The sequence below is a fragment of the Boleophthalmus pectinirostris genome, unplaced genomic scaffold (genome assembly GCF_026225935.1).
Source record: "Boleophthalmus pectinirostris isolate CB_2022bp ecotype Guang Dong unplaced genomic scaffold, ASM2622593v1 HiC_scaffold_14, whole genome shotgun sequence".
NCBI lineage: Eukaryota > Metazoa > Chordata > Actinopteri > Gobiiformes > Gobiidae > Boleophthalmus > Boleophthalmus pectinirostris.
The window spans coordinates 35108014-35178578 of NW_026571047.1; the positions used below are offsets into that span (position 1 = coordinate 35108014).

The 70565-nt window shown below is 42.8% G+C and overlaps 4 protein-coding genes across 4 annotated transcripts in view; 2 read left to right on the plus strand and 2 right to left on the minus strand.

Annotated features, from left to right (window-relative positions):
- Window positions 1-13735: 13735 nt before the first annotated feature.
- Window positions 13736-30301, minus strand: prph2a (peripherin 2a (retinal degeneration, slow)). The gene is made up of 3 exons (XM_020929416.2): window positions 29601-30301; window positions 15648-15894; window positions 13736-13939 (listed from the first exon to the last, which is right to left on the minus strand). The coding sequence occupies exons 1-3, from the start codon at window positions 30179-30181 to the stop codon at window positions 13736-13738; spliced, it is 1032 nt and encodes a 343-aa protein (XP_020785075.2). The 5' UTR covers window positions 30182-30301.
- Window positions 30302-37042: 6741 nt separating this feature from the next.
- tbcc (tubulin folding cofactor C) lies at window positions 37043-38296 on the minus strand. The gene has a single exon (XM_020929417.2). It carries the CDS (start codon window positions 38280-38282, stop codon window positions 37260-37262), a length of 1023 nt encoding a protein of 340 aa, XP_020785076.2. The 5' UTR covers window positions 38283-38296; the 3' UTR covers window positions 37043-37259.
- Window positions 38297-42017: 3721 nt separating this feature from the next.
- bicral (BICRA like chromatin remodeling complex associated protein) lies at window positions 42018-56514 on the plus strand. The gene is made up of 12 exons (XM_055150010.1): window positions 42018-42218; window positions 47261-47306; window positions 48647-48695; window positions 49460-49525; window positions 50685-51752; window positions 52968-53007; window positions 53082-53122; window positions 53604-53644; window positions 53729-53874; window positions 54371-54465; window positions 54709-54811; window positions 55471-56514. The coding sequence occupies exons 1-12, from the start codon at window positions 42176-42178 to the stop codon at window positions 55872-55874; spliced, it is 2142 nt and encodes a 713-aa protein (XP_055005985.1). The 5' UTR covers window positions 42018-42175; the 3' UTR covers window positions 55875-56514.
- An 8754-nt stretch (window positions 56515-65268) lies between these two features.
- The window catches only part of LOC110164386 (guanine nucleotide-binding protein subunit alpha-13), a 35602-nt gene continuing 30305 nt past the window's right edge, over window positions 65269-70565 (plus strand). The window contains exon 1 of the mRNA XM_020929419.2: window positions 65269-65601. Coding sequence (XP_020785078.2) covers window positions 65319-65601 — 283 coding nt within the window. The 5' untranslated portion in view covers window positions 65269-65318. The remainder of the gene's footprint in view (window positions 65602-70565) is intronic.

The window sequence follows — 70565 nt, forward strand, 5'->3', positions numbered from 1 at the left end:
TTCTGTGGTCTTCTGTGGTCCTCTGTGGTCCTCTGTGGTCTTCTGTGGTCCTTCTGTGGTCTTCTGTGGTCTTCTGTGGTCTGTGGTCTTCTGTGGTCTTCTGTGGTCTTCTGTGGTCTTCTGTGGTCTTCTGTGGTCCTTCTGTGGTCCTTCTGTGGTCTTCTGTGGTCTTCTGTGGTCTCTCTGTGGTCCTCTGTGGTCCTGGTCTTCTGTGGTCTTCTGTGGTCCTCTGTGGTCCTGTGGTCTTCTGGTCTGTTCTTCTGTGGTCTTCTGTGGTCTTCTGTGGTCTTCTGTGGTCCTCTCTGTGGTCTTCTGTGGTCTTCTGTGGGTGGTCTTCTGTGGTCTTCTGTGGTCTTCTGTGGTCTTCTGTGGTCTCCTGGTCTTCGTGGTCTTTGTTCTGTGGTCTTCTGTGGTGTTCTGTGGTCTTCGTGGTCTTCTGTGGTCCTCCTGGTCTTCTGTGGTCTTCTGTGGTCTTCTGTGGTCTTCTGTGGTCCTCCTGGTTCTTCGTGGTCCTCTGTGGTCTTCTGTGGTCTTCTGTGGTCCTCTGTGGTCCTCTCGTGGTCTCTGTGGTCTTCTGTGGTCTTCTGTGGTCCCTCTTCTGTGGTCCTCTCCTCTGTGGTCTTCCTGTGGTCTTCTGTGGTCTTCTGTGGTCTTCCTGTGGTCTTCTGTGGTCTTCTGTGGTCTTCGTGGTCTTCTGTGGTCTCCTGGTCTTCGTGGTCTTCTGTGGTCCTCTCGTGGTCTTCTGTGGTCTTCTGTGGTCTCTGGTCTTCTGTGGTGGTTCTGTGGTCCTCTGTGGTCTTCTGTGGTCTTCGTGGTTCTTCTGTGGTCTGGTCTCTGTGGTCTGTGGTTCTGTGGTCTTCTGTGGTCCTCTGTGGTGGTCCTCTGTGGTCTTCTGTGGTCTTCTGTGGTCCTCTGTGGTCTTCTGTGGTCTTCTGTGGTCTTCTGTGGTCCTCTGTGGTCTTCTGTGGTCTTCTGTGGTCTTCTGTGGTCCTCCTGGTCTTCGTGGTCTTCTGTGGTCCTCTGTGGTTCTTCTGTGGTCCTCCTGGTTTTCGTGGTCTTCTGTGGTCCTCTGTGGTCTGTGGTCTCTTCTGTGGTCTTCTGTGGTCTTCTGTGGTCCTCCTGGTCTTCGTGGTCTTCTGTGGTCTCTCTGTGGTCTTCTGTGGTCTTCTGTGGTCCTCCTGGTCTTCGTGGTCTTCTGTGGTCCTCCTGGTCTTCGTGGTCTTCTGTGGTCCTCCTGGTTTCGTGGCCTTCTGTGGTCCTCTGTGGTTCTTGGTCTTCTGTGGTCCTCTGTGGTCTCTGTGGTCTTCTGTGGTCTTCTGTGGTCTTCTGGTGGTCTTCTGTGGTCTCTGTGGTCCTTGTGGTCTTCTGTGGTCTTCTGTGGTCCTCTGGTCTGTGGTCTTGTGGTCTTCTGTGTGGTCCTCCTGGTCTTCTGTGGTCTTCTGTGGTCTTCTTGGTCTCCTCTGTGGTCTTCTGTGGTCTTCTGTGGGTCTTCTGTGGTCCTCCTGTGGTCTCTGTGGTCTTCTGTGGTCCTCTGTGGTCTTCTGTGGTCCTCCTGGTCTTCGTGGTCTTCTGTGGTCCTCCTGGTCTTCGTGGTCTTCTGTGGTCCTCCTGTTTCTGTGGTCTCTGTGGTCTCTGTGGTCTTCTGTGGTCCTCTGTGGTCTTCTGTGGTCTTCTGTGGTCTTCTGTGGTCCTCTGTGGTCTTCTGTGGTCTTCTGTGGTCCTCTGTGGTCCTCTGTGGTCTCTGTGGTCTTCTGTGGTCCTTCTGTGGTCTTCTGTGGTCCTCTGTGGTCTTCTGTGGTCTTCTCTGGTTCTGGTCTTCTGGTCTTCTGTGGTGGTCTTCTGTGGTCTCTGTGGTCCTCTGTGGTCTGTGTGTTCTGTGGTCCTCTGTCTGTGGTCTTCTGTGGTCTTCTGTGGTCCTCTGTGGTCTTCTGTGGTCTTCTGTGGTCCTCTGTGGTCTTCTGTGGTCTTCTGTGGTCTTCTGTGGTCTTCTGTGGTCTTCTGTTTCTTCACACAGTAACAAGGGAGGAACCCTGAACCCGACTTAGACCTGGTTTAGATCTGAGGAGGCCCTGGTCTACATTTAGACCCAAGATAATCCTGGTTTAGACCTGAGTGAACTAAACCAGGACTAAACCAGGTCTAACTCAGGACTAAACCGGGACTAAACCAGGACTAAACCAGGACTAAACCAGGTCTAAACCAGGACTAAACCAGGTCTAAACCAGGTCTAACTCAGGACTAAACCGGGACTAAACCAGGACTAAACCAGGTCTAAACCAGGACTAAACCAGGTCTAAACCAGGTCTAACTCAGGACTAAACCGGGACTAAACCAGGACTAAACCAGGACTAAACCAGGTCTAACTCAGGTCTAAACCGGGACTAAACCAGGACTAAACCAGGTCTAAACCAGGTCTAACTCAGGTCTAAACCGGGACTAAACCAGGTCTAAACCAGGACTAAACCAAGTCTAAACCAGGACTAAACCAGGTCTAAACCAAGTCTAAACCAGTTCTAAACCAGGACTAGTTCAGGTCTAAATCTGGTCTGTTGTTTCAGATGTTGGTATGGGGAGTATTCAGCCGAGAGGCCGAGCGACTCCCAACAATAGACACTATCTCTCCCCCCTCCCTCCCCCTCCCCCCTCCCCTCTCTCCTCCCCTCCTCCACTCCCTCACCCCTCCCTCACCCCTCTCCTCCCTCCACCCCTCCCCTCCTCCACCCCTCCCTCCCTCCTATCTCCCTCCCCCTCCATCCCTCCCCCTCTCTCACCCCTCCCTCTATCTCTCCCCCCCTCCCACCCCTCCACCCCTCCCTCCACCCTCCCTCTATCTCTCCACCCCTCCCTCTATCTCTCCCCTCCTCCCCTCCTCCCCTCTCTCACCCCTCCCTCTCTCCCTCCTCCCTCCCCTCTATCTCTCCCCCCTCTCTCCACCCCCTCCCTCTATCTCTCCCTCCCTCCACCCCTCCCTCCACCCCTCCCTCTATCTCTCCTCCCTCTCTCTCCCCTCCTCTCCACCCCTCCCTCTCCCCTCTCTCCCCCCCCTCCCTCTATCTCTCCACCCCTCCTCATCTCTTCCCTCCCCTCCTCCCTCCCTCCCTCCTCCCTCCCTCCACCCCCCTCCCTCTCCTCCCTCCACCCTCCTCCCTCCCTCTATCTCCTCCCCCCTCCCTCCTCCTCTCCCCCCCCTCTATCTCTCCACCCCCCCTCCCTCCACCCCTCCTCTATCTCTCCACCCCTCCCTCTATCTCTCCCCCCTCTCTCCCCTCCCTCCCTCCCTCCCCTTCCCCTCCCTCTCCCCCCCCCTCCCTCCACCCTCCCTCTATCTCTCCCCCTCCCTCCTCCCCCTCCCTCTATCTCTCCTCCTCTATCTCCCCCCTCTCTCCCCTCCCTCTCCTCTCCCTCTATCTCTCCCTCTATCTCTCTCCCTCTATCTCTCTCCCCTCCCTCCTCTCCACCCTCCCTCTATCTTCACCCTCTCTCTCTCCTCTATCCCCCCTCCCTCTATTCCCCCTCTCTCTCCCTCTATCTCTTCCCCCTCCTATCTCTCCCCCCTCTATCTCCCCCCCTCCCTCCTTCCCCCTCCTCTATCTCTCCCCCCTCCCTCTATCTCTCCTCCCTCCCTCTCTCCCCCTCTATCTCTCTCCCTCTCTCTCTCTCCCTCCTCTATCTCTCCCCTCCCTCTAATCTCTCCCCCTCTCTCTCTCCCTCTATCTCTCACCCTCTCCCCCCTCCTCTATCTCTATCTCTCTCCCTCTATCTCTCCCCCTCCTCTATCTCTCCCCCTCCCTCTATCTCTCCCCCCCTCCCTCCTCTCTCTCCCCTCCCTCCATCTCTCCCCTCCCTCTATCTCTCTCCCCCCTCCCTCTATCTCTCTATCTCTCCCCCTCCCTCTATCTCTCATCTCCTCTCTCTCCTCCACCCTCCACCCCTCCCTCTATCTCTCCTCCCTCTACCTCTCCCCCTCCCTCCCTCTCTCCCCCCTCCCTCCTCTCTCCCCCCTCCTCCCTCCCCCCTCCCTCTATCTCTCCCCCTCCTCTATCTCTCCCCCCTCCTCTATCTCTCCCTCCTCTATCTCTCCCCCCCCTCCCCTCTCCCCCCTCCCTCTATCTCTCCTCCCGTCCCTCTCCTCCCTCTATCTCTCCCCCTCCCTCTATCTCTTCCCCCCTCCTCTATCCTCTCCTCCCCTCCCTCTATCTCTCCACCCCTCCCTTCTCTCTCCCCCCTCTCCCCCCCCTCTCTATGCTCTCTCCTCTCTCTCTCCCCCCTCCCTTCTCCTCCTCCTTCTCCTCCTCCTCCTCCTCCCTCTCTCTCTTCATCCCTCCCTCTCTCTATCCTCTCTATCTCTCCTTCTCTCTCTCTTTTTACTCGCTCTCTATCTCTCCTTCTCTTTCTCTCCTCTTTTCCCTGCCCTCTCATCCTCTGTTCTCTCTCTCTCTCTCACTTCTTCCTCGCTCCCCCCCCTTCCTCTGCCCCTTCTTCTCCTCTCTCCACTCCTGTCTTCGTTCTCATCCCTCACTCCTCCATCCTTCTCTTCTCTCTCTCTGTCTCTCTCTCTCTGTCTCTCTCTGTCTTTCTCTCTCTCTCTCTGTCTCTCTTTCTCTCTCTCTTTCTCTCTCTCTCTGTCTCTCTCTCTCTCTCTCTCTCGTTCCCTCGTTTCTTCTCGTCCGTTTTGACTCTGGGGCAGGAGTCGGGGTCAGAGGTCAAACAGGGCGTCGGCACAAATCAAAACTTTATTAAAAAGAGAAAAAGAACCAGGACTAAACCAGAACTAAACCAGGACTAAACCAGGTCTAAACCAAGACTAAACCAGGTTTAAACCAGGACTAAACCAGGACTAAACCAGGACTAAACCAGGAACTAAACCAAGACTAAACCAGGACTAAACCCAGGACTAAACCGAACTAAACCAGGACTAAACCAGGTCTCTAAACCAACAGACTAAACCAGGACTAAACCAGAACTAAACCAGGACTAAACCAGGACTAAAACCAGGTCTAAACCAGATCTAAACCAAGACTAAACCAGGAACTAAACCAGGACTAAACCAAGGAGGTCTAAACCAGGAGGACTAAACCAGGGACTAAACCGGACTAAACCAGGTCTAAACCAAGGTAAACCAGGACTAAACCAAACTAAACCAGGACTAAACCAGGACTAAACCAGAACTAAACCGGGAACTAAACCAAAACAGGACTAAACCAGGACTAAACCAGGTCTAAACCAGGTCTAAACCAGTCTAAAACCAGGTCTAAACCAGACTAAACCAGGACTAAAACCAGGACTAAACCAGGACTAAACCAGGACTAAACCAGGACTAAACAGGACTAAACCAGAACTAAACCAGGACTAAACCAGGTCTAAACCAGACTAAACCAGGACTAAACCAGGACTAAAACCAGAACTAAACCAGGACTAAACCAGACTAAACCAGGTTTCTAAACCAGGACTAAACCAGGACTAAACCAGGACTAAACCAGACTAAACCAAGACTAAAACAGAACTAAACCAGACTAAACAAGGACTAAACCAGGTCTAAACAGGTCTAAACCAGGTCTAAACCAAGACTAAACCAGGACTAAACCAGGAACTAAACCAGAACTAAACCAGGAACTAAACAAGGACTAAACCTAAACCAGGACTAAAACCAGGACTAAACCAGGACTAAACCAGGACTAAACCAGGACTAAACCCAGAACTAAACCAGAACTAAACCAGGACTAAAACTAAACCCTAAACCAGGACTAAACCAGACTAAACCAGGGAATAAACCAGGACTAAACCAGTCTAAACCAGGACTAAACCAGAACTAAACCAGGTCTAAACCAAGACTAAACCAGACTAAACCAGACTAAACCAGGACTAAACCAGGACTAAACCAGAACTAAACCGGAACTAAACCAGACTAAACCAGGACTAAGGTCTAAAACCAGGTCTAAACCAGGACTAAACCAGAACTAAACCAGGGACTAAACCAGGACTAAACCAGGTCTAAAAGGTCTAAACCAGAACTAAACCAGGTCTAAAACAGGACTAAACCAGGACTAAACCAGGACTAAACCAGGACTAAACCCTAAACCAGGTCTAAACCAAGACTAACCAGGACTAAACCAGGTCTAAACCCAGGACTAAAACCCTAAACCAGTAAACAGACTAAACCAGGGACTAAACCAGGACTAAACCAGAACTAAACCAGGACTAAACCAGGAACTACTAAACCAGGACTAAACCAGACTAAACCAGGTCTAAACCAAGACTAAAACAGAACTAAACCAGACTAAACCAGGACTAAACCAGGTCTAAAAAAGACTAAACCAGACTAAACCAGGACTAAACCAGGACTAAAACCAGACTAAACCAAGGACTAAACCAGGACTAAACCAGGTCTAAACCAGGACTAAACCAGGACTAAACCAGGACCAACTAAACCAGGTCTAAAACCGGGAACTAAACCAGGACTAAACCAGGACTAAACCAGATCTAAACCAGGTCTAAACCAGAACTAAACCAGGACTAAACCAGGTCTAAACCAGGAGGTCTAAACCAGGACTAAACCAGGACTAAACCAGGAAACTAAAACTAAACCAGGACTAAACCAGGTCTAAACCAGGACTAAACCAGGACTAAACCAGGACTAAACCAGGTTCTAAAACCAGACTAAACCAGGACTAAACCAGGACTAAACCAGGTCTAAACCAGGACTAAACCAGGAACTAAACCAGGACTAAAACTAAACTAAAACCAGGACTAAACCAGGTCTAAACCAGCAGACTAAACCAGAAACTAAACCAGGACTAAACCAGGGGACTAAAACTAAACCAGGTCTAAACCAGAACTAAACCAGGACTAAACCAGGACTAAACCAGGACTAAACCAGGTCTAAACCAGGACTAAACCAGGACTAAACCAGGACTAAACCAGGACTAAACCAGGACTAAACCAGGTCTAAACCAGAACTAAACCAGGACTAAACCAGGTCTAAACCAGGACTAAAACAGAACTAAACCAGAACTAAACCAGGACTAAAACAGAACTAAACCAAGACTAAACCAGGACTAAACCAGGTCTAAACCGGGTCTAAACCAGGACTAAACCGGGACTAAACCAGGTCTAGACTAAACCAGGACTAAACCAGACTAAACCAGGACTAAACCAGGACTAAAAACCAGGACTAAACCAGGACTAAACCAGGACTAAACCAGAACTAACCAGGGACTAAACCAGGACTAAACCAGGACTAAACTAAAGAACTAAACCAGGACTAAACCAGACCAGGTCTAAACCAGGTCTCTAAACCAGACTAAACCAGACTAAACCAGGACTAAACCAGGACTAAACCAGAACTAAACCAGTCTAAACCAGTCTAAAACCAGACTAAACCAGAACTAAACCAGGACTAAACCAGGGAACTCTAAACCAGGACTAAACCAGGACTAAAACTAAACCAGGGAACTAAACCAGGACTAAACCAGGAACTAAACCAGGAAAACTAAACCAGGACTAAACCAGGAACTAAACCGGGTCTAAACCAGGACTAAACCAGAACTAAACCAGGACTAAACCAGGTCTAAACCAGAACTAAACCAGGACTAAAGACTAAACCAGGACTAAACCAGGTCTAAACCAGGACTAACCAGGACCTAAACCAGGACTAAACCAGGACTAAAAACTAAACCAGGACTAAACTAAACCAGAACTAAACCAGGACTAAACCAGGAACTAAACCAGGACTAAAACCAGACTAAACCAGAACTAAACCTAAACAGGACTAAAAACTAAACCAGGAACTAAACCAGGACTAAACCAGAACTAAACCAGGACTACTAAACCAGGACAAACCTCTAAACCAGGTCTAAACCAGGACTAAACCAGGACTAAAACCAACCAGACTAAACCAGAACTAAACCAGGACTAAACCAGGTCTAAACCAGAACTAAACCAGGACTAAACCAGGACTAAACCAGGACTAAACCAGGACTAAACCAGAACTAAACCAGGAACTAAACCAGGACTAAACCAGGTCTAAACCAGGACTAAACCAGGACTAAACCAGGACTAAACCAGGACTAAACCAGAACTAAACCAGGACTAAACCAGGTCTAAACCAGAAACTAAACCAGGACTAAACCAGGACTAAACCAGGTCTAAACAACCAGACTAAACCAGGACTAAACCAGGACTAAACCAGGACTAAAAACCAGAACTAAACCAGGACTAAACCAGGTCTAAACCAGGTCTAAACCAGAACTAAACCAGGACTAAACCAGGACTAAACCAGAACTAAACCAGGACTAAACCAGAACTAAACCAGGACTAAACCAGGACTAAACCAGGTCTAAACCAGGACTAAACCAGGACTAAACCAGGACTAAACCAGACTAAACCAGGTCTAAACCAGGACTAAACCAGGTCTAAACCAGGTCTAAACCAGGACTAAACCAGAACTAAACCAGAGACTAAACCAGAACTAAACCAGGACTAAACCAGGACTAAACCAGGACTACTAAACCAGGACTAAACCAGGACTAAACCAGGTCTAAACCCTAAACCAGACTAAACCAGGACTAAACCAGGACTAAACCAGGTCTAAACCAGGACTAAACCAGGACTAAACCAGGTCTAAACCAGAACTAAACCAGGACTAAACCAGGTCTAAACCGGGTCTAAACCAGGACTAAACCAGAACTAAACCAGGACTAAACCAGGTCTAAACCAGAACTAAACCAGGACTAAAACCAGGACTAAACCAGGACTAAACCAGGACTAAACCAGACTAAACCAGGACTAAACCAGGACTAAACCAGGACTAAACCGGAACTAAACCAGGACTAAACCAGGTCTAAACCAGGACTAAACCAGCAGGACTAAACCAGGACTAAACCAGGAACTAAACCAGAGAACTAAACCAGGTCTAAACCAGAACTAAACCAGGACTAAACCAGGACTAAACCAGGTTTAAACCAGGACTAAACCAGGTCTAAACCAGGACTAAACCAGGTCTAAACCAGGTCTAAACCAGAACTAAACCAGGACTAAACCAGGAGTAAACCAGGACTAAACCAGGTTTAAACCAGGACTAAACCAGGTCTAAACCAGAACTAAACCAGGACTAAACCAGGTCTAAACCAGGACTAAACCAGGTCTAAACCAGGACTGAACCAGGACTAAACCAGGACTAAACCAGGTCTAAAACAGGTCTAAAACGGGACTAAACCAGGTCTGAACCAGGTCTAAACCAGAACTAAACCAGGACTAAACCAGAACTAAACCAGAACTAAACCAGGACTAAACCAGAACTAAACCAGGACTAAACCAGAACTAAACCCGAACTAAACCAGGACTAAACCAGGTCTAAACCAGGTCTAAACCAGAACTAAACCAGGACTAAACCAGGTCTAAACCAGGACTAAACCAGGACTAAACCAGGACTAAACCAGGTCTAAACCAGGACTGAACCAGGACTGAACCAGGACTAAACCAGGTCTAAACCAGGTCTAAACCAGGTCTAAAACGGGACTAAACCAGGTCTGAACCAGGTCTAAACCAGAACTAAACCAGGACTAAACCAGAACTAAACCAGAACTAAACCAGGACTAAACCAGAACTAAACCAGGACTAAACCAGAACTAAACCCGGACTAAACCAGGACTAAACCACGACTAGAATTTCTCTTCACTTTGATTCGAATCAAGCCCTAAACCTGGTCTAAACCCTGTCTTAAAACTGGTCTAAAGTTAGTCTAACCTGGTCTAACTTTGGTCTAATTTTGGTCTAAACCTGGTCTAAACTTGGTCTAAACCTGGTCTATCTTTGGTCTAAACCTGGTCTATCTTTGGTCTAAACCTGGTCTATCTTTGGTCTAAACCTGGTCTATCTTGTCTTGGTCTATCTTGGTCTAAACCTGGTCTATCTTTGGTCTATCTTTGGTCTAAACCTGGTCTATCTTTTGGTCTAAACCTGGTCTATCTTTGGTCTAAACCTGGTCTATCTTTGGTCTAAACCTGGTCTATCTTTGGTCTAAACCTGGTCTAATCTTTGGTCTAAACCTGGTCTATCTTTGGTCTAAACCTGGTCTATCTTTGGTCTAAACCTGGTCTATCTTTGGTCTAAACCTGGTCTATCTTTGGTCTAAACCTGGTCTATCTTTGGTCTAAACCTGGTCTAAACCTGGTCTAAACTTGGTCTAAACCTGGTCTATCTTTGGTCTAAACCTGGTCTATCTTTGGTCTAAACCTGGTCTATCTTTGGTCTAAACCTGGTCTATCTTTGGTCTAAACCTGGTCTATCTTTGGTCTAAACCTGGTCTATCTTTGGTCTAAACCTGGTCTGTCTTTGGTCTAAACCTGGTGTGACTCTGCCCTCTGCAGGAGAACAGAGGAACTGCAGCACAGACACGGTCAGTTCTCTCTGTCACCGCCAGAGGGCAGCACATGACCGACTCGAAATCCTTCACTTTTGTTTTGGCTGTTTTTTGTTTTTTTCTTCACCTCCTCCTCCTCCTCCTCTCATCTCTGACCCCCCCTCCCTCCTCCCCCCCCCTTCCCCTCCTCCCTCCTTCCCTCCTCCCTCCCTCTTTCTCTCTCTCTTTTCTCTCCTGATCCTCTTACTCTGATCTCTCTAAAGTTCTTCAGGTTCAGACTAAAATACTCCTTTTTTTTCTTCACCTCCATCACATCCTCCTCTTCCTCCACCCGGAGCCTGACCCACAACCTCCAGGACTAGGCCAGGACTAGACCAGGACTAGACCAGGACTAGACCAGGACTAAACCCGGACTGGACCTGGTCTAAACCTGGTGTGTGTTTGTGTGACACGTGTGACTTTTCCTCGTGTCCTGGTTTTTAAGTCTTTAAACTGATCCAATTTCTCTTAAGTCGTTAATCAGGTCGAGCTCAGAAAAGGTCAAAGACTCAGAAACATCTCCACTTTTATTCTCCACTTTTATTCTCCACTTTTTTATTCTCCATTTTTCTTCAGCTACGACACGAGGCCAAAACTAAACTCCTCAAAACATTAAAAAAATCTGAGTCGCTCTAATATTTACAGACAGATTTGTACAGTGACACGCGGCTCCTCTGCACCTGCGCTCAGTTTTAGGTGAGAATTTGAGAAAATGTTTGTTAAAATGTTTGTTAAAATTTTGCAACACAAATTGTAAAATTGTTTTGTAAAAGTTGATAAAAAAGATTAAAGAGGCGGAGTTTTGTGTGTTTTGTGTTCAGTTTTGTGTCATGTTTTTGTGTGTTTCTGGAGGATTGTCGTGTGGGAGCATTGGGGGGGACAAAGCTTGTGGGAGGAGCCTCGTACAGGGTTTGAACACGGCCCAGGAGAGATCCCTAGATGAGTCAAACATGGGTGAATCTAGAACTTCATCAGACGTGTTTGTGATGAGGAACAGGAGAGAAAAACACCTCCTCTTTAAAATAAATGATATGAATGGAGTGTGTTTTATTTTGATTTGATGAAAGTGACCGTCAGGTGCAGAGCGTCAGGTGCAGAGCGTCAGGTGCAGAGCGTCAGGTGCAGAGCGTCAGGTGCAGACAGGAGCTGGCAGGAGCGGAGCCTGGAGCAGGGTTTAGCTGCCTCTTCACACGTCGGCTCCAGTTTCCTTCCTTGTTTCTGTCGTGTCTTTTACATTCAGACGTGGATCAGGTGCAATTCAAAAATAAATTTATGTCCTTCAATATTTTACAGAAAAAAAAAAAGTGAAATAAAATTAAAATAACATTTTAGACAAACACACAAACATTCTGTAGCGCGGCCGCACACTCCGGCTCCTCGTGGGCTCAGTCACGCGGCTCAGGACTCGAGCGTTTCGTCCGTGGGTTTGTTCAGGTTTTTCTGTCGAAGCTGCGGCTCGTGGGCCTCAGGTCACATGACCCCGTCTCCGGGGAAGGACGGCGCCATTTTGAGGACTTTTTAACATTCAGACCTTTGTTTTCATGAGTTTAATATGACATCATTTTCCACGAGTCTAAAGTGAATCCACAGTTTGTATTCACCTGACAGACGGACAGGTGCCACAGGTGCGACAGGTGCGACAGGTGCGAGTGACCTGGTTTAGTCCTGGTTTAGACCTGGTTTAGTCCTGGTTTAGTCCTGGTTTAGTTCCTGGTTTACCTGGTTTAGTCCTGGTTTAGTCCTGGTTAGTCCTGGTTTACCTGGTTTTCCTGGTTTAGTCCTGGTTTAGTCCTGGTTTAGTCCTGGTTTTAGGTTTAGTCCTGGTTTAGTTTTCCTGGTTTAGTCCTGGTTTAGTCCTGGTTTAGACCTGGTTTAGTCCTGGTTTAGTCCTGGTTTAGTCCTGGTTTAGTCCTGGTTTAGTCCTGGTTTAGACCTGGTTTAGATCCTGGTTTAGACCTGGTTTACCTGGTTTACCTGGTTTAGTTTACCTGGTTTAGTCCTGGTTTAGTCCTGGTTTAGTTCTGGTCTGGTTTAGTCCTGGTTTAGACCTGGTTTAGTTCCTGGTTTAGACCTGGTTTAGTCCTCCTGGTTTAGACCTGGTTTAGTCCTGGTTTAGTCCTGGTTTAGACCTGGTTTAGTCCTGGTTTAGTCCTGGTTTTCAGTTTCGTTTTCTTTCATAAATCTAAAAGTCCAAACGTCTGATTCAAACCGAAATTCACAAATATTTTTAGAATCTTTAAAAATCTCCTCCTCTTTCACCTGCCGCACCTGCCGCACCTGTCGCACCTGCTCCACTTCAGCCCAAACTAAAACAGATCAATTTAAAGAAACTAAACTCATCTCTATGTACATCAGGGTTAAAGCTGCACTGCGGGACCAGGAAAGTTCCGCAGTGCAGCTTTAAAGTTCTGCTCCGGTGGCTCAGAGACTCGCACAGCAGCCTCCAAACAAACAAACAAACAAACAAACAAACAAACAAACAAACAAACAAACAAACGTCTACATCAAACCGCGGGAGCTGAGATTTTTCTGTTACACCAGAGAAACGACAAAAATAAAATCGTAAAAACCAGAAAATTTAAAGGTTCAGATTCTGCAAACGTTTGTGACCCTCTTTTCATTTCGTTTCAGAGGGAACATGACGCAAAAATCCACTTTTTGTCTCTTTCTCTCTGTTCTAAAGATGTTCCTCGTCACAAACCTGCATGAAGAGGTTCTAGACTCATCCATGTTTGAGTCATCTAGAGATCTCTCCTCCAGTCAGCCTATTACACTTGTGTAACTGTAACACGTCACAGATTCAGATTTCCGTGTTTATTATTTTGAAAACGTTTTATTCGCCCAAAACCACATGTTTCAGAAGTTTCTCTCAGCCTTCTCAGCCTCTTCATGCTAAGTCGCTCCCCCTTCAGAGCGTCAGACTCATGAAACTCCTGCGTCACGTCAGTTTTGTCCAGTTTTTGTGTTTTTATGAAGAATTGTTGCGTGAGTGCTCGGGGGCGGAGCCTCGTACAGACTCGTACTGCTGACCTCAAGGAGGGTTTGAATAGGTCCCAGGAGAGATCACTAGATGACTCAAACATGGATGAGTCTAGAACCTCTTCAGGCAGGTTTTAATTTGAGGAACAACGTCAAAACAGAGAGAAAGAGACAACAGTGGACTGAGCAGAACTCGTCGTCTTTAAAGATGCAAATATAAATATAAATAATCTTTTAAAGTGTAAACTATAGAAATGTGGTGAAAGAGTCTGATCTCGGGGCAGCCTCCCTCTTTCCTCTCCTCCCTCCATTCCTCTCTTCCTCCCTCTCTTCTTTCTGTCAGAGGTGCAGTGTGCTTCAGCTGGCTGCGGGGGGCGCCTCTCCTCCCTCCTCCACTTTGCCTCCTTTCCCGACGCTCTTCATTTTGGACATGAGGTCAGTGAACGTGTCCTTCACGCTCTTCTCCAGCAGCCAGCCCTCGCTCTCGCTCTCCGGGTCCTCGGGGTTCGACAGAGACGAGAGCGACGACTGCACGTACTGAAGACCGATGGTCACGCCCACCTGAGCACACACACACACACACAAGACACGATGAGACGGGTCAAAGGGCGCCACACTCTGGTCAGTCTGCCCCAGGTCAACTGTGGCATCACTGAAGATCCAGAGTGTAACAGAGCATGACGCATAACAGAAACAGACGTGTATTTGTCCTGGTCCTGCACCTCCAACAGTGTGACAAGTGTGACCCTGTATGTGGCATTACCTCTAACAGTGTGACGAGTGTGACCCTGTATGTGACATTACCTCTAACAGTGTGACGAGTGTGACCCTGTATGTGACATTACCTCCAACAGTGTGACGAGTGTGACCCTGTATGTGACATTACCTCCAACAGTGTGACGAGTGTGACCCTGTATGTGACATTACCTCTAACAGTGTGACGAGTGTGACCCTGTATGTGACATTACCTCCAACAGTGTGACGAGTGTGACCCTGTATGTGACATTACTCTTAACAGTGTGACGAGTGTGACGCTGTATGTGACATTACCTCTAACAGTGTGACGAGTGTGACCTGTATGTGACATTACCTCTAAGAGTGTGACGAGTGTGACCCTGTATGTGACATTACCTCTAAGAGTGTGACGAGTGTGACCCTGTATGTGACATTACCTCTAACAGTGTGACGAGTGTGACCCTGTATGTGACATTACCTCTAACAGTGTGACGAGTGTGACCCTGTATGTGACATTACCTCTAACAGTGTGACGAGTGTGACCCTGTATGTGACATTACCTCCAACAGTGTGACGAGTGTGACCCTGTATGTGACATTACCTCTAAGAGTGTGACGAGTGTGACCCTGTATGTGACATTACCTCTAACAGTGTGACGAGTGTGACCCTGTATGTGACATTACCTCTAACAGTGTGACGAGTGTGACCCTGTATGTGACATTACCTCTAACAGTGTGACGAGTGTGACCTGTATGTGACATTACCTCTAACAGTGTGACGAGTGTGACGCTGTATGTGACATTACCTCTAACAGTATGACCCTGTATGTGATATTACCTCTAAGAGTGTGACGAGTGTGACCCTGTATGTGTGACATTACCTCTAACAGTGTGACGAGTGTGACCCTGTATGTGACATTACCTCTAACAGTGTGACGAGTGTGACCCTGTATGTGGCATTACCTCTAACAGTGTGACGAGTGTGACCCTGTATGTGACATTACCTCTAACAGTGTGACGAGTGTGACCCTGTATGTGACATTACCTCTAACAGTGTGACGAGTGTGACCCTGTATGTGACATTACCTCCAACAGTGTGACGAGTGTGACCCTGTATGTGACATTACCTCTAACAGTGTGACGAGTGTGACCCTGTATGTGACATTACCTCTAACAGTGTGACGAGTGTGACCCTGTATGTGACATTACCTCTAGTGTGACGAGTGTGACCCTGTATGTGACATTACCTCTAAGAGTGTGACGAGTGTGACCCTGTATGTGACATTACCTCTAAGAGTGTGACGAGTGTGACCCTGTATGTGACATTACCTCTAAGAGTGTGACGAGTGTGACCCTGTATGTGACATTACCTCTAAGAGTGTGACGAGTGTGACCCTGTATGTGACATTACCTCTAAGAGTGTGACGAGTGTGACCCTGTATGTGACATTACCTCTAACAGTGTGACGAGTGTGACCCTGTATGTGGACATTACCTCTAACAGTGTGACGAGTGTGACCCTGTATGTGACATTACCTCTAACAGTGTGACGAGGATGACGAGCGCCCCGATGGTGTTCATCATGCCGCCGTAGTAGGAGAGCAGCGCGTCGGAGCAGCCGCGGCGCCACACGTTCAGCTCCTCGGTGTAGTGGTCGTAGCTGTAATGCGCCGTGTTGTTGGTCATCTGCCCCTGGATGCACGGACGCGGTGACGACGGGTTACAGCAGCTGAAGGGAACGCCGTCCATCAGGTACTGCCCGTCCACGTTACTGCCGATGCGACTGGAACACAAAAATGCTGCAGGTTAGGCCAGATGCCCTCCCAGACAAGCTCCACTGGGTTTTTAAACTCCACACGCTTTCACTACAAACATTTGGATCATTTCAGTCCTGGAACTGATAATCTCTACTGAACGTTGTACTGTTGTAGGGAGTATTATCTGTTACATAAAGGTGAGTTGTAGGGAGTATTATACTAGGGAGTATTATACATAAGGATGAGTTGTACAGTTGTAGGGAGTATTATCTGTTACATAGGGTGAGTTGTACAGTTGTAGGGAGTATTATCTGTTACATTGGGTGAGTTGTACAGTTGTAGGGAGTATTATCTGTTACATAAAGGTGAGTTGTAGGGAGTATTATCTGTTACATAAGGATGAGTTGTACAGTTGTAGGGAGTATTATCTGTTACATAAGGATGAGTTGTACAGTTGTAGGGAGTATTATCTGTTACATAAAGGTGAGTTGTAGGGAGTATTATCTGTTACATAAGGATGAGTTGTACAGTTGTAGGGAGTATTATCTGTTACATAAAGGTGAGTTGTAGGGAGTATTATCTGTTACATAAGGATGAGTTGTACAGTTGTAGGGAGTATTATCTTTTACATAAGGGTGAGTTGTTGTCACCAGGTGAAACAGTGTTTGGAGTTTTGGAAAAGTGGACAGATTAATAATAAAGAGCAAAACAAAAACAAACACAACTCCAGGTCTGTGTGACGAGGAACATTAGATCATTAGAACATTAGAACATTAGATCATTAGATCATTAGATCATTAGAACATTAGATCATTAGAACATTAGATCATTAGATCATTAGAACATTAGATCATTAGATCATTAGAACATTAGAACATTAGATCATTAGATCATTAGATCATTAGATCATTAGAACATTAGAACATTAGATCATTAGATCATTAGAACATTAGAACATTAGATCATTAGAACATTAGATCATTAGATCATTAGATCATTAGAACATTAGAACATTAGATCATTAGATCATTAGAACATTAGATCATTAGATCATTAGATCATTAGAACATTAGATCATTAGAACATTAGATCATTAGATCATTAGAACATTAGAACATTAGAACTTGGATTAAATCTCTCAGGAGTCATACTCGTCACACAGGAGATTTAAAGGGACAGTGTGACGTGTTATAAAAGTGAGTTTGGAGGTAAAAATCTCTGTGACTTCCTGTGGAGTCGCCTCATGTGATTATCGACGCGACACAGAAATAAACGTCTTAAGAATAATTCATGTAACACGTCACAAATAAACACTCCTGCCCCCTACAGGCTCAGTCCTGCAACACCACAGTCTGTCTCTGTCTCTGTCTCGTGTTTTTAGACAAAATCTCCAAAAGTCAAATCCACAAATGTTTTTTTCTGATTATTTCTCTCAGTGACAAAGTTCGTTCTCCAACCACAACGTCTGATTCGGCGGAACATAAAAAAAACAGACTTTGGAAAATCAAAGCTAAAGGAAAAACATTTCCATGGAAACAAGGAGGTGACAAATAAAGAGTCAGGTTTGTGGAGATGCAAGCTCGCCCACAGTAATGACCCCTGACCCCTGTTTATATAAGTGGACATAACATTCCAAACAGGAAGTGAGCACGGGGGCACTTCCTGTTCCATCAACTCCAGTTCACTTTACTCTGAAAAACTGTGGAAGTTGGTACTTTTCTTTTGGTTTGCTCTTGTGTAAAAACTTACACATTGTGGATTGTTGTGGAAAAAATGACATCTCTTGATGATAAATAATTCATCCATTTGCAAAATCCGGTGAGTTTTTGGAATAAGACAAAGGTTTATTCTTGTTCCAGCCGATATGGACCAGACCTGGAGATGGACAGTGTCTCCTGCGTCGAGCTGATCAACTGAACTTCTATTTGAGGTAAAATAACAGAGTTTTGTCTGTTGAGATTTTCCACATGTTGATGAAGCTCTGGGCTCAGCTACAAATCACTTTCACTGACACAAACACAGACTGAATTCTTCACACAACAAACATTTCCATTACAGGATTCTGAATGTGAAGTTAATCTGCAGTGACAGGGTTGTGGGTCAGGTGCAGGTGCGGCCCTGTCGCTGAACATTTCATAAACACATTAGAAAAGGTTTAAACGCAGGAAGTAAACAGGCTCAGGGGTCACGGGGTCACGGGGTCATCTGCTGTAACGATGCACACTTCACTCAACACTCGAACTATCACCACGGCAACGACGCAGAACTAAACCAGGACTATAACAGGACTAAACCTGGTCTAAACCTGGACTATAACAGGACTAAACCTGGTCTAAACCTGGTCTATAACAGGACTAAACCTGGTCTAAACCTGGTCTATAACAGGACTAAACCTGGTCTAAACCTGGTCTATAACAGGACTAAACCTGGTCTATAACAGGACTAAACCAGGTCTAAACCTGGTCTAAACCAGGACTAAACCAGGTCTAAAAGTGGACTACAGTATGGTGACTGTAGTTCTAAACAAAAAAGATCCAGAGGGATTAAAAATGGGTCAAATCTAAATGAAACAAACCCACAAACTGAAGATCTGTTTAAGTCCCACCTGAAGGAGGTCGTGAACCACAGTTTGAGAAACACTGGTCTTTGGTGAACATTGAGTTTGTAAAGACGCTCATGATTTTCTCAAAACTCTTTAAAAACACAAAAACACAAAAACTCAGGGACTGGAAAAGTCAAACCATAAAAACCACCCGGTGTTGTATTTGTGAGGAGGACAGGTTCTTGTTCTGTTCATAAATCTGATCTTTTCATCGTTTCCTGCAGCGTCAGAGAAACAGAGGGAAAGTGGGAGGACGAGGACAGAGACTCAAATGACTGAACAACAAAAAGTTGGACACGTGTGAAACTGTTGAACCAAGAAAACAGACTCAGGTTAAAGCCACAGGAGAAAAACTGAGAAACAAAAAGCTCAGAACAGGAGGAAGAAAAAGAGATGGAACAGAAACAGACAGAACCAAGAGCAGTCGTGTCTGTAGTGTTTACATCACAGGTGTCAAACACACGGCCCGGGGGCCGGATCCGGCCCTCCAAGACCTTTAATCTGGCCCTCGGCTGATTTTCTATTCAAATATTTTAATGATATTTTCTATTAAAATGGTGTTAATTTTCTGTGGTGTTTATCACAGCAGCGTCTCCAGCGTCTCTGTACGTGGCCCCTCCCACCAGAGCAGCACAAATGAAGACTTGTCTCTTTCCAAACGCTCTTAAAGGACGATCGTTTTGACTGTTGACCGTGACACCCTCATCAGAAAAATGTCCAACATGAGAAAAGTGGAGCCGAGTGCAGGATTTTACAACAAAAATTGACTTTTCCTGTTTACAGACAAGTTCATGTTAAAACTTTGTGTTGAAATTGTATTTTTCTTAAAGTTTCAGGTTGTTCATAATATTATAATATTTTGTAAAAGAAAGAGTTCATCAATTAAAAAAGATTTGTGTAATAGATTTGTGTTTCTCTGCACAAATATTTGAACTTATTGTTATTTTGGGGTTTATATGACATGAGTTTTCTGACACTTTGGATCAAAGTCGGTTGGACACGACCCCCGGAACAAAATGAGTTTGACTCTCCTGATCTACAGTATCTGTAGTATCTGTAGTAGTACTAGTATTTTGCAGTAGTAGTACTTCTAATGCCCTGTGAGTCCTTGTGAATAATAATTCTATTTCCTAAAAACACACTGGAATCAAACATCAGCACAGATACTACATTTTTCCATGGATCAAATACACAGATTGTATAAACAAATGAACTAACTCCAATTTACACCAAAGTGTAACAGAGTCAGAGCAGCAACACGAGCAGTTTACTCCATCAGAGTCATTCGTGCGTCCAGAGGTCGTCGTGTCGCTACTCGTCGCTCAAATTAGGTCAAAGTTCTAATTTTTCAGTGTCAGAGTGTCTCCAGATTTTTATCAGGGGAAACAGGAAATAATCACGAGGTGTCAAAATAAACTTCCTGTTCTTTCAGAATCCTGTTGTGTAAAATCTCTACAGCGACGTAAACACCGAGCGTCGCATCAGGAGCTCGAGGAACGACTCAAACACTCAATCTACAACATCTGACCACATCAGACACAAACTTTACAAGAACAAGTGAAGGAAAAGACGCGAAGAGCAACGAGCAAAAGTGAAACGCAGCTCAACAGGTACGACTCATAACACAGCAAAACCTCCACAAAACCTCCACAAAACATCACAAAACCTCCACAAAACCTCCACAAAACATCACAAAACCTCCACAAAACATCACAAAACCTCCACAAAACCTCCACTCTGACACTTTAGTTTAGAGATTTAAAACAGAACAGAAACAATCAACAACGAAAACATGAACTATGGGAAAAGTTTAGAGTTTAAACATGAGAGACAAATAGCAAAATAAAAAAAAAATAAAGCAGAGAAGAGAAGCTGCCCGTCTGCTCCGTTGGCCCCTCCCACTCCTCCAGCCCTAAAAACTACAAACATGGCGTCCACCAGCAAAGTCATGGCTCCATTTCAGATTTCTCTTCTGAACTTTTGACCGTGTTTATCTGCTCTAAATGTGGAAGCCCCTCCCCCCCGATCAGGACCCAATCAGACCAAGACCTGGGATAATCCTTGGACCTGACCGGGACTTTTCCAGGAATCCACTTAGACCCAAACCACAGAGAATAAAGATTAAAGATTAAACCAAGCAAAGTTATCAAATCACAAAGACTGCAGGTGTTTACACACGAGAATGATCAGGCTTTTATTTGGAAACTTATCGCCGTTTGAGCGTCAACACCACAGAGAGTTAAAGACGTGTCCTGAGGTGATATTAGGAAAAGGAATTTATTTAAGGACAAAACAGCAAAATAAAAACCCCAGGGTCATGTGGAGCGGGGTCAAAGGTCAAAGGTCAGAGTGAGGAGCCACGACACGACACACACAAACTGAACTGGAGCCAGAGTCCATGGAGCCCGATCACGTCCATGAACACTTCCTGTTTGTCTGGATATTTCCATTTAAATAAAGAGTCTGTGGGGAACAAAGAGGATCCAGGAGTTTTACAGATTTACAGATTTACAGTTTTCTCTCTCGACTCGAACAGAATCCGACTTTTAAAATCTAAAAGAATCTCAGAAAAATCACAATTTAATATTTTATCCGAGGGAGCGTCTCAAACTGACGAAACCAACGCACAAAACAAAAACCAGAGACCAGCAGCGATTCCCTCGTGCGGCAAAGATGATCTAAAACTACAGCGGAAACGGAAACTTAAAGCCACATAAACGTCACAGGTTGAGCGTCAGATCCACTGACCCACAGGAGCTGGTGTGATTCCAGCTCCCACAGATGAATGCTGTCGTTGTGTCCTTGGGCAAGACACTTAACCCACCTCGCCCCTAGTGTCTGTGTGCACTGGTGTGTGAATGTGTGTGTGAATGTGTGAGTGGTTCCTTGTTGTAAAGAGCTTTGAGTCTTGAAGGTGGAAAAGCTATAGAAAAATGTGACCATTTACCATTTTATGTCTTTATGTTTTATACTGTGGAATATTACAGCCAGAGGAGGAGCAACATTTCCATGGAAACAAGCAGAACCGGCAGGACTAATCAGAGTCAGGTCTGTGGAGGTGCGAGCACGATCAGAAATAAACCTGCTTTTATTTTTGTCTGTTAAAAAGTTACATACTGTGGCTTTAAGATAAGAAAATATTTGTATTTTGATTGTAGTAGTAACAGTAGTAATATAAGGAGTAGTTGTAGTAGCAGTAATAGTAAAAGTAATAGTAATAGTAGTAATAGTAGTAGTAGTACTAATAGTAATAGTAACAGTAGTAGTAGTGATAGTAATAGAAGTAGTAATAGTAAAAGTAGTAGTAGTAGTAGTAGTAGTAGTAGTAGTAGTAGTAGTAGTAGTAGTAGTAGTAGCAAAAGCAGTAGTAGTATTAGTTGTTGTATTATTATTAGTAGTAATAGTAGTAGTAATAGTAGTAATAGTAGTAATAGTAGTAGTAAGTAGTAGTAATAGTAGTAATAGTAGTATAGTAGTAGTAGTATAGTAGTAATAGTAGTAGTAGTACAAATACTAAAAATACACTTAAAAGTGAATAGTACACTACATGTTCAAATAATTAAACAATTTTAAATATACAAAATAAAATGCACTAAATATAAAAACTAAAATATTCTTTGTTTTTCAAATTAAAGCTTCACTAAGTAACATTTTCCTTTCCAGCCGTAGACGAAGAGATGAAGAAACTCAAACTCTGATGTTTACAGGATTAACATGAGCCAATCCCACCATGAACCAGTTTAGTTATGTAACCAGACCAGGACTAAACCAGGACTAAACCAGGACTAAACCAGGACTAAACCAGGTCTAAACCAGGACTAAACCAGGACTAAACCAGGTCTAAACCAGGACTAAACCAGGACTAAACCAGGACTAAACCAGGACTAAAACTAAACCAGGTCTAAACCAGGACTAAACCAGGACTAAACCAGGTCTAAACCAGGACTAAACCAGACTAAACCAGGACTAAACCAGGACTAAACCAGGACTGAACCAGGACTAAACCAGGACTGAACCAGGACTAAACCAGGACTAAACCAGGACTAAACCAGGACTAAACCAGGACTGAACCAGGACTAAACCAGGTCTAAACCAGGACTGAACCAGGACTAAACCAGGACTAAACCAGGACTAAACCAGGACTGAACCAGGACTGAACCAGGACTAAACCGGGACTGAACCGAGTCTGAACCGGGACTGGACCGGGACTAAAACAGATGTAAAGCAAAAGTTTAACCCAAGTTTTAAGCAAATTATGACTAAACCAAAACAGAACCAGGACAAAACTAGAACTAAACCAGGTCTAGACCAGGACTAAAGCAGGACTAAACCAGGACTAAATCAGGACTAAACCAGGTCTAGACCAGGACTAAAGCAGGACTAAAGACATAAAAGAGACTAAAGACACAAAAGAGACTAAAGACACAAAAGAGACTAAACACTGGCGACATGAAGAACTTTAAGGCTCCAAAATAATGAATATGTGTGAAAACGTTAAAGTTCTGACTCAGCAACATTTAATATTCCAAATTTACACGACGCAAACTGATTTTATTTACTTCAGCATCACAGAAAAGCAGCTCTGGTCTCTGTTCCTGCTGCTGTCACGACACTAAAATATCTGATTCTGACCCACAACCAAACTAAAACCCTTTTTTTTTTAGACGACAGAATGTGATTTTCAACATTACTTTTCTACCCAATAAGATCTGATGATATTTTTCAGATTTTTATTTTTTATTTTGCTTTATTGGTTTTAACACAAGAAAAACTTCACAGGGACGTTTTATATTTCCACTGCACAGGACTAAAGCTCTGAAAAGAAATGTTCTGTACAGAGCGATGGAGCTTTGGAAAACAAACCTGAACTGAACACAAGAACAAACCAAGTTTTAAGAAATGTTAAAGAAATATATTAGTACTTGTACATAATTATATTTAGTCACAAGTTATTTATAATTCTAATTTATTGGAAATATTATAATTAATGTTTATGATGTAGTCAGTGCGGAACAGAACTGAACTTATGTGTGAACTTTTATAGTTATTATAAAGGAAGGTTTTATTGTAAATGATGTGAACTTGGACCCAGGAACAATCGTCTTTACCCCAGTGAAAACGAACGAGGATCCAAGAAATAAATAAAATGAAACTACGTGTAAAAGAGCAGCGCAGTCACGTTTCTGGACGCACACAAACGGTCTCAGGTAAAACTTTGTACAGATTTTTAGGCTGTTGGTTAAATATCGTCTGGAGATTTGAGGCCGATAAGTGAGATTATTAGATTAAAAACACAAGAGGAGAGAGAAAGAGCAGAGCAGCAGTGAAGGACGTTTGGTTTGATCTGATACAAGACATAAAAAACACACGAGTGTAGAGACACTTTAGCAAGAGTCTGGAGTGTTGTTCTTGTGTGTTCTTGTGTGTTCTTGTGTGTTCTTGTGTGTTCTTCTTGTGTGTTCTTCTTGTGTGTTCTTCTTGTGTGTTCTTCTTGTGTGTGTGTGTTCTTCTTGTGTGTCTTGTGTGTTCTTGTGTGTTCTTGTGTGTTCTTCTTGTGTGTTCTTGTGTGTTCTTCTTGTGTGTTCTTCTTGTGTGTTCTTGTGTGTTCTTGTGTGTTCTTGTGTGTTCTTCTTGTGTGTTCTTGTGTGTTCTTGTGTGTTCTTCTTGTGTGTTCTTGTGTGTTCTTGTGTGTTCTTGTGTGTTCTTGTGTGTTCTTCTTGTGTGTTCTTGTGTGTTCTTCTTGTGTGTTCTTCTTGTGTGTTCTTCTGTGTGTGTTCTTCTTGTGTGTTCTTGTGTGTTCTTGTGTGTTCTTCTTGTGTGTTCTTCTTGTGTGTTCTTGTGTGTTCTTGTGTGTTCTTGTGTGTTCTTGTGTGTTCTTTGTGTGTTCTTCTTGTGTGTTCTTGTGTGTTCTTGTGTGTTCTTGTGTGTTCTTGTGTGTTCTTCTTGTGTGTTCTTCTTGTGTGTTCTTGTGTGTTCTTGTGTGTTCTTCTTGTGTGTTCTTCTTGTGTGTTCTTGTGTGTTCTTGTGTGTTCTTGTGTGTTCTTGTGTGTTCTTCTTGTGTGTTCTTGTGTGTTCTTGTGTGTTCTTGTGTGTTCTTCTTGTGTGTTCTTCTTGTGTGTTCTTGTGTGTTCTTCTTGTGTGTTCTTGTGTGTTCTTGTGTGTTCTTGTGTGTTCTTGTGTGTTCTTCTTGTGTGTTCTTGTGTGTTCTTCTTGTGTGTTCTTGTGTGTTCTTCTGTGTGTGTGTTCTTGTGTGTTCTTGTGTGTTCTTCTTGTGTGTTCTTCTTGTGTGTTCTTGTGTGTTCTTGTGTGTTCTTGTGTGTTCTTCTTGTGTGTTCTTGTGTGTTCTTCTTGTGTGTTCTTGTGTGTTCTTCTTGTGTGTTCTTCTTGTGTGTTCTTCTTGTGTGTTCTTGTGTGTTGTGTGTTCTTGTGTGTTCTTCTGTGTGTGTGTTCTTGTGTGTTGTGTGTTCTTGTTGTGTGTGTTCTTGTGTGTTCTTGTGTGTTCTTCTCTTGTGTGTTCTTGTGTGTGTGTGTTCTTGTGTGTTCTTGTGTGTTCTTGTGTGTTCTTGTGTGTTTCTTCTTGTGTGTTCTTGTGTGTTCTTGTGTGTGTGTTTCTTGTGTGTTCTTCTTGTGTGTTCTTCTTGTGTGTTCTTCTTGTGTGTTGTGTGTTCTTCTTGTGTGTTCTTGTGTGTTCTTGTGTGTTCTTGTGTGTTCTTCTTGTGTGTTCTTCTGTGTGTGTGTGTTCTTGTGTGTTCTTGTGTGTTCTTCTTGTGTGTTCTTGTGTGTTCTTGTGTGTTCTTGTGTGTCTTCTTGTGTGTTCTTGTGTGTTCTTGTGTGTTCTTGTGTGTTCTTCTTGTGTGTTCTTCTTGTGTGTTCTTCTTGTGTGTTCTTGTGTGTTCTTGTGTGTTCTTGTGTGTTCTTCTTGTGTGTTCTTCTGTGTGTGTTCTTCTTGTGTGTTCTTGTGTGTTCTTGTGTGTTCTTGTTGTGTGTGTTCTTGTGTGTTCTTGTGTGTTCTTGTGTGTTCTTCTTGTGTGTTGTGTGTTCTTGTGTGTTCTTCTTGTGTGTTGTGTGTTCTTGTGTGTTCTTGTGTGTTCTTGTGTGTTTGTGTGTTCTTGTGTGTGTGTTCTTCTTTTGTGTGTTCTTGTTGTGTGTTCTTGTGTGTTGTGTGTTCTTCTTGTGTGTTCTTGTGTGTTCTTGTGTGTTCTTGTGTGTTCTTCTTGTGTGTTCTTGTGTGTTCTTGTGTGTTCTTCTTGTGTGTTCTTGTGTGTTCTTGTGTGTTCTTGTGTGTTCTTGTGTGTTCTTTGTGTGTTCTTGTGTGTTGTGTGTTCTTGTGTGTTCTTCTTGTGTGTTCTTCTTGTGTGTTGTGTGTTCTTGTGTGTGTGTGTTCTTGTGTGTTCTTGTGTGTTCTTGTGTGTTCTTCTTGTGTGTTCTTCTTGTGTGTTCTTGTGTGTTCTTGTGTGTTCTTCTTGTGTGTTCTTCTTGTGTGTTCTTCTTGTGTGTTCTTCTTGTGTGTTCTTCTTGTGTGTTCTTGTGTGTTCTTGTGTGTTCTTGTGTGTTCTTGTGTGTTCTTCTTGTGTTCTTGTGTGTTCTTCATGTGTGTTCTTCATGTGTGTTCTTCATGTGTGTTCTTCATGTGTGTTCTTCATGTGTGTTCTTGTGTGTTCTTCATGTGTGTTCTTGTGTGTTCTTGTGTGTTCTTGTTGTGTGTGTTCTTGTGTGTTCTTCTGTGTGTGTGTGTTTCTTGTGTGTTTCTTGTGTGTTCTCTTGTGTGTTCTTGTGTGTTCTTTTGTGTGTGTTTTTGTGTGTTGTGTGTTCTTGTGTGTTGTTGTGTGTTTTCTGTGTGTTCTTCTGTGTGTGTTCTTGTGTGTTCTTTGTGTGTGTTCTTGTGTGTTCTTGTGTGTTGTTGTGTGTTCTTTTGTGTGTTCTTGTGTGTTTGTGTGTGTTGTTGTGTGTTTTTGTGTGTTCTTCTTGTGTGTTCTTGTGTGTTCTTGTGTGTTCTTCTTGTGTGTTTGTGTGTTCTTTTGTGTGTTCTTGTGTGTGTTCTTCTTGTGTGTTCTTCTTGTGTGTTCTGTGTGTGTGTGTTCTTGTGTGTTCTTGTGTGTTCTTGTGTGTTCTTGTGTGTTCTTGTGTGTTCTTGTGTGTTCTTGTGTGTTCTTGTGTGTTCTTCTTGTGTGTTCTTGTGTGTTCTTCTTGTGTGTTCTTGTGTGTTCTTCTTGTGTGTTCTTCTTGTGTGTTCTTGTGTGTTCTTGTGTGTTGTGTTTCTTGTGTGTTCTTCTGTGTGTTCTTGTGTGTTCTTCTTGTGTGTTCTTGTGTGTTCTTGTGTGTGTGTGTTCTTCTTGTGTGTTCTTGTGTGTTCTTCTTGTGTGTTGTGTGTGTGTTCTTGTGTGTTCTTGTGTGTTCTTGTGTGTTCTTGTGTGTGTTCTTCTTGTGTGTTCTTGTGTGTTCTTCTGTGTTGTGTGTTCTGTGTGTTCTTGTGTGTTCTTGTGTTTTTGTGTGTTCTTTGTGTGTTCTTCTTGTGTGTTCTTGTGTGTTCTTGTGTGTTCTTCTTGTGTGTTCTTGTGTGTTCTTCTTGTGTGTTCTTGTGTGTTGTGTGTTCTTGTGTGTTCTTCTTGTGTGTTCTTCTTGTGTGTTCTTGTGTGTTCTTCTTGTGTGTTCTTGTGTGTGTGTGTGTGTTCTTGTGTGTTTTCTTCTTGTGTGTTCTTGTGTGTTCTTCTTGTGTGTTCTTCGTGTGTGTGTTCTTGTGTGTTCTTGTGTGTTCTTGTGTGTTCTTCTTGTGTGTTCTTGTGTGTTCTTTGTGTGTGTGTTCTTGTGTGTTCTTCTTGTGTGTTCTTGTGTGTTCTTGTGAGGATTATCTGGACTCTGCTTTAGGCCAATCAGAAGATTTACCTGGTTGACATGACACACTTGGACTCTGTGACACACTTAACCCAGGGTCTTAAAAACGTTTAAAAGCTTTGAATTTATGAATTTGGAAATAATACCTTAAAAACACTTGAAAAACTTGATTTAAATGTTTATATCTGGGTGCCAAAATGCCTGCAGTGTAGCTTCTCCTGTATCACATTTCTCTTCAAAAGTTTCATTTGTCAACCTCCATTATTTGGTTAAATAACGTCGTTTAAACAAAGAGCAGCGGGATAATTGCCGCAGGTCAGATTCCTCCCAACACGTCGCTGAGGATCACGAGCTGCAGCAACAAACAACAACGAACTCAGCAGAAGAGCAGAAAATCACAGACAAACTCAGCAGAACAAAGTCTGACTCCCGTCGTCAAGTTGTGTTTTTAACGTTGGTTTTACGTTTCCGAGCGACACGTTTGGGGAAGAGGCTCTACTCCCCAAATTCACAACACGCGGAACTTTCTTTGCTTTTTCACCTCTGTCTGTCTGTGTCTGTACTGTGTCTGTGTGTCTGTACTGTGTCTGTGTCTGTGGTGTATGTCTTTAGTCTGTGTCGTCTATGTTCTGTGTCTGTGTTAGTGTTTGTGTCTGTATTTGTGATTGTCTGTGTCTCTGTGTCTCTGTCTCTGTGTCTGTACTGTGTCTGTGGTGTGTGTCTTTAGTCTGTGTCTACGTCTGTGCTCTGTGTCTGTGTCATCTATGTTCTGTGTCTGTGTTAGTGTCTGTATTTGTGATTGTCTGTGTCTCTGTGTCTGTACTGTGTCTGTGGTGTGTGTCTTTAGTCTGTGCTCTGTGTCTGTGTCGTCTATGTTCTGTGTCTGTGTTAGTGTTTGTGTCTGTATTTGTGATTGTCTGTTGTCTTTGTCTCTGAGTCTGTTGTCTGTGTCTGTACTGTGTCTGTGGTGTGTGTCTGTGTCGTCTATGTTCTGTGTCTGTGTTAGTGTTTGTGTCTGTATTTGTGATTGTCTGTGTCTCTGTGTCTGTGTCTCTGTGTCTGTACTGTGTCTGTGTCTGTGGTGTAAGTCTTTAGTCTGTGTCTACGTCTGTGCTCTGTGTCTGTGTCGTCTATGTTCTGTGTCTGTACTGTGTCTGTGTCTCTGTGTCTGTGTTGTGTCTGTGTCTCTGTGTCTGTACTGTGTCTGTGTCTCTGTGTCTGTTGTCTGTGTCTGTGGTGTTGTTCTTCGATCGTCCTTTACACATTCCGCATTTGTTTGAGAAATAAATGAACACGAATACAAGAATTTCTTTTTTTTTTTTTTTAGCCAGTGGGTGTGTGAAACCGGACATGAAATACGTGAAGTTTTTATATAAATGGTTTTAAAAAGATTTGAATTGAACCCTGAGCTCAGACTTTACACCAGCATTTTGTCAAAGACTGAAAAAAACTGATCAAACGGACAGAAAACAGCAAATACAGAGTCACAAGAAAATCATTCCAGAGTCACACCAGTTTAACCTGAGCTGAGACAGGTGAGACAGGTGAGACAAGTGAGACAGGTGAGACAGGTGAGACAGGTGCGACAGGTGAGACAGGTGAGACAGGTGAGACAGGTGAGACAGGTGAGACAGGTGAGACAGGTGAGACAGGTGAGACAGGTGAGACAGGTGAGACAGGTGAGAGTGGCAGGTGCAGATGTGTGACCTGGTTTATGGCTCATGTGTCTGTGATTCCTGAAACTCTCCACACGAAACAAAAACTGACACAAAATTCAAATTCTTCTGTCACGAGAAAAAAACAAAAGATTTAGTCCTGTTTTAGTCCTGGTTTAGTCCTGGTTTAGTTCTAGTTTAGTCCTGGTTTAGACCCTGTTTTTGTCTTGTTTTAGTTCTGGTTCAGTCCTTGTTTAGTTCTAATTTAGTCCTGATTTAGTCCTAGTTCAGTTCTGGTTTAGTTCTAGTTTAGTCCTGGTTCAGTCCTGGTTTAGTCCTGGTTTAGTCCTGGTTCAGTCCTTGTTTAGTTCTAATTTAGTCCTGGTTTAGTCCTGGTTCAGTCCTGGTTCACTTCTGGTTTAGTCCTGGTTCAGTTCTGGTTCAGTTCTAGTTTAGTCCTGGTTTAGTCCTGGTTCAGTCCTGGTTTAGTCTGGGTTCAGTCCTGGTTTAGTTCTAGTTCAGTACTGGTTTAATCTATGTTAGTCCTAATTTAGTCCTGCTTCAGTCCTGGTTCAGTTCTGGTTTAGTTCTAGTTTAGTCCTGGTTCCGTCCTGGTCCAGTCCCGGTTCCCGTCCGTACTCACTCTCGGACTTCCTTGGCGCTGAAGTCCAGGTACCGGTTGCTGACCCACTGGATCTCGAACCAGTCCCTGAAGCTGTCGGTGCCGCAGCATCTGAACTCCATCTGCATCAGGTCGATGGTCCTCTTCATGTAGCAGCGTCCGGGCGTGTCCGTGTCTTTGTAGAACCTCATCCCGCTCCTCAGACCCTCGGCCAGCGTGAACTGCAGCGGGATCCTCATCAGGAAGCACAGGAACGCCGTCAGGAGCAGCAGCGCGTTGAAGACCATGCACGCCGTCAGGAAACCGTTCAGCACCGGCTTCCATTTCACGAACTTGGACGGGTCGAGCGAGTCGTAGCAGATCTTCCCGCCCAGAGCGTTGATGCAGCAGATCACCAGCCCCATGAAGATCAGCAGGTTGGGCAGGAAGTGGCTCTCGTTGTTGTCCATGAGCTCGGAACGTTTTCGCAGCTCGATTTTGAAGAAGAGCCCCATGCTGAACACCAGGATTCCCGCCATCACCGCGAACCAGTACATGAACCAGACCGTCTGCGCCAGCTTCACGCGCTTCTTCAGGTCGAACTTCACCGTCATCAACGCCATCTTCAGTAATTTAAATCCTCCTTTGTTTACAATTAAAAATAAAAATGTTAAGTTAAAGATTTAGGGCTTCGAGTTGCCCTTAAGAGCTTCGAAAAAACGTCAGATCCGAAGCTAGCGGCGCTCGTAATCCATCCCAATCAAAACTTCTGCCGTAAATCGTCTTCCATTTTGCGAAAACCGAATATTTGTTGATTTTCCCGTGAGTCCGAGGAGCTGTTGTCCGTCCCGAGCGCAGGAGGATTGCGTAGGATCCGAACGATTAGAGCAGAAGTCAGAACACGTCACGCTAATCTCCGGTAAGTAGCTACAGCCAATTAGCTTAAATCGGTTTGGCAGAGGACGGGTAAGCCGGCGGGTGGGCGCTGATTGGGCGGCTCGGGTCACGCGGGTTGGCGCTCGGGTCACGCGGGTCGGCGGAGGACGTAAAGAGATCATGGAGCGAAAGCAGACGGGCAGTTTTAGCGTCGGCAGGAGCAGAGTTCAGACCGAGGTGAGCGCGCGAGCGTCAGTTAGCTTCGGGTTAGCCTTCGTTAGCGTGACCTCGGCGGGCGATTCAGCGGAGCACTCACAGGTCGCACGCAAACCAAACAACTACACAAGAAACTACAAAAACAAACTACAAAAAAAAAACAGACAAACTACAATAACACAAGAAACTACAAAAACAAAACAAAACAAAAAACAGACAAACTACAAAAACACAAAAACTATTAAACACAAAGAAACTACAAAACAAAACAAACAAAAAAACAGACAAACTACAAAAACACAAAAACTACAAAAACAAAAGAAAAAAAAAACAGACAAACTACAAAAACACAAAAACTACAAAAACAAAAAAACAGACAAACTACAAAAACACAAGAAACTACAAAAACAAAACAAACAAAAAAACAGACAAACTACAAAAACACAAAAACTACAAAAACAAACAAAAAAACAGACAAACTACAAAACACACAAAAACTACAAAACACAAAAACTACAAAAACAAAAGAAAAAAAACAGACAAACTACAAAAACACAAAAACTACAAAAACAAAACAAAACAAAAAAACAGACAAACTACAAAAACACAAAAACTATTAAACACAAGAAACTACAAAAACAAAACAAACAAAAAAACAGACAAACTACAAAAACACAAAAACTACAAAAACAAACAAAAAAACAGACAAACTACAAAACACACAAAAACTACAAAAACAAAACAAAAAAGAGACAAACTACAAAAACACAAAAACTATTAAACACAAGAAACTACAAAAACAAAACAAACAAAAAAACAGACAAACTACAAAAACACAAAAACTACAAAAACAAAACAAAAAACAGACAAACTACAAAAACACAAAAACTACAAAACACACAAACTACAAAACACACAACCTACAAAAAACTACAAAACACAAAAACTACAAAAAATATTAAACACGAAAACTACAAAACACAAAATCTACATTTAGAATAATTGTATATGTTATCCCATATTTTCTATGTATTGTTTTTGTGTGAATAATGTTTTGTGCTTAATAACTGTGCAGTGACCTGTCACCCGCTCTGCACACCGCCAAAACAACACTTATTCAGCTCTTTGCTTGGAAAGAGGACAGTTCTCAAGGTTGGTGGGAAGGAGGGGAAGCACTGTTCCTAAAGATGCTACAAAGATGCTGCACCTTATCGGCCACATGCTGCTGATATACATATTTGCACGATGAAATCATGTCTGGTGTTTCTACTGCTTATTTGCTGTTTTCAACCCCTCCCCTTTAGAGAAACATTCAGTGTAACTAGGGACCATCTTATGACAATAAAAAGAGGAGACGCAGACAGTGCATCAGAGCGGGTAGAGATGTAACAGTAAATGCACCTCTGTCCACCCTCCTCATGAGAAAACGATATTAATCTCTTGTCTTAAACCTGACACTACAAAACAGACAAACTACAAAAAATATTAAACACAAAAACTACAAAACCCAAAATCTACAAACTACAAAAACTACAAAAAACTACAAAACACACAAACTACAAAAACTATAAACCACAAAAACTACAAAACACAAAATCTACAAACTACAAAAACTACAAAAAACTACAAAACACACAAACTACAAAAACTATAAACCACAAAAACTACAAAACACAAAATCTACAAACTACAAAACACAAAAAACTACAAAACACAAAAAACTACAAAACACAAACTACAAAAACTATAAACCACAAAAACTACAAAACACAAAATCTACAAACTACAAAAACTACAAAAACCTACAAAACACACAAACTACAAAAACTATAAACCACAAAAACTACAAAACACAAAATCTACAAACTACAAAAACTACAAAACACACAAACTACAAAAAATATTAAACACAAAAACTACAAAATACAAAATCTACAAACTACAAAAAACAACAAAAACTACAAAACTACAAAAAACTACAAAACACAAAAACTACAAAAATTACAAAACACAAAAACTACAAAACACAAAAAGTACAAAACACAAAAACTACAAACTACAGAAAACAATAAACCACAAAAACTACAAAACACAAAAAAAACTACAAAAACTACAAATTACAAAAACTACAGACCACAAAAACTATAAACCACAAAAACTACAAAATACAAAAAACACAAAAACTACAAACTACAGAACACAAAAAAGTAAAATATCTACTAAATGTATCATATATGTACTTTTTTAATTCCAAATTTCTTACATATATTTGATGACATGTGTGTGTTTAAAATGTAGAAAGTGAAATTATGATTATTATTTTTTAAATGAGGCAGTGTCCAAACGTTTGTCCGGTCGTGTTTTTCACTTGACACTGACAGAAATACGAGTAAACTTCATGTGATTCTTGTGAACAGTTCAGTTCAGTGCAAAATGTTTTTATTCTGTGATCAGGTCCACAGTTTGAGAAACTTAAGATCTAAACATTTCACTAATCCATAACTGAAAGTGCAAAAACATTCAAACATAATGATATGAACATCTGTTTTCAGAATAAATCGTGACAGACAGAACATTAATGTAGAGATTGTGAACAGGTTCTGGGCTGTTCAGGAGCTCGGGACAAACGACACGACACGTTTGAACAAGTTTATGATAAAAAAAGAAAAGAGAAGAGACAGAAAAGAGAAAAGCGATTTACTCTGGAGCCAAACTCACAGTTTCACCTCAGAGACTGAAAACAGAACTTTAACTGTGAGACTTTCACACGACGAGCTGCTCCATTATGGAAAAAAGTTCTGTTTATCACGATTATTTTGATCAATATTGAAATCACGATTATTTTTTAGTTACATGATGCATTTATTCTGCACTTCTCTTTAAAAAAATCTATTTGTTATTGCTAATTTAAGAAAAACTTTCAAATTGAAAATATCTGCTACAAATCTGAACCTCAGATCAGTTTTGTGACATATAAAACATAAAATGAATAAAATAAACTTTGAACATGAAATAAGACAGAAATAAACATATATAAAGATAAATAAGATAAATAATACAAGAAAATCTCCAAAATAGACGACAGTATATATCCAGCTCTTCTACAATCTCTAGATTTAAAACATAAAATAAACAAACTTATTTATATATAAAAAAATATCCAAAATAAACTTTAACCTTAGATAATTTCAACTGGATTATCTGAGTTTGACACTTGACACAGAAATTATGATAAAAATTCAGTTAATTGCACAGAGTTAATCACAAGTATAAAAATCAGATCCTAATTAATGCTAAAAGTAAAATTAGAACGAGATCCTCATTTTTCTCACGTCTGGATCCTTAAAAAATCCCATTTTTCTCACAGAGCAGAACGTTTCCTGAATGTGTTTAGAATGATGTGGAGCAGCGTCAGAACAAGGGTCAGTCTGTAGTAACTCACTTTTGATTCATATTTTCTATAATAACACAGACTTTTCCACAGACTCAGGTCGTTTCTCTTCGGGTTTTGTGGAGTTTTGTTAAAGTCGCTGTCGTCAGCTGAATGGAAAATTAAAATTTAATAATTTTAGAAATAAACTCACACAAATGAAAACAGTCACACACAAAACAACACAAACGACTGACTCCATTTTGTGTTGTTTTATTTCATTTTGTAGTTTCCTGGAGCTGTGACCCCAGTTTGACCTGTAAAAAAATCATTAATATCTCCAAACCTAAGCAACACAAACTAAACTTTTACAGCAGGTTTGTGTTTGATGGAGCGACTTTACGCAGGTTTTAAACTGTAAAGACAAAAATATCACAACATAAATGTTTAATGTGCAAAGTTTATTGGTAAATGGTCACATTTTTCTATAGCTTTTCCACCTTCAAGACACTCAAAGCGCTTTACAACAAGGAACCACTCACCCATTCACACACCCATTCACACACCAGTGTACACAGACACTGTGGGCAAGGTGGGTTGTGTCTTGCCCAAGGACACAACAACAGCATTCATCTGTGGGAGCTGGAATCACACCAGCAACCTGTGGGTCAGTGGATCTGACGCTCAACCTGTGATGTTTTTTTTTATGTTGAGAGCTGGATTCGAACCACCAACCTTCAGATCAGTGGGCGAATGCTCCACCAACTGAACTACTGCCGCCTTTTTTTAAGTTTATTTTTAAGTTTATTATTTGTTGTTTGAATGACGTCAGATTCACAGGCATCAAGTCAGAGCTCAATGTTCTTCAATTATTTTTGTGGCAAAGGAACATTGCAAAACTCCGTCCAGCTCTGTCCCTGGCAGATGCAGAGAAGCTCGTCCACATCTTTATCTCCTCCAGGCTGGACGACTGGAACGCACTCCTCATCGGGATCCCAGGCAGGAGCATCCAGAGACTGCAGGACGTCCAGAACTGCGCTGCCAGGATCGTGATGACGGGGCGAAAATCTGACCATATCACCCCCATCCTGAAATTGAGCACAAGGTCTCCCTCCTCACTCACCAGAGCCTCCACGGTCACTCCCCCCAGGACCTGAAGGACCTCCTCACGCACCCTCACATTTTATCATTATTATTAAAGTTTATTAGTTCACAGATTATAACTTCAGGCATAAGTTAATTCCTTGAATATATTTTCAAAAGTCTTTGCTACAGGCTCATGTGTCTCCAGACTTTTTCCTTTGGTGAGTTCATTTTTCAACATGAAAATTCAAGCGACTATTTTTAACAGTTGCAAGAAATTATTTAGTAAATACAAGATTCTCAGATGGAGTCGTGTTAAACACAACAATAAAACATAAATCATTATAGAGAAAATATAATACAAATTAATAAATAATTCAATTAGGAAAGTCTACAAATAAATTAATAACAGTAAAAAATAAAGACAATATAATAAAAAAAATAAATAAGAAATTGGATTAAAATGACATTCAGTATGAACCGTGTGAGATTTATTTTGCTCTTTGTAAATATTTGTAAAGTTTAGTGATCAGTGTTCAGAAGAAAACACATCAGGTTTGAAACTCGAACAGTTTTGGGTTCATATGAGTTTTTTTCTTCCTGCTGCTTTTGGAGAAATGTGTTTTTCTGTTGTTTTCCAGTGCACGTGTAGTTTGTGTGTGATTATTGTTTCTCTCTTGGCACATTTATATTTTTTCTCTTTGTTATTCTGTTATTTTGTGAAGTGTGAGCGTTTGTGTCTGAATCATTTCCTTGTGGATCAATAAAGTTTGTCTGAGTCTAATGTAAAATAATCCCAGTAAATCAAATTTTAATTTAAAAACCTTGAGCTCCAACAAATAAAACGCAAAATGAATTCATAAATAATCACAGAAGTCACTTATTTAAACTTTTACAGCTCAAATGTCGCTGTATTAAAACAAAAACACCAAAACACCAAGAAATGAAGCAGAAACACTGAGCCCCAAAAACACAAGTCCCAGTTTTGTTTTGTTCAAGTCGATAAATTTATGAATGTGACAGAACAAAGATATAGAACTTTAATCTTTAACATCATCAGCAGACCTGGTTTAGACCTGGTTCAGTTCTGGTTTAGTCCTAGTTTCTGGTCCTCGGGGATCATGCTCCAGTTTTAGTCCTGGTTTAGTCTTAGTTTAGTCCTGTTTTAGTCTTAGTTTAGTCCTGGTTTTAGTCCTGGTTTTAGTTCTGTTTTAGTCCCGGTTTAGTCCTAGATTTAGACCCAGTTTAAGTCCTGGTTTTAGTCCTGTTTTAGTCCTGGTTTAGTCCCAGGTGTCCCTCCTCTGGTCCTCGGGGATCACACTCCAGTTTTAGTCCTGGTTTTAGTCCTGGTTTTAGTCCTGGTTTAGTCCCGGTTCAGTCCTGGTTTTAGTCCTGGTTTTAGTCCTGTTTTAGTCCTGGTTTTAGTCCTGGTTTTAGTCCTGGTTTTAGTCCTAGATTTAGTCCCGGTTCAGTCCTGGTTTTAGTCCCGGTTCAGTCCTGGTTTTAGTCCTGGTTTAGTCCTGGTTTTAGTCCTGGTTTTAGTCCTAGTTTTAGTCCTGGTTTTAGTCCTAGTTTTAGTCCTAGTTTTAGTCCCGGTTAGTCCTGGTTTTAGTTTAGTCTGGTTTAGTCTGGTTTAGGTTTTAGTCTTAGTCTGGTTTTAGTCCCTAGTTTTAGTCCTTTTAGTCCTGGTTTAGTCCTAGTTTTAGTCCTGGTTTTAGTTTTAGTTCTGGTTTTAGTCCTGGTTTAGTGTTTAGTCCTGGTTTTAGTCCTGGTTTCTGGTTTAGTCTTTTAGTCCTGTTTTAGTTTTAGTCCTGGTTTTAGTCCTGGTTTTAGTCCTGGTTTTAGTCTTTTAGTCCCGGTTCAGTCCTGGTTTAGTGGTTCAGTCCTGGTTTTAGTCCTGGTTTTAGTCCTGGTTTTAGTCCTGGTTTAGTCCTGGTTTAGTCCTGGTTTTAGTCCTAGTTTTAGTCCTAGTTTTAGTCCCGGTTCAGTCCTGGTTTTAGTCCTGGTTTAGTCTTGGTTTAGTACTGGTTTAGTACTGGTTCAGTCCTGGTTTAGTCTTGGTTTAGTCCTGGTTTTAGTCCTGGTTTTAGTCCTGGTTTTAGTCCTGGTTTTAGTCCTGGTTTTAGTCCTAGTTTTAGTCCCGGTTCAGTCCTGGTTCAGTCCCAGGTGTCCCTCCTCTGGTCCTCGGGGATCACGCTCCAGTTGGGCGACTGCGTTCCCGGGACCAGCCAGTTAAAATCGTCCACGAGGTTCCAGTTGTTCCGGCTCGGGTCCAGCCCGGACACGAGGAAGTCCCGCTCGAGTCCGGGGTAGGACCAGGCGAAGGGGGCGAAGCCGACGCCGGCGCAGTCCTCCACGATGGCGCGGCTCGTCACGTGGAGGTAAACCCGCGTGGAGCTGGTGTTGTGCGTCCGCAGCTGCTGACACGCCAACGCCAACACGCTGTCCCGGCACTGATCCACGAACACCGAGCCGGACACGGGCCCGCACAGGATCTCGCACGACTCGATGTGCTTCAGGTGCAGCGTCGCGCACGAACCCAACAGCTTCACTTTACAGTTTTTGAGCCCGGTCAGGAGAACGTCTCGTTTTTCGATCTCCTCCGCGGTTTTGGTGAGATTCGCGTCGCTTAAATTCGAAAACCCGCATTGTTCCGTGTCCGTTTCGGTGCCGCCTCCGTCTGTCGTTGTCGTGTCTTGGGTTGGAGTCTCCGTCGGTGTTTTCTCGCTTTTCTCCGTGGCTTTGCTGCGCGCTCGGAACGTGAACTTCTTCTTGGGCATGGCCTCGTCCCTGGCGTCGTTCAGCGCGCTCTGGAGGCTCCGTAAAGCCTCCTGCGATTGCCTCAGGTCGTACTGGGTCAGAAACAACATGCTGTCGTTGAGAAACTTCTGCAGCTGCGCGGTTTTGGCGGCGGCTCGCTCCAGAAGCTGCTCGGCCTCGGCTCTGTTCGCTGCGGGACCGACGCGCCGCACAAGCTCCGAAACCTCCGCTCTTTCTCTCTTAAACTCGCTGTTAAAGTAATCCGCTTTCTCCTCCGCGAGTTTGTGGCTCTCGTTCTCCTCCCTGCGCCTCTCCGCGTCCTCCTGCCGCGTCTGGTGCCGCTTCGTGAGCCGCTCTTGGACTGTTGACGCGTTGTTTTCGCTGAGAGCTTCGGTCTCATGCTTCTCCACAGCCGCCATGTTGTCAACGGGACAGGAAGTGACGCCTGCTGGACTTCCGCTCTCACTGTAAATAAACGCCAAATGAATCAAGCTTTATTTTATTTTATTTTATTATTTAATTCTGGGGCTTTGGGTCCGTGCACCATTTGTTCTTTTGAATTTCAATTAAGAATGAAAAACGAAAAGTTTGTTATTTTATTATTCCGTTTTAGTGTTTAAAAAAAAAAACTGATCCGACCTCTATTTCCAATATTTTATTTAAAGTTTATTTCAAATAACACACACAAAAATAAATAAATTAATAACAACAACAACAATATATTACAAAAAAAAAAAAAAAAAAAAAAAAAACTGATCCGACCTCTATTTCCATTATTTAATTTAAGGCTTATTTCAAATAACACAAAATAAATAAATAAATAATTATAATGATAATGATAATAATAGAAACAGTCTCAGTGCTTATTTTAATTTTGATATTTTATTCTCTTCTACCAGCAGAACTTCCAGGGCAAATAAAACAGAGAGAATAAAATATTAAAATTAAAACAGGCACCAAGACTGTTTTTTTTTTTTTTAATTGGTGTTATTTGAAATAAACCTTAAATTAGATATTGGAAATAGACATAGAAATCTGTTTTTTATTTTTATTTATTTATTTTGTTTTATTTTAATGTTTTTCATTCTTAACTGACATTCAAAAGAACAAATGACACACGGACGCTTCAGTTGATTTTATTTCATTATTTCCATTTTCAATTCAGTTTATTTGTGTAAAGCCCAAACAAAATTGTTGATGTAACCGACAAAACCAATCACACTGTGTCCTGTCAGTCATCAGATCATCGTTGTTTTGTTTATAAAGCTGAGATTTTATGACTTATTTTTCTGTTTTACTTTAACTTGGACATTTACATTTATATAATTATGTCTTATTTCACTCCTGTCTTATTTAGAATTTATTATCACCATTTATATTTTTACTGTGTTATTATATTAGTTAGGTTTTTTTGTTTGTTTGTTTTTTGCACTTTGATGGAGCAGCCCTGAATCTCATTACACTGTATAATGACAATAAAAGATTCTATTCTGTTCTATTGTTTCTGTGTGACTTCTGTGTCTGAATCATTTCCCCGTGGATCAATAAAGTTTGTCTGAGTCTAAGAAAGTCAGAAACTTGGATTTGTTTGAGCAAGAAATCAAAGTTTATTTCCACAGTCAGCAGTTTTCACAAATAAATGCAACACAACGAGTGAACGCATAAAAAATGACACACAACTGCAACACGACAACACGAAAACAGATACAGCAGCTCCTCAAAACTCACCAGAGGGTTTGAATATGAAGAGAATTAAGTCTCGGAACAGCAGAGAACAGAAACAGACACTCAGGGATGGTGCATGTTAATGAATATTTCTGTTAATAATCCAGATTTTTAAAAAAAAATCTGTAATCACAAAATGCTGTAAGTAAAATAAAAAAATAGAGGAAAACTGTAAAAGTGTCTCTTGTCTCGGCTGAGTCTGACACCGTCACATCTGAGAATCTGAAAACGACAGATAAACTCTGAACAGAGCGACAGAGGAACAGGACAAACAGCAGCAAAGTGACCTGAGTTTGTTCAACAGAAGCTGCTTCATGTTCTGTTTCATTTTTACACGTTTCAGTTCCTCTGCACAGGTGAACGACACGGGCTGAGTTGATTCTACAGCGACAGGAGCAGGAAGGAAACATCTGCACAAACTCCTTCACAACAAGAGTCCATCACTGTTCTGTTTTATTCTGTTTTATTCTGTTGTAGCTCGTTAGAATCGTTTCTGTTTGTTCATGTTCATGTCTTTGTTATTATTTCTACGGAGTCACAATTCCCACATTTAGTCAGAGGTTGGACCAAGTCGTTGTTTTGCAAGTCTCAAGTCTTTGACCTCAAGTCCGAGTCAAGTCCCGAGTCAAATACAGACAAGTCCAAGTCGAGTCCAAGTCGTCTGCTTTGAGCTTCAAGTCATTTCAAATCTTTAAACCAAAGCACCAAATATTGTTTAGATTTTTGCAATTTATGTGAATTTTAAACTAAATTGTTCTTTAAAAGGTCATGGTGTATTTATATCTGAGTGTTTATAGTTGTAGAAGTGCTCATTTTTACCTTTTTAAATGTCTTGACAAGATCTGAGTGTGAATCATGACGCTCAGAATAAAAAAGAATTCAGATTTAAAATAGCTTAATAACAGTTATTTTGTCATGAAGGATCATTCTCTGTAGTTCCCTCTGTTCTACTGTACTGTACTGTATATTACTGTAGTACTTTTGAGTATCACAGTACTTCAGTTTTCATCCAAAATAACAGAAATGTGAGCGACATGTTCCAGTTTGTTTCTGTAAAACTGACCTCCACATTTATCAAGTGTAAAGAGAAAAGTCTCTTCTAAAAACATCTATTTTTTAGGAGAAGTATCAAGTCTTGTCAAGTCACAGGCCTCAAGTCCAAGTCAAGTCCCACATCCTAAAAATAGTGACTCAAGTCTGACTCGAGTCTAAGTCACGACGTGTAAGTCCCGCCTCTGCATTTAAGTGTAAAAATATTTAGTTTAAATAATAATCAAAGGTCATAAATAAAATGATCTGATACAAAAACACTGCATTTGTGAGTTTTAGGAAACATTGATTTAATCTGGTATCGACCTCAACAACAGCTTCTTATTACTGAAGCATTATTTTGGAAAAGTGCATTTTTTAGAATATTTGTTGTTATTATTACCATAAAATAATTACATCTATTGTTCTCTTCTTTTTGTCCAAACACATAAACACACGTGCACTGGAGTCACTAGGCCTGAACAATAATAATTATTAGACTAATTAGACTAAAATAAATGATACCTTAATTATTTCAGACCCGATCTGCAGCTGGTGATTAAAATAAGCGACAAAACCTTAAACTTCAGCTCAGAGACGAAGAGTCAGACTCAGGAGCTGCTGCCTCACGGGAAGGAGTTTGTGTATTTGTCATTTTGACATCTGATATAAGTGAAATATAAAAACTGCAACGGCCTAAATCCATTTTCATACCAACACTTTTGGCCAAACCTCGTTCATCAGCAGCAGCAGACGACCCGCCCTCCTTAACTTCCTGTCCGGCACCGCTTCTACAAATAAACAAAATAATCTGTGATGTGTTTGTGTGTGTTTTCATGCACTTTTATGCATTTGGAGTGTCCACAAACCCCAGTATTATTGGCCTGATGTGATGTCATTTACTTTTATTTTAATGAACTTTACTAAGGGAAGGCAGCAAAATTGTCTTTGCAGAGTTTAATCTGTGTTCTCCCTGTGTACATGACGGCACATTTGACTATTTTGAATCTCACTGCACTCTCCCATAGACAGTGACATCTGATATCAGCAGGGTGACCAGACATCCCTATTCGGGACCGTTACAGTTTTGAGCCCTGTGTCCCCCGTCCCAGCAGATTTATCCAAAAAAATCACTGGGATTTGTCTCAGTTTTATACAAGAAATGTCCCAGATGTCTTTATTTTTGACCAATCTGAGCTAAACCAGGTCTAAACCAGGACTACATCAGGTCTAAATCCAGTTTAGAATTTGAAAACTCTGGTCACCGTCGATATAAGTGAAATAGAATATGTGCAACAGCCTAAATCCATGTTCATACCTGAAGTGTGAGGTGTGGCCAAAAGTGGAGTCCCGCCCTCTGCTGCTCGTGATGAAATAACATGACATAAGCTAAACTTCCCATCCGACATGGCTGCTAAAAATAAACAAAATAAAAATACAGTGAAATGTGTGAATAAAAGTGCTTTGTGGCGTGTCCGTGTGTGTTTTGGTGCACTTTTACGCATTTGGAGTGTCCACGGAGCATTTGGGCTGCGCTCCCCCGCCAGCCCGTGCGCTGATGGCTGGGAAACCCCGTGGACGCGGCAGTGCTTTTTCAGACGGTGAGTTCGCTTCCAGTGAATTCTAATTTAGTGATAAAAATTTCACGGAAAAAACACACGGCGCTCCTGCCTCCCTTCCCTTCCATTCCTTCAGGGAGGGAAGGAGAGCAAAATCTACCCGAGACTGAGCAGGAGCGGCGAGAAAAAGCCATCTGAGTGGGAGAGGGAGAGGGAAGGAGGAGTAGGTTATGCACGGGAGGAGGGGGAGCGAATTAAAAGTTGCCAAATGCAGCAGATATTGGGTTACAGGCGCAGAGAGACAGGACGCCCGGGTTTGCCTCGTTCGCCCGGCTTTATGTTATGCTAATCCGGATAAATATTTATAGCTGCGGCTCTTTCCGTCGCGGTTTCCCGTAGAAATCCTCCCGAGGCGTAGTCGACGACAGCAGCGGCAGCCCGGGCGGTGATGGCGGCGGTGGCGACGGCGGAGCTACCGCGGCTAAACCCGACCAGGCCCCGAGCGGTGCGGGGTTCGGAAGCCCGAGTCCCCGGAGCCGAAACCGGGCTGCGGGTACAAATCCTCCCCCGTAAAGAAACGCGGTGGTCGGACAAAACGAGACAAACATGAGCGTTTTTCGAGCCGTCAACAGGAAAAACATTCGAGAAGCTTCCATTTCAGTCCAGGCGCCATCACCGACACACGAACCGAAGAATGTTTTTCATTTTTTTTTGTCTACAAATTCTCTCCACAGCTTCACAATCGGGCTATTTTTTGGAAATATACCTCAAAACCTGCTCGTTTTTCGTGTTTTAATCTCAAATAGTGTTAAAATTTGATAAAATATTGACATAAAACCGAAATTAGCCTGCGTTTTTTTCAAAGCGGTAATGCTAAGTCGAGTCGGAAACGCTCAAAAACGCCAAAAATAAAAGCTATTTTCACATTTTCTACGATTTTTCGACTAGTTAATTGTCACCGGACTATATTTTCTTACGACTTATTTCAAAACACCTTAAAAAATCATCGTTATTTTGTCTTTAATTTCAGTTTTAACATGAGCCATCTCCATTCGACGTCGTCAGAAAGCGTTAAAAAAGACAGAGCACTAACAATTTTTTATTAAATGGCTTTTTGTTTTTTTACAAAATAAGCACTTTTAATGACATTTTAAGTCGTATTTGCTGCATGTTTAACCACAAACACCATTGTATATCCACCAACACACCACTGGAAATGTTTAAATCTCAAAATCCAGCAAGATTAAGGCTTGTTTTTGGCATTTAAACTCGTAAAAATCAACATAAATGTGTGTAAAAGCGACAGAGAGGCTGCAGTCCCTGTCCTTTTTGTGTCCTCTTTGTTCTGACTGAGGCAAACATGGAGGCAGGACACACGCAGAGCTCATGTGGCCTCTACCTCCATTTTGAAGCAGTGCAGTTGTAAAAGAAGCTGCACTGTCAGGAATACAAAGCTTTTCCTCCCACGTTTCCTCACATTACTCAATAAACTCTCGAGAATAATGCATGCAGTCACCAGAAAGTCACTGCAGATGTCAGGCCTATGCACGCCGACAGTCTAATCTTATCTTTATAACAAGGAAAACACAGACGCAAATCACAAAATCACCCAAATCTGTTGCTTAAATCTGTAATTGTTGAGTTAAAATGTGTTTTTCTGTTGTATTTGCGCTCGCAGCAACACAAAGCAATTAGCGTGTGTTTAAAATGACAAAAAACAAACAAAACTCATTTATTATTATTTAAATTGATGTTAGACATTTCCAAAAAAAAAAGAAAAAATGTTCCTTTCATTCTTTATATAGGCCCACAATGCCGGACTTGTCACATGAGCGGTAGTGGATGGGTGGGGGTTTGCCTGCAGAAGGAAGAGGCCCATCCTGCATTTAACCTTGAGCAGCTCTGAGACATTTTAAAACTCAAAACCTGCAATTTAGACGGGATATTTTCAAGTTTACTTATTTTAAAGAGCTCGTATTACTCTCCTGATCTGTGCAAAATGTTGTTTCCTTTAACAAAAATACACCTGGAGTTGTTGTTTTTTTGTTTCATTCACACAAAAATCCTGCATATTTAAGCGGCGTTTTTCCCACAAACGCTGTTCCAACTTATTATGTCACCTTCACTTGAATCATTTGGATCATTTGAGTCTTGGAATTTCCAACCTCGACTGAACTAAAGGGGAAAAAAAAAAAAAAAAAAAGGAGATGTTCACTTGTAAACACTTGAACGCTTCGTGACATCACAAATTGGAACAGAGCGTTTGGAGCTTTGCAGATGTAAACAGACACAATTTTACTGACAAAATTTCAAAACTGTTCCGTGACTTTTTCGTGAGCCAGAGTGAATTTTCCATGACTTTACGGCTCCTCCATGTGTAGAACTCATCAGACTTTTAGGGCTAAATCTGAAATATTATCCTTTTCCAATTGGGGTGTAACGATGTCCAAGTCTCGTGATACAATATCGTCACAGTATGAACCTCACCGTACGATATTTATTGCGATATTGTGAAAAACAAAACTGTTAATATGCTTCTTTTTCCTCTTAAAATGTCTTGACAAGATTCAATCCAAAGAACTCAGAGTTAAAAGTGTTCGAACTGTTATTTATTCTTGTCGTCTGCACTGAAATGGAGCAAAGGATCATGGTCTATGTAGTTCCTCTGTGTTTTTTTTTTTTTTTTTTTAGCTTTTGCTGCTCCATAACTCTTCATTTAAACAAAAAGACTTTTGATTTGATATATTGTGATGGTCCATGATATTATTGTGAGAACTTTGACGCTACAATTTCACGATATTTCAGTTATTGTTACATCCCTGCATTTCACTCACTTTATGGTTTGGGATTATAGTTTTTGAACATTTAAAATCCTGTCAGTGCATTTATTGTCGTCTCTTTTAAACAAAATTCAGAATTCAGATCAGAAATAATCGGAATAGTCTAACGAGAACTTAACAGAACACTTGAGTTGCGGGAAAGAGGCACTAAATTTCCATGACTTTTCCAGGATTTCCATGACCGTGAAAACCCTGAAACAGTTACTCAAACATGAAGTAAACAAAACACAACTGCAGGTCTGTTTGTGAAGAGGGAACAACATTATAACACGGTTTAAAGTTCACAGGGGTCTATTTCGTTTGTTTAAATTAAATAAATAGTCTTAGTTTTCAGGAGCATCAGTTCTTCACAGTGTTTCAGCGTCGACCATTAACCATCAGTAACTTGATCCTTGTAATCTGAAGTCAGGAGTCATGTGATCAGAGGTGTGGTCGTGTTACGGGACGCTCGCTCCCTCGGGCTTTTCTACTCGTCTGCTGGTTCATGTGTGTGCGTTTGATTCACATTATTGTCCTGCTGTGGTCAGTTCTTGGTTACACCGACTGCAGTGAAGTTTATTATCTTTTACACATGGTTTTGTCTTAATTCAGACCTGGAATTAGAGCCCGGCCGATATATCGGTTGGCCGATATTATCGATATATTATATATATTTATTCAGCATAAAATAAATAAACCAGGACTAATCTTGGGATCGAGAGAGGGAGAGAGATAGAGACCGAGTCCCGACACTCAATCCTGGTTCAGTTCTGGTTTAGTCCTGTTTTACACATGGTTTAGATCTGTTTTAGTCCTGGTTATCCCTTTTTCAGTCCTGATTCAGTTCTGGTTTAGTCCTGCTTTAGTCCTGCCTTAGTCCATGATATGTCATAGGACTAAAGCATAGTCCTATGACATATCATGTAAAGAGGCAGAATAACAATAAATGTTGCCTAAATAAACCCAGTTTAAAATCCACCAGAGCCAAACCAAAGTTTTTTTTAAATAATTCAAGATTATCACATTATATCGGTATCATATCGGCCACAACAAAATCCATATCGGTCGGGCTCTACCTGGAATAATAGTTTTTCAGACGCACACACTGGGGCTGCTGCTGGGTTTCATTCTCCAGACCAATAAGTCGTATTTACCACAGACGGAGCCGTCGATCGTCACAGAAATGATCAGGTTCAACATTTGTGAATTTATCTTTTGGACTTTCATGGTAAAATACAATGACATAATCTGCTGAAATAACTAACAAATACACAAAACACACCTGGACTTCTTCACTTCTTTTAGGCTTTAAATTCTTTTAAAGAGCTGATATGATGAAAAACCAGCTCCAACCCTCCTTATGGTTAACAGTACGAGCCTGTACGAGGCTCCGCCCACAGGCCCACGCCCCCCCCTCCCATGCTCCACTCGACAATTCAACATAAATACACAAAAACACGACACAAAACTGAACACAGCGAGTGGACAAACCTGATGTGCAGGATCAGGCTGTGGAATGAAAATAATTTTGATCTAATTATGATTTGTGTGTCAAACGATCAACAAACTTATATAATCGAGTTGAAACGAGTTTAACAAAGTTCATTTTGGGATATTTTTTATATAAATAAGTATGTATATTTTATCTTTTAAATATAGAGATTGTAGAAGAGCTGGATATAAAGTTTATTTTGGACACATTTATGTTTTTCTGCCTTATTTCATGTTCAGAATGTAGTTTATTCATTTTGTTTTGTACATCGCAAAACTGCTCTAAGATTCAGATTTGGAAGTTTTGCCTAAATTCTCAATAACAAAGTGTTGTTTTGTTTTTTTTTGAGAGAAAGAAATGCTGAATAAATGCATCGTGTAACTAAAAATAATCGCTTGAATAATCGTGATTTCAATATTGACCAAAATAATCGTGATGATGTTTTTTCCATAATCGAGCAGAACTAGAGCAGGAGTTTCATTCGTGGGACGCACAACGAGTGTGTTGGAATAGTGCTCTGAAGGGGGAGGGATTATTACGGAGAGCAAAGGGAGGGGAAACTCCCAGCGACAAAAACAAAAGTGAAATTTATAAAACATGTTAATTGCGGTTTTGGGTGATTAAAACATTTTCAAAACAATAAAAGGAAAACAAAAAGTGATCTAAACATGTGACGTCGTATGTGAAGTCATGAAAATAATATTCTTACATATTTTCTTTGGATGTTTCCTGGTTTTACATCTTTTCCATAAAGTTTTCTCTTTGTGTTTCAGATGTCATGGACGATGAGGACGATCGCCAGCTGCTGGATATTTTAGGGTAAAACAAGTTAAATCGACACACGTTCTCTCTCTGCGTCTTTCCTCGGCTTTAAACTTTAAATTCCTGTTAGATACTTTGAGGATTCTTACCATCTCCCTCTTGAGAGCTCAGTTCCACCTCGTGACATCACCGGGTGGTCACTCTGGACGCTGCTTCTTAATGTTTTTCAGCTCCAGTTGACTTCACATTGATAAATTCTTTCCTTTCAGACTCGTCATTTTGGTCTTAAACGTCCAATTTAACCATGATCCTTCAGTTTTTATTTCACTATTTTATCCGTAAATATAAATTCCTCTTCCTAATATGGACCTGGCTCTAAATTCTCTCTTCTAACCGCCGACCTCGATGAGCTTCATTTGGAGCTGAGCGCTGTGGGCGACGTCACGGAACACCTCAGAACTCGTCTTTATCCAAACTCTGGTCCTCAACAATAATGTACAAAAAGTAGTTTAATTTCCAGACCGACATGTTTTATAAAACCGCGCAGAACTTTACAGCCATAAAATATAGGAACTTCCTTTTTTGTCCTTGAAAAGCGGAGAGTCGTGTCTTTCCGAGCAGATTTCCGTCACTCTCCTGCGTCACTTGTTTCAGATGACGTCGGGAAAACGAGTGTCCAATAGGAACCTTTCTTTTGGGCCAAACTCTTGCGCTCCGTCCATTTTGATTGGACCAAACTTTGCCAAAGAGTCAAACCAGTCGATGCTCTGAGCGTCTGTGTTCAGAACAAGTGAAAAAGTCGCTCTAAGTGCAGAGGTTTCTCACATAAATGGAAAAGTCTCTTGTTATTTTCAGGTTTATTTGAGTCCAAATGTCCAAATCCAAATGTAATAAACTCCATGGAAATACAGAAGTGATGTGTCTCTGTGTCCTGGACCTGACTCCAGCTGTTTCCACGACCTGCACTAGTCAAGTCATGGGGACACTGCACTTTTTTTGGCAATAGGGAGATTTTTAGTTTATTTACAGACTTGATATTTTACACTTTTGTAGCTAAGGCCCGAAATTAAACATTTTTTTGCCCAAAAAAAGAGTGTGAATTTTCCTTTTTTGGTTTTTTTTCATGTGTATTTCTGGTCGTGTAGTTTTTATTTCAGCCGTATGACACGACTCCAGCAGCAGATTGTGAAAAAAACATTTTATAGTGAGAAAAAGGATGAAAAACACTTCATTAGGGGTAAAAGGAGGAGTTTTTAATGCGAAATTAAGAACAAAATCCAGGTGGGGACAAATGTAGTAAAACTGCTCAAGGGTCTGGAGAGTTAAACCTGAAAAATCATAAATGTGAGAAGTTTCTCCTAAATGTGCGTTGTTTTTGTTGTTGTTTTTCTTGACAGGGATGTAGACGCGTTAAACGACTATCTCCACGGCAGCAACAGTAAATCTGTGAGTTTTATTAACATCTCAAACTAGCTTCATTTTGCTCTTCAAAGATTCATGTGACATTTTTTATCTGATGTCGTTTCCTCGTCACAAACAAACCCGGAGCGTTTGGAGATTTGGAGACGTCACAGATGAATAATAAATAATCCGTGTGTCGTTCGTTCATTTGTTTTTCAAATTAAAACCAAAAATAAGAAAATGAAAAAAACAGTTTTCTTCATTATTTGTCTCCAAAACCAAAATGAAAAAACAGAAAACGATTCATTTTTTCAGTTTTTGATTTTGTGTCTAAATGAAAAATGGAAAAAAACAAACAAAAAACGGACAACGGACTGAACCAGGACCAGACTGGGACTGAGACTGGGACCAGGATCGGACCAGATCGGGACCAGACCGGGACGAGATCAGGACTAGGACCAGGACTGAGACTGGGACTGAGACTGAGACCGGTTTATTCCTGGTTTAGTTTTTTCCATTTTTCATTTAAAACACAAAATCAAAACTGAAAAAACAAATCGTTATCTGTTTTTTCAGTCTGGAGACAAATAATGAAGAAAAAAGTTGTTTTATTTTGAAAAATGAATGAACAAATGACACACAAATGATAAAAGTTCCTCAAACACGTGAATGAAACAAAACAAAAGTCCTGCTCCGTTTGTGAGGAGGAAACGTGGTTAGAACGTGGATTAAACGTCAGAGTTCGTCGTGTTTGATCCAGAGTCGTGTAAAAGTCTGCTCTGTGTTTCTTCTGTGTGTTTGTGTTTGAGATCGGAGACGAGGATGTGACCAGCGCCGCGTACGGCTCCGACACTTCCTTCTTTTCTACAGACACGGTTTGTTTCACTTCTCCCTTCTCTCTTTTTATATTCATCTTTTGATTACATCCTTATTTCTGTCCTGAGAATTTATTGTTTTTTGAAAAATCTTGTGAAATTCTGTGTAATTTAACTGCACATGACGCTTTTCTCTCAGACACAGTTAACTAGGGCTGGTATCATTAAGAAGTTGCCGATATGATACATTCCTCGATACACAGGCCACGATACGATACATGTCTCGATACAGTGCACTTTCGATTCGATATGATATATTTCAAATCGATTTGATACGGTTCAATAAAAAATAAAGGCAAAATCGTGGCTGTGATACTAAAAGTCTTTATTAAATTACTTCTTGTGCAAAGTTCATCTGAAACACAAACATTTTAATCGTCAAAACAGTAAAAATATCAAATGTGTCGCATAAATGAGTTTCCTTTCACTCCACAAGCAACAAAACTGTAGCTGTAACAAAATAATTTAGTAAAACACACCTAAAAATACTCTTGGTGAAATATCGATACAGTAGCCCACGATATCGATACTGTATCATCACATTAAACAATACGATATATCGATATTCCGATATTTTTGCACACCCCTACAGTTAACCTGATTATATTTAAGATTTTACTAGTTCTGTAATTTGGGTGATTAAAAAAATATATATATTTATATTTTTTTCTATTATTATTATTATTTATTATTATATTTGCAATTTTATGCAGGTTATCGACTCTCAATTTCCAAGAGAGGTGGACATTTTGTCTCTGCTAACGAATTTCATAATAAATATTAGAGCACGAAGAGGATGGTGCACAAAATGTGTCTCCACCGCCGTCTTATCCAGTTTGTAGTAAAACAGAACAACAGAACAGTAAAACATGGACACGTTTGTAAAAACATAGTTTCCACAAATTACATAATTGAATCTGTGGTTTTACATCGGCCAAAAATCTCAGCAGAGCTTATTGTCCATCGCTCTGGATTATAAACGGTCAGTATCGACCATGAAAAACCCTTATTTGTTCATCTCTAACTGCTGAAAATTCTGCCATAGACACAGGCGACATGTAGAACCCCCCCAGCGTGATGTCGCTGCACAGTATCAGTAAACTACAGAGATGCTTTAAAGAAACAGTGTAATGTAAAAGTGTGATGTGTGTGTGCGCAGCCCGTCTCAAACCCGGGTCTTAAAGATGTGTCGGACTTCAGCGTGGACTCGTCGCTCCAGCCTCTGTCGGGGAGTCTGTCGTTTATCGAGGACGAGCTGGGGTCTCCTCCGTCTCCTCCGGGGGGCGACGATCAGCCCTTCGACATCCTGCAGAAGTCTCTCCTGGAGGCGGACATCACGGAGCAGACTCTGGCCCAGGAGGCTCTGCTCGAGTCCCAGCCCGCCCCCAGTCTAGTCCAGCCGCCCGTCACCTTCCCCTCCATCGTCCCCGGAAACATCGGCGGCGCGGTCGGCGTGGTGACCCCCGCCGGACAGTTTATCCAAGGAGTTTCTCAGTTACAAAATGGCGCCGCTTCACATATACAAGTTCTGGGCTCGTTCGGGACCACAGGAGGAGTCATGACTTTAAGTAATCTAGAAAGAACTCCTCAGATCGTGCTCCGCCCTCCTCTGGCCACGTCCACCGGCGGGCAGCAGGTTTTGGCGCCGACGCAGGCCCAGGTGGGCGGGTTTAAAAACATCCCGCTGCAGAACATCATCATCCAGAGAGGACCGGGCGGGACGCAGGCGCTGGTGAGGCCCATCCAGCCCAAACCGCTGCAGACGGGCGCGCAGACGGTCTACAGCGTGGGTCTGCAGCCCGCCACCTCCACCGCCAACGTCGCCAACGGGTCCATCGTCGTGCAGTCCAATCTGGAGCAGGCCAACGCCGCCGCGCCCGGGCAGTTCATCCTCCCCGGCTCGTTGGCGCTGACGCCGGCGACGACCGTGCAAAACGGACCCACGGACGCCAACGCCAACGCGCTGATCACCACGCAGAACGCCGTGCAGATCGTGGCGGGGCAGAGCTTCACGGCGACGGCGGGAGGGCAGCTCATCCTCAATCAGGTGGGCGGAGTTTCCGGCGCCACGCCCGCGCCGGTACAAGCCGCGTCCGCGCCGGGGCGGATCACGCTGGTCGCCGGGCAGAACCAAGTGTCCGGGAGCCCGGTGCAGCGCCTCCTGGTGACGCAGACGGCGAACTGCACGTCACTGTCGCCTTTACCTTCAGCCGCCACACAAGAGCAGGTGAGACACACGTCAGATGTCCTCCCGTCCTCCCGTCCTCCCGTCCTCTCGTCCTCCTCGTCCTCCCGTCCTCTCGTCCTCCTGTCCTCCTGTCCTCCCGTCCTCTCGTCCTCTCGTCCTCCCGTCCTCTCGTCCTCTCGTCCTCCGTCCTCTCGTCCTTCTGTCCTCTCGTCTCTCGTCCTCCTGTCCTCCCGTCCTCTCGTCCTCCCGTCCTTCCGTCCTCTCGTCCTTCTGTCCTCTCGTCCTCCCGTCCTCCCGTCCTTCTGTCCTCCCGTCCTCCCGTCCTTCTGTCCTCTCGTCCTCCCGTCCTTCTGTCCTCCCGTCCTTCTGTCCTCCCGTCCTCCCGTCCTTCTGTCCTCTCGTCCTTCTGTCCTCCCGTCCTTCTGTCTCCCGTCCTTCTGTCCTCTTGTCCTCCCGTCCTTCTGTCCTCCCGTCCTTCTGTCCTCTTGTCCTCCCGTCCTTCTGTCCTCCCGTCCTTCTGTCCTCCCGTCCTTCTGTCCTCTCGTCCTCCCGTCCTTCTGTCCTTCTGTCCTCCCGTCCTTCTGTCCTCTCGTCCTCCCGTCCTCTCGTCCTCTCCTCTCGTCCTCTCGTCCTCTCGTCCTCTCGTCCTTCTGTCCTCTCGTCCTCCTCCCGTCCTGTCGTCTCCCGTCCTCTCGTCCTCCCGTCCTTCTGTCCTTCTGTCCTCTCGTCCTCTCGTCCTCCCGTCCTCCCGTCCTCCCGTCCTTCTGTCCTCTCGTCCTCTCGTCCTCCTGCCCCTGTGTCAGATGCCCTCCCGTCCTCCTGTCCTCTCGTCCTCCTGTTCCAACATTTCCACACTTTTTATGTCGCCGTTCTGACACCTGTTTGGAACTTCACCTGTTTTGCCTCCTACATGTCAGGACTGAACCAGGACTAAACCAGGACTGAACCAGGACTGAACCAGGACTGAACCAGGACTGAACCAGGACTGAACCAGGACTAAACTTGATAATTCCTTGTGTGTTGAACTGACAGAATGTTGAAATAAAAGCTGAAGTGCTGTCGCTCCGACCAAGGAAAAAAAAAGTGGGAGACAATTAGACGTCAGTGTTGGAACGGCAGAATGTGACCTTCTGCTGCTGACGTGTGTGTGTCAGATGCCCTCCCAGACGTGTTGTGGTTTGGTAAATGCAGCAGGAGAATGAAACTTTAAATGTTTTAAAGAGTTGTGTTTGTGTTTGTTGTTGTTGTTTTCAGAGCTCTGTGTCTGCGGCGCTGAAGCTCACTCCCATTCACGGTAACTCTGCACTTGAATCATTTATTTAAATATATTTTTATATTCTGCTCTAACTTGTGATTTTGTTTTTTCAGCCACAAAAACCATCACTGTAGATTCAACGCTAAACTCTCAGGTACGTCCTGCTCTTCTGTTTTTACTGAGGTTCAGTCGTGTGTAACGTTCACAGAGCAGAGTTTTAATGGAGACGTCCAGAGCTGATCCTCTGGAAGAACATGAACTCTGGAGTCTCACTCTGGAGGAAAAACACAACGCAGATCTAAAGAAACCTCAGAGCTCAGACCTCAGACCACAAATGCATCTGACCAACTAAAATGACACACATATATAAATAACAGTTAAACACTTTACATCAACAAAATAACAACAACATATGTAAATGAATCATGTTAATAATAAATAATAATGTTTAAACTCCTGTCACAGACTCAGAGGTTAAAGGGAAACAAATGAACCTGCAGCACTACAGTTTTACAGGGAATTTAGTCATTTTAATCAGTTCTATCACTTTTGTTTTCAGTTTAAAGCCCTAAATGTTTGATTCTTTTTCTTATAGTTCCAGTTTTGTAAATAATGTTCTTTCCTTGTGTCGTCAGGTCGGACTCCAGCGTGTGGCGCCGCTCACTCGAGGAGGAATGTACGTGTCTTTTCTCTTTAAAAACGTTTAAACTTTTATCCAAACTCTGTGTTTATCTGGTGTCTTTGCTCCGTCTCGTGTCAGGCTGCTGCAGCAGGTGAGGAAGGATCACCTGGGCGCCCTGGGACCAGAAAAAACCCGCTTCAGTTCTTTTGAGGACGTCCTGAACAGACTGCTGCCATACAACGTGTTCCAGGGGGCGCCACCGAGCTCCGACGAGTTCTCTCAAGGTAAAGACATGTTAACAATCAGTCAGTGTTTAAATCTCTCTGGACTTCAGCAGCAGCACCATCTAAATGTTCTTCACTTTAAACTGAAGGAAATTCACCCGTCACGTCACCCTCGTCCACACAGACAAACGTTTGGACACAGTTTCACTGAAGCAGCAGAACTCTGAATGACACGTGTGAATGTCGTCAATGAAAACATGAACTCAAACTATGTCAAACATATCACATCTCCTTCAGTCGTTTATCCGTCCTTTACACGTTTGGCGTCTCTGGACCCTGACGTGTCGCAGCTGTGATGTAAAAACTGTTCCAGGAGACTTGGGGGCGACAGTAGTTCAGTTCAGTTCAGTGTCGATCTGATGGTTGGAGGTTCAAATCCCGCTCTTGTCATAAACATGGCTGCAGATAAACGCTGCTTTTGTGTCCTTGGGCAAGAAAAGCTCTGTGTAAAAGTCTGAAGGTCTGAAGGTCTGACAGTGAGGTGTTTGTGTTTCAGTGGACGAGGAGTTCGAGTTGGTCGCAGCTCAAATCGTCAATAAAACTGAAGCCATGGTGGATAAATACAGGAAGCTGCTGATGGTGGAGGCCGAGGTGAGGACTGGACTTTAAATCAGATCTTTCTCCAAACTGTTCTCCTCATGTGTTTCTCCAGGTTCTGGTTGTTTCTTCTCTCTGACCCTCTGGCGTTTATTTGGACAGATTCATGTTTGAGGAAACTTTAATCTCTTATTTTCAAGACTCCATTTTGTGGTTCTCTCCCCTCGTTTTCACACGAGCGTCACGCGGCCGGGTCGACTCGTGTGTTTTCTTCACGTGTTTGTGTTTTTTCTCCAGAGGTCAAGTCCTTCATCTGAAATCGTGATGATCGATCGGACGTTTAACCAGGAGGAACGCAGCGGCCTCACGCAAGACAAACGCAACGTGCTGCTCGACCCAGGTCTCACTTCAAACTCTGTTCTCAAGTCAGATCTTCTCCTTGGACTTTCCATGGAAATAATAACAGTGAATTTGTGTTTCCACGTTAAACTGGATAAATGTTCTTTTTTTAAGGTGTCTCACTCAGGACTGGAAGAGTTAAAACAGAATTTATTTTTATTCAAGAGTAAATCATTTTTATTCAGGGTTAAATTATTTTTATTCAATTAAATTATTTTTATTCAAGAGTTAAATTACTTTTATTCAGAGTTAAATTATTTTTATTCAAAAGTTAAATTATTTTTATTCTTTTATTCAGAGTTAAATTATTTTTATTCAGAGTTAAATTATTTTAATTCAGGGTTAAATTATTTTATTCAGGGTTAAATTATTTTTATTCAGAGTTAAATTATATTTATTCAGAGTTAAATTACTTTTATTCAGAGTTAAATTATTTTTAATTCAGAGTTAAATTATTTTTATTCAGGGTTAAATTATTTTTATTCAGGGTTAAATTATATTTATTCAGAGTTAAATTATTTTTATTCATGAGTTAAATTATATTTATTCAGAGTTAAATTACTTTTATTCAAAGCTAAATTTCATGTAAACGTGGTAAATCTGACACTCTGGGAGGGCATCTGACACATTCTGACCCTCTTCTTCTTCTCTGTCCCTCAGACGGTTTCCTGGAGGACTTCTGCTGCGGCGTTCGGTCCGGCGTGTTCTCGGCCCCGCCCCCCGCGCCCTCTGACCCCGCCCCCTCGGCCCCGGCGCCCGCACACGAGCGCTGTTTCCCGGACGCTCCCTCTCCGGACTCGCCCTCCTCCCTCAGGACAGAGCCGCTGCAGCCTCCGTACTCCGACCCGGGCGGAGGCGGAGGCGGCGGCGGCGGCGGCGGCGGAGGAGGCGGAGGCGATGGAGGAGGGGCGCACAAACGACCCAAAAACGATCTCAAACTCAAATTCCACGCCTCGTCTTTCTCGCCGGGACATTTGGTTTCGTCGTCGGTGGGTTTTTCGTCGCCGGCGCAGAGCGAGGACTCGGCGCTGGAGGCGGCCGTCAACAGCATCTTAGAATGTTAAAAAAAAACCACGTCACTACAAACTCTTCACTTTTGTTCTTCAAGCTCTTTTCCGCTCACACACTGCGGAACTTTTCACTGAGGCTCCGCCGCCCGCTCGTCGCCACGGAGACGATAAAACTTTGACGAGAATGTTCCACAGTGCGGCATTTAAAAGATTTATCTGACATTTATTTATGTGATCACAGGAAACTAAACCAGGACTGAACCAGGACTAAACTTGGTCTAAACCAGGTCTAATCCAGGAGGTCTGTTCTGTGACTGTGGCAGGTTTAATGTGACACTGTGGAACATTCAGGTGAAGTTCTGTTTCCATGGAGACGAGCAGGCGGCAGGAGGAGGAGTGGGGAAGGTTCCAGATTCAGTTTTCAAAGTTGATCTTAAATCTTTTGAGCGAGTTTATAAAGATAAGACAAAAATATTCAACGTGATGATTCTGAATTTAAATTGATTTAAAGGTTTTATCTGACGTTAAAGTTCCTCCTGAGAACTTCAAATCATGTTCTAATGTTCTGATGTTCCTCTTCAGACAGACCTGGAGTTCTGTTTGTTTCATTCACAGTTCAGACTGTTCCACCTTGTGATGTCATGAAAGGAACAGATCCTTATCCCTTTAGTTCAGTCAAGATTGAAATGACTAAACCAGGTCTAAAATTGGTCTAAACCAGGTCTAAACCAGGTCTAAACCAGTCTGTCTAAACTAAACAGGTCTAAACCAGGTCTAAACCAGGTCTAAACCAGGTCTAAACTTGGTCTAAACCAGGTCTAAACCAGGTCTAAACTAAACTTGGTCTAAACCAGGTCTAAACAGGTCTAAACCAGGTCTAAACTTGGTCTAAACCAGGTCTAAACTCTAAACCAGGTCTGTCTAACCAGGTCTAACCAGGTCTAAACAGGTCTAACTTGGTTTAAACCAGGTCTAAACCAGGTCTAAACCAGGTCTAAACCAGGTCTAAACTTGGTTTAAACCAGGTCTAAACCAGGTCTAAACTTGGTCTAAACCAGGTCTAAACTTGGTCTAAACCAGGTCTAAACTTGGTCTAAACCAGGTCTAAACTTGGTCTAAACCAGGTCTAAACCAGGTCTAAACTTGGTCTAAACTTGGTCTAAACTTGGTCTAAACTTGGTCTAAACCAGGTCTAAACTTGGTCTAAACTTGGTCTAAACCAGGTCTAAACTTGGTCTAAACCAGGTCTAAACTTGGTCTAAACTTGGTCTAAACCTGGTCTAAATCTGGTCTAAACTTGGTCTAAACTTGGACTGAACCAGAACTAAACCAGCTCTAAACTCGGTCTAAACTCAGTCTATACCAGGTCTATACCAGTTCGACACCAGTTCCACCTTGTGATGTCATGAGGTGGCAGGTGAGCAGCTCCTTTTTCCCTTTAGTTCAGTCGAGTTTGGGTGAAGAAATCCCAGATCCAAAGATGATTCTAGTGAAGGTGTGTGGAGTTTAAAAACACAGTGGAGCACTTCCTGTATCACCACATGATGACATCACAAGGTGGAACAGAGTGTTTTCAAGTTGTGTGTGAAACATGTGAATGAAACAAAACACAACTCCAGGAAGCAGCAGAGCAGAGCAGAGGATTATGGGACATGGAGTCTCAGTATAAACTAAATTAGAACATTTCAGTTTTTCCGACCCTGGTTTTAGTTTTTTTTCGTCCGTGTTTCTGTGGCGGACGTGAGCTCCAGGTCTCTCCCATCGGCCGTTTTTCTATGTAGCATTTTACTTTAATTTAATTTGTACCAAAGTGCCACATCGACGCCGGCGCTTCACCTGAGAAAAGACGGGACCGTGTGCAATCCTTTTGTTTTTTAGGGAATAAACTACAAGTACGGAGGCCTCGAGCTGCCAAAATAAATAACACTTTCAAATAATTAAGGAACGAATGAAGGAAAAGAAGCTAAAAAAACAGAATCTGCAGTTTGAGAATCAGTATTTTTGGTTTGTTTCGATAGTTCTTTGTAATTTTTTTGTTTGTTTTTTTGTGCCTGTTTATTTCAACCCGACTTCAAACGGAAAAGAAGGGAAAAGGTGCCTACGACCACCAGGTTAAGTCACACCCGACGGTTTAGGTTTTTGTTTTGGACTTTTGTCTCTTTCTCGTGTGTTCTAACTCTGTTCTTCATCACAAACCTGCCTGAAGAGGTTTTAGACTCATCCGTCATGTTTGAGTCGTCGTCTAGACACGGTTTGAATTCATGAATCAAGAAATTGGGACTTTCGGTCGTCGCACAATCCAGACTGGGAAGGATTTTCTGAAAAACTGATCATCAAACCTCCATGTTTGTTTTCCCAGTGGGACGTGTCTGTTGTCAAAGTGGATCTTTTCAAGTCTTTTGAACCATTTCACTTTTGTTTCTGGTTCTGATATTGTCATATTTTAGTTTTAGGATTCGGACATTGTTAATTGTTGTGGTTGTTGGATCCAAACAGCGGAAAACGACTCAAGAAATGTGTTTGCGAACTCCATAAATGCAAAAGTGAATCAGATGTGTGTGACTAAAACCTCCTGTTCAAACTGTTTCTCTTCCCAACGGAATTGAAAAATAGTGAAAGGTGAAGGTGATGGGCAGGATTGATCCACAGGAAGAAACAAAAAGGAAACATTTGTCTGACTAAGAAATCATCCTGAGTTTACAGAGAACATTTTGTGTGTGGAGCGACGACAAAACAAAATCCTGTTTGTTAATGGAGAAGAGCAGAAGACAAACAGACTGAGCTGCACTTTCTTGTTCTTGTGGTTTTACAGAAACATCACGTCTTGGTCTTTGCAGTGGAAGGTGTTTCTTGGTGAACAGTTGGTGCTTTTCACTTTGGCGTTGACTTTTTAAATTCATAACTGAGGTTGAGTGAGAGTCACTCCACATACAAAATGTTCTCTGTAAACTCAGGATGATTTCTTAGTCAGACAAATGTTTCCTTTTTGTTTCTTCCTGTGGATCAATCCTGCCCATCACCTTCACCTTTCACTATTTTTCAATTCCGTTGGGAAGAGAAACAGTTTGAACGGAGGTTTGAGTCACACACATCTGATTCACTTTTGCATTTATGAAGTTCACAAACACATTTCTCGAGTCGTTTTCCACTGTTAGGATCCAATAACCACAACAATTATGATGTCCGAATCCCAAAACTAAAATATGACAATATCAGAACCAGAAACAAAAGTGATATGGTTCAAAAGACTTGAAAAGATCGACTTTGACAACAGACACGTCCCACTGGGAAAACAAACATGGAGGTTTGATCCTCACTTTCAGAAAATCCTTCCAAGTTTGAATTGTGTGATAACCGGAAGTCTGAAATTCTTGATGCATGTATAGAGCCCAGGAGTCTGTACGAGGCTCCGCCCACAAGCCTGTTCTCCATAAATACGCAAAAACACGATACAAAACTGTACAGAACAACGTGACAAACCTGATGCTGCGTCTTCACTGCCCCAAACACGTCAAATACTCCACGTTTTATTATATTTTTTTACTTGAAATACTCGGTAAAAGTGCTCTTCTCTTTCACATCTGATTCATTTTTATGTCACTTTGAAAAGTCCTGATTTTGGGACTAAACCAGATCTAAACTAGGTCTAAATCAAATGTAATCCAAGGTGAAACCGGGACTAAACCGGGACTAAACCGGGACTAAACCAGGACTAAACCAGGACTAAACCGGGACTAAACCAGGACTAAAACAGGACTGACCCAGGACTGAACCAGATGATTTTAAGACTAAACCTGAAACCCTAAATCTGAGTCAGTTCTCCCGACGTCCGGTGTAAATTCGTTGCCACAGTCGGAAAATCTAAAGCCTGAGAAAGTTTAAAGTTAATTTAGTCGTTTATGAATCTCTGAGGCACCGTAAACTCACTAGAACCTCGTCTGAATCTCACAAAACTCAACCCTCTGACTGAGCGTCTTACAGTCTGTTCGCTCACGTTCTGTCAGTTTCACTTTTACGTGTTCAGGAAAAAACTCGCGTTACTGTGAAATGATGTGAAAGAAAATCTAAATGTCACTACAAAGTTTTTAGAGACACTTTCACTACACAAACACAAATCGAAAACATCGACACGACCAAAACACGATTCTCCCGTTTACTGCGACGCCGACGTTTCACTGTGACGTAAATCCAACCGAACTCGCCCCAGTTTGTGTTTCAGAACCTCGATCTGATTGGCCGTTCCGCTGCATTTCTCGAGGTGGACGTCAGTTTTTCCCCCCGAGTCCCGAGCGCAAGAGAACGCAGCGTAATGTCCGGTTTGTCACTTTAAATAATAAATCCGATTCCCCGACAGGTGCTCTGTACGTTCCTCTGACAGGAGTAAAACTTGTCACAAATACTTTTGACTCTTACTTTAATAAGAATAATACTTGTGACATCATCAGGTGGTAACCCATAAGCGCTCCTCTGTGTTTTTAAAGTCCAGACTCAAACGTCGTCCTCTCCGTCTCCGGCTTCAGCGGCAGCGACTGTTTTGAGCCTGATTCAAACTGCTTCACTCCTCAGCGCAGACTGTGTGGGGCACTGAAGACAATAACTTTTAAGATTTTGAGAAACTGCAGACTTCACTTTGCTCTGTGATGTAACTTCTCGTGGGCTCTTGTCTCCGTGGAGATGCTCTTATTTTGCCTTCAGTGTTCCGCAGTGTGGCTTTAAACTCATCCATGTCCCACTGATTCAGTTACAAATGTCTCACAAACACATTAAAAACATTTATTCTTACTGTGCGGACTCGCCTCTCCACAGATCTGACCTGTGGCTTGGTTGTGTCTCCTGCTTGTCTCCATGGAGATATAAAAGTTTAAAGCCGCACTGTGGAACGTTAAACATTTTAGTTTGTAAACTGTAAACGATGTGTTCACAACATGATACACGTTTCTATTTTTTTTGTTTTATTGTTGTGCATTTTTTTTTTCAAACTCTGCCTCAAGCACTTCGTGACATCACACAGCACTGCCCCAATCACAGACAAACACCTGTCGACAGGGGCGGAGTCTGAAGTCTGGAGAGACCAATCACTGTTCCTTATACCTGTAGACCCCGCCCCTTTAGTCCTCCAGGCCCCGGCCCTTTAGTCCTCCAGGCCCCGGCCCTTTAGTCCTCCAGGCCCCGCCCCTTTAGTCCTCCAGGCCTCGGCCCTTTGGTCCTCCAGGCCCCGCCCCTTTAGTCCTCCAGGCCCCGGCCTTTTGTCCTCCAGGCCCCGGCCTTTAGTCCTCCAGGCCCCGGCCCTTTAGTCCTCCAGGCCCCGGCCCTTTAGTCCTCCAGGCCCCGGCCCTTTGGTCCTCCAGGCCTCGGCCCTTTAGTCCTTCAGGCCCCGCCCCTTTAGTCCTCCAGGCCCCGGCCTTTTGTCCTCCAGGCCCCGCCCCTTTAGTCCTCCAGGCCCCGGCCTTTTGTCCTCCAGGCCCCGCCCCTTTAGTCCTCCAGGCCCCGGCCCTTTAGTCCTCCAGGCCCCGGCCCTTTGTCCTCCAGGCCCCGGCCTTTAGTCCTCCAGGCCCCGGCCTTTTGTCCTCCAGGCCCCGGCCCTTTAGTCCTCCAGGCCCCGCCCTTTAGTCCTCCAGGCCCCGGCCCTTTAGTCCTCCAGGCCCCGGCCCTTTAGTCCTCCAGGCCCCGGCCTTTAGTCCTCCAGGCCCCGGCCCTTTAGTCCTCCAGGCCCCGGCCCTTTAGTCCTCCAGGCCCCCGGCCTTTAGTCCTCCAGGTCCAGGCCTTTTGTCCTCCAGGCCCCGGCCTTTAGTCCTCCAGGTCCAGGCCTTTAGTCCTCCAGGCCCCGCCCCTTTAGTCCTCCAGGCCCCGCCCCTTTAGTCCTCCAGGCCCCGCCCCTTTAGTCCTCCAGGCCCCAGCCCTTTAGTCTTCCAGACCCCGCCCCTCCCCCAGGCCCCGCCCAGTTGTTTGCCGTGCGTTTGTGGGCGGAGTCTCTGTGTTTCGTCTGATTGGTCGACTCGGGTGTGACTTAACCTCTGTTTCAGTTTATTGTTTACATGGAGAGAATCTGATTTGTTCAAGTTTATGTTCACATTTTCACTTTTAAATTCTTGTTTTTTGTCTCCGTAAAAACCCGTGGAAACTTGCACTAAAATGTGACGCTGCCTTCAGAAAATATTAAACTTTTAGACTAAAGTTGTTTTTGGTTTGAGTTTGTGTTTGTCACATCCACAGACGCCACAATCACACAGTCACATGTTCACACGTTCACATGTTTGTTTTTTCATTTGTTTTGTTTGTGTAAATGTTCCAGACGCTCGTTTACAGAAATGGACGAAGCGCCGAGATCCAAACAGGAAGTGAACACGGGCCCTTTTCCAGCTCCATTCACTTCAGTTTCTGCTGCAAACCTTATGATGTTGGTCTAGATGTTCTCCAGAAGCTGCTCCACATGATCCTGTTAACATTTTGTCCGTTAATAAATTCCTTTTCCTGATGTGGAATTTACTCCTGCTGCTGCCGCCCTCCATGAGCTTCATTTGGCTGAGTCACTTTTTCCACGTCTCTGCGGAGCCCCACAGAGGACAAACTTAGAACCATCATTTTCACATTTCTAAAACATGTTTTTAAAAGAGAAAACTTTGTATTTTTAGGACAGTTTTTAAAAGGCGTCACATTTTAATTCTGTTTTTTTAACAAAATTATTTTCAAAGATTCACAATGTGACCAAAAATGTACTAAAAACGTCCAAATCTTTTTCTGTTTTGTGAGGTTTATATTTCCAGTCCACAGGTTCCAGAATGATGGAAAGTTGAGGCTGTCACTAGAAAAACTGACTCAAAACAAAACTCTGCACTTTTGGAATCGTGAGTTGTCCTCAAAATGGCGTCAATCGACAGGAAGCAGAATGAAAATAATCACCAAATGTCGTTTAAACACGCCCATCGTGTTTTCTTTGTTTTGTTTTATAGAGATCTGGTTTGATAAAAGATGGAAAAATGTAAAAAAGTGTGACGTCTCCTCCGGGTTCATCAGTCGATCAAAAACGTTTATAATTTTCTCCTTTTTAGCGACGACACAAAAAGAGTCTGAGCAGTTTAAAGCAACGTGCTCGTTCACACGAAGCTGTGGTTCTGACGAGACGAGACGCCGCGAGATCAGGACCGCGAGATCAGGACCGCGAGATCAACACGAGACGACGAGTTTTTTCATCATGCGTCATAATAAGTCGTGCTTTAGATTTCACTATTTTTATATATTTTATGTTTTTTAAGTCGTCCCTGTGTCTCTGTCCCACAGATTTAAACAAAACCACTGATTTGTCCCAGTTTATACAAGAAATGTCCCTGTGTCTCTATTTTTGACCAATCTGATCTAAACCAGGACTAAACCAGGACTAAACCAGGACTAAACCAGGACTATCACAGTTTTTAGTCATTTATGTTCTGACACCAACACACTGTTAGTTTGAGTGTAGTTTGAGTGTAGGTGGCGCCCCCTGCAGGCAGGTATAAGTCTGTGTCCAGTTTAACTCGAGAAGAAGAAGAAGAAGGAGACGAGGAGGAAGAGAAAAACTAAAACACGACTCGACTGTGGAGGAAGAACGACTCGACTCTGTTACTTCAATAAAAAAGTACAGATACTGGAGAAAAAAAAACTCAAGTAAAAGTAAAAGTACCATATGAAAAAAGTAAAAGTATTAAAGTACGAGTTTAAAAATGTACTTTAAGAGTAAAAAGTAAAAGTATTTTGTTTTTTCTTTGAGCTCAGATTTGTGGATTTCAACAGAATCATTTGAATTTATAGTTTTTATTCTGTTTTTATTTATATTTTTGTTTGACAAAAGTGCACAAGTCATTTAACTATTTTATTTTATTTTATTTTTTTTAGAAATGAGCTAAAACTTGATGTTGCTGAAGTTCAGGCACAGAATTTTTTTTATTTTTATTTTATTTTATTTATTTATTTATTTTTTTTACATGTACAAAACATTTTCTGTCACGAATATTTTAAGACTGGAAAGTGAAATACTGTAAAAATTAGATTTTTACAAAGTCTGAAAAAGCCCAGTTTAATCCCAGTTAGAGACAGTAGCGCCCCCCACAGGCTGAGCGCGTCTCTGCTCTGAGTGTTGAGTCTGTGTGCAGTACCGGGACCCGCCGCTAGAGGGAGACACTGCACTGTCTGAATCTGAAGCCCTGATTTTATTTTTCTGTTTATTTATTTTACAAAACTAAAAGAGTAAATTTAGATTAAATCAGAGGAGAAAGTGAAAAAGTAAAGTTTGCAAGGAAAGATTAGTTGGATTTATGTTGCTTTGTTTTCTAAATGATTGTGTTTTATATTTTATTTTGTCTTTATACCTCCTCAAAAATGATATAATAAAATATAAAGTCATTTAAAATACTGAAATTCAAATTAATAATATAAAACTGCTAAATTAATATGACAACAAAACTAATATATTAATTTTAAGTAATAAAATTTAAACCAATAAGATTAAGTGATAAATGAATAAGATCATGAAAAAGAAGCAAATAAATATAATAAATAAAATATTATCAGGAAAAAAATAAATAAAAATGTGGTAGCACCATGAAAACACGAACGGCTAAAGTTATGTGTTAATTATTATATAAATTTAATCACTTTAAGAAAATAAAAAAAGAAAAGTACAAAAAAGTAAAGCCACATAAATAACGTCTGAACCATTACAGTTTATTTTATAGATTTAAAGTTGCACTGTGTAACTTTTCTGCTGCCTGTGTGACTTTACTTTTCCTCTCGTCTCTTCTGCTGTGGAGACGTGTCGTGTTGTAAATTGGTGTTTAGAGTGCGGCCCAGGGGCCAAACGTGGCCCTCAGACCAGTTTCCTCTGGGCTCCGTCTCTCGAGTGAGTCTCAGTGTGAACTTCAGACGCTTCTGTGACTCTGTTGTTCTCCCAGTTACAGGTCAGATCTGTGGAGAGGCTCTCACTTTGAAGCCATCTTGTGTTATTATTTTATGTTGCCATTTTTCTTTACTTTTTACCGTTTCCCTGGTGTTTCGTGCCCCCCCCACACACACACACACGCCCCAGAGTCACTGTAAACACTTATTATGTACTTTTACTTTATTATTTATTTCATACTTTTATCTGTTTCTTTGCTCTGCTCCTGCTCTGGTCACTTCCTCATGTTATTGTAATAACTTAAAAAACACTTGTAGTTAATATTCATGTACTTTTATTTTATTTGCCCCTCACCTTTCGCCCTCTTGAGCCGTTCCCTGGCTCCGCCCCTGCTCCAGTCACTTCCTAATGTTATTTTAGTCATTTAAAAAACACTTGTAGTTAGTTTTCGTGTACTTTTTAAAAATTCCCTCTGACTTTTTGCCCCTTTTTGCCGTTCCGTGGCTCCGCCCCTGCTCGGTCACTTCCGGACTCTGAGGAAGGGGCTTGGTCTTGTGCGCGCGCCTCCGTGTGTGAGCCTGGCCTCGTGAACGCGCCTCCCAAACAGCCTCGATGAAGTTTGCGCGAACATGGCGGACTTCCTGCCGTCCCGCTCGGTCTTAAAAGTTTGTCTGCCCGTGTGTCTCCTGAACAGCGGCGAAGTGGAGCAGATGCGCAAGTCCAAGGAGATCGACCGGTGTCTTTCCCGGGAGAAGACGTACGTGAAGCGGCTCGTCAAGATCCTGCTGCTCGGCGCCGGAGAAAGCGGCAAGTCCACCTTCCTGAAGCAAATGCGCATCATCCACGGGCAAGATTTTGATCAAAACGCCCGGGAGGAGTTCCGCGGGACGATTTACAGCAACGTGATCAAAGGTAAAGGCGCGGGGAGTGCGGGGTGTGTGCGGGGGACGCGGGGGACGCGGGGTTTCACCCGCACGGCGGACGCGTAATGGAGGCCCGAAGCGTCTGGGAAAGTTTGCACATCTGTTGAGGACGCGCTGCATAAACACGGAGGCACACCCAAAAACCCGAGCCGCACCGAACCGCCGTCCCGCCGGCCCCACGCGCCTCCAGACCCGGACCCGCGCACCCGGACCCGGACCCGGGCGGGACACGGCGGGCTGGAGCCGCGGGGACGGCGGGGACGTGCGGGAAAAGTCCCGGGAAGAGCCGAGCTAAAGCGGCTAAACCGGAGCTTTGTGTCCGAGACTCGACCACAGCCGCGGGGCCAAGAGCGGCTCGGGTCTGCACCGGGTCTGCACCGGGTCTGCACCGGGTCTGCACCGGGTCTAGATCCACTTTACTACTAGTTTAGCCCAGGTTTAGTTCACTTAGGCCTCGGTTTAGGTTTAGTCTTAGTTTAGTTCTGCTTTAGTCCTGGTTTAGTCCAGTTTTAGTCCTGGTTCTTGCACTTAGACCTGGTTTATTTCTGATTTAAAATAGTTAAGACCAGGTTTAGACCGGGTTTAGTTCTACTTTAAAACTAATTTTGGCTCATTTAGGTCCAATTTTACTTTTAGTTTTAGTTTAGTCCTGTTTTAGTCCTGGTTTATTACTCCACTTAGACTTGGTTTAGACCTGGTTTAGACTTGGTTTAGACCTGGTTTAGACCTGGTTTAGACCTGGTTTAGACCTGGTTTAGACCTGGTTTAGACCTAGTTTACTTCAGTTATGCCCAATTTTAGTTTTAGTTTAGTTCTGCTTTAGTCCTGTTTTAGACCTGGTTCATTTCTGATTTAAAATAGTTAAGACCAGGTTTAGTTCTACTTTAAAACTAGTTTTGTCCTAGTTTAGGTCAGTCAGACCCAATTTTAGGGTTAGTTCTGCTTAAATTCTAGTTTAGACCTGTTTTATTATTACAGTTAAATGTGGTTCACTTCAGATTTAAAAAGTTTAGACCAGGTTTAGTTCCACTTTAGTCCTGGTTTAGGTCAAATAAGCCTAATTTAATACTAGTTTAGGTTTAGTTTCAGTTTAGACCTGGTTTAGTTCTACTTTAGTCCTAGTTTAATTCTACTTTAGAACCAGTTTTGGCCAAGTTTAGGTCAATTAGTCCCAATTTTAGGTTTAATTTTTGTTTAGTCCTGGTTGATTATTGCACTTAGACCTGGTTCGGTTCTGATTTAAACTAGTTTAGACCTGGTTTAATCCCACCTGAGTTCAAGTAGGTCTAATTTTATGTTTAGTTCTAATTTAGTCCTGGTTTAGGTCAGTTAGACCCAGTTTTAGTTTTAGTTTAGTTTTGCTTTAGTCCTGTTTTATTGCTGTTAGACCTGGTTTAGTTCTACACTGAACCTACGTAAGTCCTGGTTTAGTCTTGGTTTAGTCCTAAATCCGGTCTCATAAGGTCAAGTAAATAGACCTGGTTTAGTTCTTTTTAAGTCCTGGTTTATTTGTTGCCCTTAGACCTGGTTTAGTTCTGGTTTAGACCTGGTTTAGTCCTGGTTTAGTCCTGGTTTAGTCCTGGTTTAGTCTTGGTTTAGTCTTGGTTTAGTCCTGGTTTAGTCCCGGTCACAGTATTTGTCTGAAGTTTTCCAGATGGAGTTTACAGAAAGTCTGATGCTCGGTGAAACTCCTGAATGAACAGATCGTAAATGTCACGTTGAGTCGTTCTCCTCGAGTTTCTGGAGTTTTGGTTTAGTCCTGACTCAGTGTTTAGTCCTGACTCTGGTTTAAGCAACGGTTTACTTCTGTTTTTGTGGTTTAGTTTGACGTTTATCCTAAATTTAAACTCGTCTCTGGGAGAATCTCCCCTTTCAGTTTTAGCTTTTCTTTTCTCACCTTCTGTCAAAACTCGATAAAAAAAAATGTTCTGAAAAACGTCTTCCTCGTCTGCGCTCCGGCCCGTCGTCTGCGCTACAGTCCGTCTGCGCTACAGTCCGTCTGCGCCCCGGCCTCGTCTGCGCTCCGGCCCGTCGTCTGCGTCTGCGCTCCGGCCTCGTCTGCGCTCCGGCCTCGTCTGCGCTCCGGCCCCTCGTCTGCGCTCCGGCCCGTCTGCGCTCCGGCCCCGTCTGCGCTCCGGCCTCGTCTGCGCTCCGGCCCCTCGTCTGCGCTCCGGCCCCTCGTCTGCGCTCCGGCCCCTCGTCTGCGCTCCGGTCCATCTGCGCTCCGGCCTCGTCTGCGCTCCGGCCCGTCGTCTGCGCTCCGGCCCGTCTGCGCTCCGGTCCATCTGCGCTCCGGCCTCGTCTGCGCTCCGGCCCGTCTCGCTCCGCGTCCTGCGCTCCGCCCGTCGTCTGCGCTCCGCCCGTCGTCTGCGCTCCGGTCCCTGCGCTCCAGCCTCGTCTGCGCTCCGGCCCTCGTCTGTGCTCCGGCCCGTCGTCTGCGCTCCGGCCCGTCGTCTGCGCTCCGGTCCATCTGCGCTCCGGCCTCGTCTGCGCTCCGGCCTCGTCTGCGCTCCGGCCTCGTCTGCGCTCCGGCCCGTCGTCTGCGCTCCGGCCCGTCGTCTGCGCTCCGGCCCGTCGTCTGCGCTCCGCCCGTCGTCTGCGCTCCGGCCTCGTCTGCGCTCCGGCCCGTCGTCTGCGCTCCGGTCCTTCTGCGCTCCGGCCTCGTCTGCGCTCCGGTCCGTCTGCGCTCCGGCCTCGTCTGCGCTCCGGCCCGTCGTCTGCGCTTCGGTCCATCTGCGCTCCGGCCTCGTCTGCGCTCCGGCCCGTCGTCTGCGCTCCAGCCTCGTCTGCGCTCCGTCTGCGCTCCAGCCTCGTCTGCGCTCCGGCCCGTCGTCTGCCGTAAATCAGTTCAAACAGGAGTTCTACATGTGTGTCTATGGAGGATTGTTTAGTGGTTGCTATGGAGACGCAGTGGAACAAGAAATACGTTATAAAATCACAAACAAACAAATCAAAACGTGAATAATCATCATAGAATAAAAGAGAGAATAAACAAACGCTGACAGAAAAGTTTAAGATTGTCTAAAAACTCAAGAAAAACTCCTGTTGACGAGTTTGATTTTACACCAAAAGCTGAGAGTGAGTGTGTTCAGATAAAACTGAGATGAAAGAGATGAAAGTTTCATAAAGTTTGAGACAGAGCAGTGCCTCCTGTTAGCGTCACATCAGCTGCAAATGTCAAACAAACATCAATATCCCAGATGTTACTGTGGGAAAACATCAGAAAAAAGTAAAAAAGTTCAGAAATATTGATTAGTCTGGGAGAAATACGATATCAGAGAAAAAAAAATAAAAAAATACGGGAAGCAGTCCTGGTTTAATTTTGGTTTCGACCTGGTTTTGTCCGAGTTTAGTTCAATTAGGTCCAATTTTAGGGTTTGGTTTAGTTCTGCTTTAGTTCCAGTTTAGTCCTGTTTTAGTCCTGGTTGATTATTGCAGTTAGACGGAAGGGGGAGTGAGTCAGCACAGAGAGCAAAGGGAGAAGATCATCATCTGGGATCATTCAGAAGTCGCCGATACGATACCGACCTTGATACACAGACCACGATACGATATGTTTTTTGATACACTGGACTTTCGATTCAGTGAGATTCGACACGACTGAGTGAAAAACAAAAGTGAAATCCCGGCTCTGCGTCCGTGCGCCGTTTGTTCTTTTAAATTTCAATTAAGAATGAAAAAAACTGAAATGTGAAAACAGTTTATTTCATTTTTCCGTTTTAGTGTCTGTTTAGTTTTTCAGTATTTAATTTAAGTTTTTTTTTGTTATTATAAACAGTCTCGGTTAGAGACATGTTGATCTCATATCGTCAAGTCTCACAGTAACATCATGGTAGGGGTGTGCAAAAATATCGGAATATCGGTATATCGTATCGTTTAATGTGATGATACAGTATCGATATCGTGGGCTACTGTATCGATATTTCGTATTTTTAGGTGTGTTTTACTAAATTATTTTGTCACAGCTACAGTTTTGTTGCTTGTGGAGTGAAAGGAAACTCATTTATGCGACACATTTGACATTTTTACTGTTTTGACGATTAAAATGTTTGTTTCAGATGAACTTTGCACAAAAAGTGGTTTAACAAAGACTTTAGTATCACAGCCACGATTTAGCCTTTATTTTTTATTGAACTGTATCGAATCGAGTTGAAATATATCATATCGAATCGAAAGTGCACTGTATCGAGGTATGTATCGTATCGTGGCCTGTGTATCGAGGTATGTATCGTATCGTGGCCTGTGTATCGAGGAATGTATCGTATCGGCAACTTCTTAATGATACCAGCCCTACATCATGGACTGTCACAATAATATCGATTTTACAAGTTTTTTTGTTTAAATGCAGGTTTTAAGAAGCAACAGTTTATAAACATCAGAAACTACATTTCCCATGATTCATTTCAGCTCAAACATGAAGAAACATGTTTTTGACTTGAATTTTTGGGATTATGACGGAAATACTTCACACCAAAATCTTTTCTTGGTATTTTAAAAGCAAAAGTGTCTCATGTACAATTATTTCAACATCTGCAAAATATCACAATAAACATCCAATTGTGAGATTTATATCGTGATAATATCGTACAGAGTTTTGGATATCGTTCCGTCCCTCGTCTCAGTCTCTATTTTCATTGATATTTTCTTTTCTTCCAGCAGCAGAACAACGTCCAGGGCAAAAAAACAGAATAAAAGATCAACATTAAACTCGGCACTAGACTGTTTTTATTTTTGAAATAAACCTTCACTCAAATATTGTAGATAGAGTTCGAAATCGTTTTTTTTGTTTGACACTCGGGCTGTAACGATGTCCAAGTCTCACGATACGATATCTGTTACTCAACAGCTGTTACTCAAAATAATTCAGTAAAATCTATTTTAAAAACTCTTAGCGACATATCGACACAGCCGCATGCGATATCGATGCTGTAGATTAAACGATATATTTTTCTC

Coding starts and splice junctions, on each gene's coding strand:
- tbcc (XM_020929417.2), bottom strand. CDS start 38,282: ATGGCGGCTGTGGAGAAGCATGAGACCGAAGCTCTCAGCGAAAACAAC.
- bicral (XM_055150010.1), top strand. CDS start 42,176: ATGGCTGGGAAACCCCGTGGACGCGGCAGTGCTTTTTCAGACG. Junction 48,696..49,459: donor ACGGCAGCAACAGTAAATCT/GTGAGTTTTATT, acceptor TTTGTGTTTGAG/ATCGGAGACGAGGATGTGAC. Junction 53,008..53,081: donor GAAGCTCACTCCCATTCACG/GTAACTCTGCAC, acceptor TTGTTTTTTCAG/CCACAAAAACCATCACTGTA.
- prph2a (XM_020929416.2), bottom strand. CDS start 30,181: ATGGCGTTGATGACGGTGAAGTTCGACCTGAAGAAGCGCGTGAAGCTG. Junction 15,895..29,600: donor AGCGCCAAGGAAGTCCGAGA/GTGAGTACGGAC, acceptor TTTGTGTTCCAG/TCGCATCGGCAGTAACGTGG. Junction 13,940..15,647: donor TCCTCGTCACACTGTTAGAG/GTAATGTCACAT, acceptor GTGTGTGCTCAG/GTGGGCGTGACCATCGGTCT.